At 50.9% G+C, this 69,261-nt stretch overlaps 1 protein-coding gene across 2 annotated transcripts; it reads left to right on the forward strand.

Moving 5' to 3' along the window:
• Nucleotides 1-1,036: 1,036 nt before the first annotated feature.
• Nucleotides 1,037-45,248, forward strand: LOC119964356 (interferon-induced protein 44-like). Of its 2 annotated transcripts, XM_038793730.1 has the most exons (8): nt 1,037-1,207; nt 3,807-4,301; nt 10,855-10,894; nt 12,267-12,462; nt 19,757-19,909; nt 23,183-23,348; nt 29,817-29,917; nt 44,037-45,248. In XM_038793730.1, exons 2-8 carry the CDS (start codon nt 3,815-3,817, stop codon nt 44,208-44,210), a joined length of 1,317 nt encoding a protein of 438 aa, XP_038649658.1. In that variant the 5' UTR covers nt 1,037-1,207; nt 3,807-3,814; the 3' UTR covers nt 44,211-45,248. The 2 variants fall into 2 exon arrangements, with proteins under 2 accessions (XP_038649658.1, XP_038649659.1); XM_038793731.1 differs by lacking the exon at nt 19,757-19,909.
• The last annotated feature ends 24,013 nt before the right edge of the window (nt 45,249-69,261 follow it).

Here is a 69,261-nt window from a genome sequence, read left to right on the forward strand (position 1 = left end):
CTGGGCGTTTTCACGGCCGACTTCGCGATTTTCCGCGGGTGCGGAGAATCGCGCTCATGGAGTGTGAAAAGTGTGTTAATATTTACAGAGAGTGTGGAGTGTGTTAATATTTACAGGGAGTGTGGAGTGTGTTAATATTTACAGGGGGTGTGGAGTGTGTTAATATTTACAGGGGGTGTGGAGTGTGTTAATATTTACAGGGGGTGTGGAGTGTGTTAATATTTACAGGGGGTGTGGGGTGTGTTAGTATTTACAGGGGGTGTGGAGTGTGTTAATATTTACAGGGGTGTGGGGTGTGTTAATATTTACAGGGGGTGTGGAGTGTGTTAATATTTACAGGGGGTGTGGAGTGTGTTAATATTTACAGGGAGTGTGGAGTGTGTTAATATTTACAGGGGGTGTGGGGTGTGTTAGTATTTACAGGGGGTGTGGAGTGTGTTAATATTTACAGGGGGTGTGGAGTGTGTTAATATTTACAGGGAGTGTGGACTGTGTTAATATTTACAGGGGGTGTGGGGTGTGTTAATATTTACAGGGGGTGTGGAGTGTGTTAATATTTACAGGGGGTGTGGGGTGTGTTAATATTTACAGGGGGTGTGGGGTGTGTTAATATTTATAGGGAGTGTGGAGTGTGTTAATATTTACAGGGGGTGTGGAGTGTGTTAATATTTACAGGGAGTGTGGAGTGTGTTAATATTTACAGGGAGTGTGGTGTGTGTTAATATTTACAGGGGGTGTGGAGTGTGTTAATATTTACAGGGGGTGTGGAGTGTGTTAATATTTACAGGGAGTGTGGAGTGTGTTAATATTTACAGGGAGTGTGGTGTGTGTTAATATTTACAGGGGGTGTGGAGTGTGTTAATATTTACAGGGGGTGTGGAGTGTGTTAATATTTACAGCGGGTGTGGAGTGTGTTAATATTTAGTCGGTGAAAATGCAGTAAAATATGTGCTGGGTAAATGCAGGGGAATTGATGAAGTATTTTTAAGGGAGGTGGGGCGAAGTGATTTTGGACCGGACCGGCTGAGTTTTGATTTCCAATTCCGATTTAGATGTCGGTGGAAATGAAACCGAAACTAATCCTGAATTGCAGTGAGCTGGAGTTTCTTTTTCCCAAAGTCACCATTCGGAGTCTGAGGCTGGTGTAGAGCGTTTAGCTCAGCTGTGCCGGTGGGAAGAGGGTGTGACATCTCTCGTCACTAAAGAAGTAAGTTTTCTGGAATATTTTCCATCACAATTGGGACTCTGCAGATGATGCTGGAGTTATTACATCAGGATATCAATGTGTTGGGAGCAATGGCAGTTACTGTTAATCTATCGATGTTAGAATGGCCTCCTTCTGTTCGTGTTTTTAAGACATTTTGGATTGATGTGTGTAAAGTTGAAATGAATTAACATTCTCTCTGGCTCACTTTGGAAGTGGTGTCGGCGTCAGGCTGGTTCAGTTCCCACACTCTGCTCTCTGAGTCTCAGGGTTTGGGGGGTAAATCCCATTCCAGGGCTTGTATGGAATGCTGGAACTGCTGTTGAGTTGATGTTAAACCCAGCACCAATCTGCCTGTGTGTCAATGATACCATGGGCACTATTTTCAAGTAGAGCAAGAGTGTTATCCCCAGTGTCCCGTCAATATTTATTAAGTGTTTATCCTTCAATCAGCATCATTAAAGGGGCAGCACCGTGGCGCAGTGGTTAGCACTGCGGCCTCACAGCACCGAGGTCCCAGATTCGATCCCAGCTCTGGGTCCCTGTCCGTGTGCAGTTTGCACATTCTCCCCGTGTCTGTGTGGGTTTCACCCCCACAACCCAAAGATGTGCAGGGTAGGTGGGTTGGCCACACTAAATTGCCCCTTAATTGGAAATAAATGATTTGGGTACTCTAAATTTATCGACAATAAATCAACATGTTGTTACCCCATGCTGCCGAGAAACCCATGGGGAGGGGAGGCACTGGCCGGTGGAACGGGGAATCCCACCGGCAGAGAATTCACCCCAATGACTACACTTTAAAAAACCTAACTGGCTGTAAAGCACCTTGAGATGTTCGATTGCTAGGCTTGGGTCACTGCGGAGTGTGCACAGTCTCCCCCTGTCTGATTGGGTTTCCTCCGGGTGCTCCAGTTTCCTCCAACAAGTCCCAAAGGACGTGCTGTTAGGTAATTTGGACATTCTGAAATCTCCCTCTGTGTACCCGAACAGGCGCCGGAATGTGGTGACTAGGGGCTTTTCACAGTAACTTCATTGCTGTGTTAATGTAAGCCTGCTTGTGACACTAATAAAGAGTGTTGTTATCAGGAAGTTTGGTGAAATCTTCCATCTGAGAATTCATTGGAATAAAGCTCAAATAATTTTGATGTTGCCACTGTTTTGTTATGCTTCTTGACGTAACATAAGCTGCTTCCTTGATGTGCACTCTGACAAAGGAAGGTTCAGACTTGGAGAGAGCTTTAACACATTTATTAAGCGGTTAACGATTCTCTAACTTGGATTCGACTCTCCTGTTAATCCTGCTGTAGCTACTCTGACTGACGAACCAGTCTGCTACAATCCACTCCGGCACCGGAGATTCAGCGGGAGCAGGAATCGCGACGCGCCGGTCGGCGGAACCCCTCCCCCAGCGATTCTCCAGCCCGCGATGGGCCGAAGTCCCGCCACTGTCAAGCCTCTCCCGCCAGCGTGGATCAAACCATCTACCTTACCGGCGGGAGCAGGCAGCGCAGGCGGGCTACGGGGTCCTGGGGGGGGGGGGGCGATCTGGTCCCAGGGGGTGCCCCCACGGTGGCCTGGCCCGCGATCGGGGCCCATTGATCGTCGGGCGGCCCTGTGCCATGGGGGCACTCTTTTCCTTCCGCCTTTGCCATAGTCTTCACCATGGCGGAGGCGGAAGTGACCCCCTCCCCTGCGCATGCGCGGGGATGACGTCAGCAGACGCTGACGCTCCGGCGCATGCGCAGACTTCCGCCAGCCGGCTAAGTCCCTTCGGCCCCGGCTGGCGTGGTGCCAAAGGCCGTCCATTCTAGCCGGCGGAGCGCCAACCACTCTGGCGCGGGCCGAGCCCCTCAATGTTACGGCTTGGCCCCTAAAGGTGCAGAGACTTACTTACCTTTGGGGTGGCCCGACGCCGGAGTAGTTCACGCCACTCCATCCCGCCGGGTCCCCCCGCCCCGCCGGGTAGGGGAGAATCCCAGCCCTGATTGCATCGGAGGAATTCTCGCAAACTGACATAAATAATTAGCATATTAATTTGGCAGCTAATTTCTTGTGAAAGATAAGAACCCTTTCATTTCACTAGGAGTGGTTATAAAATGTGGTTCAGTTAAGCAATTCTGAGATGAGGAAAGTCTGTCATATTTGACCTTCAAATGCACCTCCGACCTAAAACTTGTTTCAGCAAATTAAGTACTTTTGATGAAGTGCAGTCCCTACTGGAATGTAGGAAACACGTCAATTGTCGGAATGGAAGTAAAAGTGCTACAACTGAGTCCAGGTTAATAGCACAAAGGATCCCTGGATTAATTCCATCATGTATCTGAATATTTTTTTATTATTCATATATATTTTTATTTAGTAACATTTTTAAGGCAACGATAGATAGATTTTTGATGAACAAGGGTATCAAAGTTATCGAGTGTGAGCAGGAATGTGGCATTGAGGCAAAATTCAGATTAGCCATGATCTTATCGAATGGTCCGAGGGGCTGAATGGCCTACTTCTGCTCCCAGTTTGCATGTTTGTGTGTGTTTTTCTAGAACAAGTTATACTCAAGCCGCTTCTGTGGATAAAATTAATTTTAATCAAACTTGTTTAGTTTTCAGCATGTCTGAAATCGTATCTCGGCTGACAGCAGCAAATCGGAAAGACTTAGCCCAACTTCTCGGGAAAGTAAACTTGCATTTACTTTACAAAGCGAGTGTCCATGGATTCGCTGGCAAATATTTTTATGAAAAATGTGGTGGACAAGGACCAACAATAACTGTTGGGTACAACAAGCCGGGTCTCATTTCTGGAGGTTACACAAGTCAAGATTTTTGCCAGAATTCTTCCGAAGTGGATAACAAGGCTTTTCTCTTCGGATTAAGCACTCATGGATCAGGAGAAAAGCCAAGAAGGTTTGCTGTGAAAGCAGATACTGTGGCTGTTTACAATGATGTGAACTCGGGTCCCAATTTTGGACACAGTCTCTTATTTCTGCTTCTGTCCAGACAAATCCAAGAAAGATCTGGTAACTTTAAAGGTGTTGGTAAAAATGTCCTGTTTGGCAGCAATGTAAATCTTGTTGAATGTGAAGTTTACCGTGTGGAAGGTAAGAACCCTTTCATTTTACAGGAATGGTTATAAAATGAGGTTCAGTTATGCAATTCTGGGATTAGGAAAGTCCTTCAGATGCACCTCCGACCTCAAACATGTGCCATCATTTCGACCACCTACTCTGATCTCCATGACATTGCCTGACTCTGCAGCTGTCTCTGCTCTTCTGCTGCTGAACGTCTCATTCGTGCCTTTGTTACCTCCGGTTTCAGTGCTCTCCTGGCTGGTCTCTGGAAATTAAGCTCATCCAAAACTCTGCTGCCCGTGTCTTAACTCACAGCGAGTTCCTTTACTGCACTGGGGCTAGATTCTCCGACCGCATGCCGGGTCGGATAATCGCCGGGGGCCGGCGTGAATCCCGCCCCCGCCAGCCGCCGAATTCTCCGGCACCAGATAGTCGGCGGGGGTGGGAGTGATGCCTCGCCTGTCCGCGGACCCCACCGGCGATTCTCCGGCCCGCAATGGGCCAAAGTTCCGCTGCTGTAATGCCTGTCCCGCTGGCGGTAATCAACCCACCTACCTTACCGGCAGGACTGGCGGCGCGGGCGGGCTCCGGGGTCCTGGGGGGGGGGCGCGCAGGGCGATCTGCCCCCGGGGGGTGCATCCACGGTGGCCTGGCCCGCGATCAGGGCCCACTGACCCGCGGGCGGGCCTGTGAGGGGGGCACTCTTTTCCTTCTGCGTCGGGCATCAGCCTCCGCAATGGCCAACGCGGAAGTGACCGCCTCCCATGCGCGGACTTCCCCCGGCCGGCGAAGTCCCTTTGGCCCCGGCTGACGTGGTGCCAAAGGCCGTTCCCGCCGGCCGGTGGGACGGGACCCACTCCGGCGCGTGCCTAGCCCCTCAAGGTGAGGGCTTGGCCCCTAAAAGTGCGGAGCAATCCGCACCTTTGGGACGTCCCGACGCCGGAGTGGTTCACGCCACTCCATCCCGCCGGGACCCTCCGCCCCGCCGGGTAGGGGAGAATCCAGCCCCTGCTTCCTGACCTGCGTTGGATCCCAGTCAAACAACAGGCGGAATCTTCCCAGAAAATATCAAAGTGTCAGTGTCAGACTGAAAACCGGCGTGTCACTCTCCAGTTACATTTCTCTCCAAATCTTGAGCCTCTTTACCAAAATAAAAATGCCCGTTGTTTACGGCGTCACTCTGGCGGGGTGGGGATACTTAGAGATGGCAACTGGCTGTCCTGAGATCGGAACGGTCGCCCTGTTCAGTGCTGCAGTATAACGGTCCACAGTCCCATCACGGATCTTTCGGGAATTCCACACCGACAATCATTGCAGTCTTTCCCCCCGACCACCTGATCCTCATCGCCGGCATTGCCCCCCCCGCTGCCCTTACCATCATCGCTGGCATTTCCCCATGTTACCCACCTCCACCATACATCAGTGAACCCACTCCTCCCATTGGGCTAACCTTGGCACTGCCCCCTGGCACTGCCCCCAGGACAGGTTGACACTGCAACATTCACATTGCAGCACTTGCAAGTCCAACTGGGGCAGTCCAATAGCCTTCAGGCACAGGAGACGGTTCTGGCATTGAGTGCCACCCAGGCCAACACTGCAAGGATGACGTCTGCCGTAGAAAGCCTGGGACAAGAAGTCAGTGGCATGTCTGAGGACGTCCAAAGCTTGGGTTACAGTGTGGTGTCTATGCTGAGGCGCAGCACAGGAGGGCCCAGTCACACATTGACATGTCGCAGGCACAGATGGACATTGCTGAAGCGCTCCTGAGCTTGGCCCAGTCACAAAGGACCATGGCTGAGGGCATCGAGAGCATTGACCATCCGCTGAGTGACATGTCCGAGTCACTGAGGGACATGTCCGAGTCACTGAGGGACATGACCGAGTCACTGAGGGACATGTCCGAGTCACTGAGGGACATGTCCGTGTCACTGAGGGACATGACCGAGTCACTGAGGGACATGTCCGAGTCACTGAGGGACATGACCGAGTCACTGAGTGACATGTCCGAGTCACTGAGTGACATGTCCGAGTCACTGAGGGACATGTCCGAGTCACTGAGGGACATGTCCGTGTCACTGAGGGACATGTCCGAGTCACTGAGTGACATGTCCGAGTCACTGAGTGACATGTCCGAGTCACTGAGGGACATGTCCGAGTCACTGAGGGACATGTCCGAGTCACTGAGGGACATGGTCCAGTCACAGAGCACCATGACGAGTGCATCAACAACATGGTTTAGACAGTGGCGTGCCTCCAAGATTAGTGCCAGATGACATTGAGGTCTCTGGAATTCACTCCAGCTGCCTCTCCATCCCATGAAGCCAGCAAGCACCCTGAAGGAGGAGGCAGCCCTGGAACCCATCCTCGGTGGAAGTATACGGCCATTCTGAGTCACTCCACTAGATACAGGTTGCCTACTTGTTATCCCTACTCTTATCCCTACTCTCTGCCTTCCATTAGTTAACCAATCTTCCATCTATAAGATATAGGAACAGAATTAGGTCACTCAGCCATTGAGTCTGCTCTGCCATTCAATCATGGCTGATCCATGCCAATATACTACCCCAACACCATGGGCTCTTATTAAGTAGTTTTTTGAGCGATACCTTAATGAACGCTTTTTGGAAATCCAAGTATATTAAATCTACTGGTTCCCCTTCATCCATCCTGCTCATTACCACCTCAAAGAATTCTAATAAATTTGTCAGGCATTATTTTCCCTTCATGAAGCCATGCTGATTCTGCCTGATTATATTATGTATCTTTAAATGCTCTGCTATTACATCCTTTACAATGGAATCTCACATTTTCCCAATGACAGAAGTTAAGCTAACTGGCCTATAGTTATCTGCTTTTTCTCTCCCAGTTCGGCAGTTTTCCAATCTTCTGGGACTTTTCCAGAGTTGAAGGATTCTTGCAAGAGTACTACCAGTGCAACTACTATCTTTTGTAGGCACTTTAATGTCCTGAATTGCAACCCATCCAGGGGACTCATTTGCCTTTAGCCCCATTAGTTTCTCCAGCACTAGTGATAGTTATTGGCCGGGATTCTCCAAAATCCCGGCCAAGTGTTGATGCCGGCGTAAACATCGGAATGGTGTAGGCCGGCGTCAACGGGCCTCCTGGTCCAGTAATTCTCCGTTTTTAGGGGGCCAGAATGGCGCCAGAGTGCTGTGCGCTGCTCCGGCACTGAAAGGCGGCCCTGCACGGCCGGCGGGGGTCCGCGCGTGCGCATGGTTGCCGTCTCCGCGCCAGCGCGGAGCAACATGTCGGGGACCGAACAGCGGGCCCGCGCGGAAGGAGGTAGGCCCCTTCCAGATCGCGGCAGCCCACTGATCGGAAGCCCCCGATCGCGGGCCTGGACCCATCGAGGCTCCCCTGGAGTCAGATCCTCCCCCCCCCCCCCCCCCCCCCCCCCAACCAGACGTCCACAGCTGCCGCGGGTCCAAGCTCCCGCCGGGGGGTGCCAGGTTTAAACCATGCCGGCGGAAGACGCCGGGAGTTTGGCCCGTCGCCCGCAGAGAATCGCCGCGGGGGCCTATTTCAGCGGCCCCCGTCCGGCGCTGCAGCGACCGCGCGGGTCTCCGACCCGCTGTGGGCTCGAGAAATCCGGCCATTACATTTACTTCCGCCCACACCCCTTCTGTCCCTTGATTGTTTAATATTTTGGAATGTTATTTGTGTTTTCCTCCTTGAAGACTGATGCAAAGTATTTGTTTAACTCCTCTGCCATTTCCTGGCTCCCCATTATTATTCACCCCAGTCTCATTCTCTCAGGGGCCGATGTTAACTTGGCCTCTCTCTTCCTCTTTATGTACCTAAAGAATCTCATGCTGTCTGTTTTATATTACTTCCTAATTCAGAATCATAATTTTTCTTCTCCCTCCTTGTTATTTTTGGTCACCTTGTGTTGGTTGTTTAAACTTTCCCAATCCTCTAATTTACTGTTGATCTTTGCCACATTGTGATCGGAAAACTCTCTGCTCCCCAGGATCCCATTTAGTGGGTATCCCAATGATGTGCTGGGAATCCCTCAAGGAAGTTCCCACATTAGGATTCAGCAGGCATTTGCCTGAGGTGTTAACTTCCTCTGGACAATTGTGTTGGGCTGGGAACCATCTGACAGAAGCGATTAAAATCCTTAACTTCAGGTGGTTCTGCCAGATTTAATTTGAAAGTTACTCTGAAAGGGTTAGAGGAAAAAAAATCACTTCCAACTCCAGAGTAACTATTTGAAAAACCTGGACCCAGCCTGGCACAGGACAGCCCCCCCCCCCCCCCCATACGACATGACACGACCCCCCAGGGGACCCACTGGCCACCCCCCCACCCTCGACCTGACACAACCTGATCTGAACCCCCCCTCGATGCCTCCCAACCCCCTTTCCTGATGCGATCCAGTTCGAACCATCCTCCCGGTGTGACCAGGCCCAACCCCCCCCCCCCAGCCCGATCTGACCTGACTCCTCACGACACTCCTCTGTACCCGACCTGAGCCCAGTCCCCTGGCCCAATCCCCTGTCCTGCTGCGAACCAGCCCGACCTCCACCCCAGGGTTTGGCCTGACCGGCAGGTGTGACCCAATCTGACCTCCACCCCTGTTCCATCCAGACCCCCTTCCCGCCCCCCCACCCCCCCCCCCCCGCCCCCAAAGGTCTGACCTGACCACTCCCTACACAACCACCACCGACCCTCCCCCGGGTCAGACCCGACCCCCTCCCTCCCCCGGGTCAGACCCAACCCCCTCCCTTCCCTTGGGCCAGACCCGACCCCCACCTTCTGTCTGGGTGTGACCCCCATCCCCCACTCCTGGATTCCCTAAACCTGCTCCCTGTAAATTGTCCCTTTTACGGCAGCTCCTGCTGAAAAAAGGGGAGTAACTTACCTCTCTGCGTTCCAGTCACTCCACGGCGATCCTGCCAGGGGCCTCCTTTGCTGCTCCTACCTTACTGAGCCTGAGCAAGGAAGGTTTCACGAGACAGGGGTTCGGAATTACAGTGCAGGTAAGTCTGGCGAGACTGGCAATCCATCAGGGATAGCTTTGTCCGATCATTCCCAGTCCAGATTAATTGTCCAGGGGAAGTTAGCTCTTCTGGATAATTGCTGGATAAACTCTTAAGTGGGAGCTGCCAAGAAGGATTCCCCAGCACATTTTTGTGGTCTCCACCCAAACCCAATGCTGAGGGGCTAAGACATTACAGGCCGATGTGGTCGCTCTTATTCGGGTGCCCTTATTCTGAGATCATTACTTAATCCTGTCACATTACACTATACCAAGTTTAATACCGGTCTGGTTGGTTCCAGAACATGTTGCTCTGAGAAACTATCTCAAAAGTATTCTATGAACTCCTCATTCAGGCTAATGCTGCCAATCTTATTTTTCCAGTTTACATGTAGATTAAAATCATCCATTATTATTGCTGTCCATTTATCACAACACCCAATATTTCTCCTTGGATGCTTTATCCTACATTGTGGTTACTGTTAGAGGGCCTATTGACCACTTCCACATGTGACTTATGTAACCTTTCCCGCATTATTTCCCATATCTTCCTATTCTCCACCCAAATCATTTTACATCCCGATCCCCTGAACTAAGACCATCTCTAACTATTGCACAAATGCTATCCTTGATTAACAGTGCAACCCCTCCACTGTTACCTAGCTTCCTATTCCTCCTGAATGTCATTTACCCAATAATATTCAGGACACAAGCCTGGTCATCCTGCAGCCATGTCTCTGTAATGGCTAGCACGTTATACTTATTTATTTAAATGGGTGCTATCAATTTGTTTACTTTGTTATGAATGTTACACATACGCATTCAGATACAGAGGCTTTAGATTTGACTTTTTGTTATGTTTGTAAAATCTAAGGGCAGCACGGTGGCGCAGTGGGTTAGCCCTGCTGCCTCAAGGTCCCAGGCCGCACGCCGAGGTCCCAGGTTCGAACCCGGCTCTGGGTCACTGTCCATGTGGAGTTTGCACATTCTCCCCGTGTCTGCGTGGGTTTCGCCCCCACAACCCAAAGATGTGCAGGGTAGGTGGATTGACCACGCTAAATTGCCCCTTAATTGGAAAAATGAATTGGGTACTCTAAATTTATTTTTAAAATGTTTGTAAAATCTTGATTGTTGATCCATTCTTAGGTATTGTTCTCTCTGCCCCTTCCTGCCATTTTCTGACCCTCAATTCCCATATTACAATTTTCACTCTCACCTTTGGCTCTACTTTTTGAGAAAGCACCTCATTCCGCACTTGATGCCTTGCCCCCATTAGCTGCTCACTAATGAGTGGTTCCTCCTGTGTTAACGTCACTATGGGAAGGTTAATGGAAATGTTTACTTTTAACGTATATGATCCAAATCCCTTTGATTATCATTTCTAGTCAATCAGATTAAAGCATGCTCTGGCTGTTTTCTGTTTCCCCACTCACCCTCTGAATTGTAATGTCACTTTCACAGTGCTTACTGGCTCCTCCTGTGTTTGATTTGAGTGTGCCTTTTGAAACACTGCACTCTGTTTCTGTTGTGTTCAACAGTTGTTATTTTTGTTATTGTTTTATATTTCCTTGTGTTTTTCAGAGTTAAAAACTCCCTGGAGACATTTAACTTGGACAACAGAGTAAGTTTCTTCATGGCCAGTTCGGCTTTAGAATGGGCCTAAATGTAAAACTGAGGCTTTTCAATGAGTGTTTCTGTGTTTGAGCCCAGAACCTGTTTTAATATAGCTGTGATAAATGTAATCGTTTTTTAAGTTGAAGTTAGTCTTTATCTGTGTCATTTTCTTGCCTACTCTCATGAAGGTCAAATTCCAAAGGTTCGAGTGACCTTCAGTCACTTCACTCCTGTGTGCATCTTTTGTCTATGAGATCAGGGAAGCAGGTCCAATTTCCACCCACCCCAAATCAAGTGATGTGGAGCCCATTCACAGTACTTTCCAACCAAGAGTTCCTCCGTTATTTCCAGGGCCAAGGAATATACAAGTAAAAGTAAAGTTGCTAAAGTCCCAGATGACCATAAGCTGCTTTCCCCTTTGAGGGGGGAGAGCTGACTGGTGGTGATTTAACCTGAGGATCACCACACTCAGGCAAGGAGCAAAGTTGAGAAGGTAGGGACGTTCATAAATAACCTCAGCCGGCACGGGAATTGAACAATGGCAAATATTGAAGGAGCACATGGATGAACTGCAACAACTGTTTATTCCTGTCTGGTGCAAAAATAAAATGGGAAAGATGACCAAATCATAGTTATCAAGGGAAATTAGCAATAGTATTAGATCACAAGTAGGCTTACATTAACACTGCAATGAAGTTACTGTGAAAATCCCCTAGTCGACACACTCCGGCGCCTGTTCGTACACAGAGGGAGAATTCAGAATGTCCGATTCACCTAACAAGCACGTCTTTCGGGAGTTGTGGGAGGAGCACCCGGAGGAAACCCGCGCAGACACGAGGCGAACATGCAGACTGCGCACAGACAGTCACCCAGCCGGGAATCGAACCTGGGACCCTGGTGCTGTGAAGCTAACCACTGTGCTGCCTGAGTGATGATTATCCACATCTGCAGTCCTTAAAGAGACTGGTGCTTAGCAAACAGTCCAGGAAACAAAGTCTAATTGTTTGGTGAAGCTAGGAGGAGGAGATGTGCAAATCTTGGCTTCACCAAAGAACTCTGGGTATTGAGGGCTGTCCAAAGCCTCTCTTAGCAACTTCCTTTCCCTGCACCCCAACCCAGATAGAGAGGACCAGTTATGTGTCTGTTTGGCAGCTGTAGTTCACCGGCAGATTGTGAACAAGATCTGGGCCTCAAAGTTATTTGGGCATGATACCCACTGCTGGTCCATAGTAAAAATAGTTCAAATCAGCTCTGTGGAAATAATGCTTTTGTCTTGTTACCCAGAGTATCAGCCAACTCTCTGTGAGCTGAAATCTGCGATCTATCAGTATGACTACTAAAATCCTGATATTTGTTCATGTAAATATTCTTGCTAACAGGAGAAGACAAGAACAGATAGACTTCATCAAAAACTATACGCCATACAAAAGCTTGACGTCTCAGGCACGGGTTTTGCTAATTGGACCAAACGGAGGAGGAAAGTCTAGCTTTATCAACTCTGTCAATTCGATTTTCCGTGGCCATGTGACCAATCGGGTTATGGTTGGTGGTGAATCAACAAGGACAACAACAAAGGTAAACTTAGAAATCAGCCAGGAGGGCTTTGCTTTTTCTTGTTAATATATTTTGCTGCCTATCTTTTTTTGCTAAGATGTTCTGTTGGCTCAGTTCATTATGTATCAACATTGATAATGACCACTGGGGGACTCAATCCAGCGTACAACATCCATCAACAATCCGAGAGTGTTACTGTCCCCTATACATAAACATAGAAAATAGAAGCAGCAGGAGGCCATTCAGCCCTTCGAGCCTGCTCCGCCAGTCATTATGATCATGGCTGATCATCAAGTTCAATACCCTGATCCCGCTTTCCCCCCCATATCCCTTGATCCCTTTAGCCCCAAAAGCTATATCTAATTCCTTCTTGAAGTCACACAACGTTTTGCCCTCAACTGCTTTCTGTGGAAGCGAATTCCACAGAATCACCACTGTCTGGGTGAAGAAAATTCTACTCACATCAGTCCTAAAAGGTTTACCCCTTATCCTCAAACTATGAGGCCTAGCCCTAGTTCTGGACTCCGCCACCATCGGGAACATTCTTTCTGAATCTACCCTGTCTAATCCTCATAGAATTTTGTAAGATTCTATGAGATCCCCTCTCACTCTTCGAAACTCCACTGAATATAATCCTAACCGACTTAGTCTCTCCTCGTGTGACAGCCCCACCATCCCAGGAATCAGCCTGTTAAACCTTCACTGCACTCCCTCCATAGCAAGGACATCCTCAGATAAGGACACCAGAACTGTACATAATACTCCAGGTGTGGCCTCATCAATGCCTTATACAATTGGAATAAAACATCTGTATTCCTATACTTAAATCCTATTGCTATGAAGGCCAACATACCATTTGCCTTCTTTATTGCCTGCTGTACCTGCACGCTTCCTTTCAGTGAATGATGCACAAGGACACCAAGATCTCGCTGAGTATCCACCTCTCCCAATTTACACCCATTCAAATAACACTCGACCTTTCAATTTTTGCTACCGAAGTGGATAACCTCACATTTATCCACATTATACTGCATCTGCCATGCATGTGCCCACTCACTCAGCCTGTCCAAATCTCGCTGAAGCATCTCTACATCCTCCTCACAGTTCACCTTCCCACCCAACTTTGTACCAGATGCAAATCTGGCGATAATACATTTAGTTCCTTCGTCCACATCATTAATATATAATGTGAACAGTTGGGGTCCTAGCACAGATCCCTGCGGTACCCCACTAGTCACTGCCTGTCAATCAGGAAAAGACTCATTTATTCCACCGTTTTGCTTCCTGTCTGCTAACCAGCTTTCTATCCATTTCATGACACTACCCACAATCCCATGCGCTTTAACTTTACATATTAATCTGCTATACTAGTTACATCTTCAAAGAATTTTAGTAGATTTGTCAAGCTGATTTTCCTTTCGAATTCCATGCTGACTTGATGATCATAGTATCATTGTCACACAGGCTGGTAAATAGATCTGATTATTCTTGATGTGATTGGCTCAGCTGCTGGTAAGTTGAACTTCCTGAATGACTGAGTGAGTTTACAGAGTCACTATGGCCAGAGTGAGGCCATTATGTTCATCAACTCCATGCTAGCTCTCTGTAGAGCAATCTAATCAGCCTCATTCCTCAGCTCCATCGTTGGGGGAGCGCACATCTAAACCCCTTTGAAATAATTGATTCTCTCAGCTTCCATCACCCTCATAGGCAACGTGTTCCAGCCTATTATCACTCGCTGCATAAAAACTATTTTTCTCACATCCAAAATATCAAATCCACAATCTCTAGTCCTTCTCAGCTAATGAGAACAGTTTTACATTTGTTACGAACGCCTAGTCAGACCTCAACAATGGCTAAGGTACTGAACCAGACGCAAAATGTTTTTTAAATTTTAAGACTGTGGAGAAAAGATAGATTTCTCCCGGGAGTGATAATATAAGAAATTGGGTTTTGTTATTTTTATTAACAAAACTTTATTAAAACAAAAGAAAATAAAACAATGTTTAAACTTGCAAACATTACACTTCTAACACTAGCAGATTAAATGCAGTTTCGTAACTTTAACACGCTAATTCCAATTAAACAACATTTGGCATTAAAATACAGCTCTCGTTCCAATTACACATCCAGGCAAAGGCAGCACTTTCATTTAGGAAGCAATCTTTCTCCTGTTAGGACATCTCTGTCAGAATTATTTCTCACAACTTTCCCTCTGTGGCAGTTTCCATGACCTGTTCCATGGCTGTGTATGTCTTTAAGCTAGCAGGCTTCATGGCCTGGCTAGCTGCTCTCCACAATCTTCTGCTTTCAGGTGTCCTGACCTGTCATCTTGGCTGCTCAACTGTTTCTGCCTTTGTTCCCAAAAAGGATTTCTCTTTCTCTCTGAGCTCCTCCCAGCCCTTCAAGCAAGCATCTCCCCTCAGGGAGTCAAACGTGAATCTATTCTCGTTATTTGGCTGTTAGCCCATTCCCATTTACACAAAAAGCCAGAGCTATGCCATTCATATGCACCTACCTTCCATTTATAGACAATTAGGTCATCAGACTACATTAATGGGATATGGCTGGTCATGTAGAAATGTCCCGAAAGACAATGGATCTTTGGTGAATCACCTCATGCATTCCCTAATGAGTCAATCTGTTCCAACCTTTAAATTGTCTGCTTTATTTATGGACCCCATTTCTGAACGCAAATTTCTAATCTCTCCCTATCATGATATTCTGTCAACTTCATCTAATCCTGTCATAATCTTGTACACCTCTATCAAATTTCCCCTAGCCTCCGCAGTCCTGGGCCTGAATTTTCATGAAGTCAGAAGGGCTCTGCACTTAGCCAAGATGCACGAAATGTGGGGGAATACCTGTCTGCATTGACTGGCAGAAAATAAGGGCCATAATACAAAAAACAGTGTAAAAATGTGAAAAAGAGAATTCTAAAGGCTTGTATCTGAATGCACGGATGGTCACAATAAGGCAGATAAATGAATAGCGCAAATGGGTACATATGATTGTGATTACGGAGAAGTGGCTGCAGGGTAATCAAGGCTGGGAATTGAATATCCAAGGGTATTCAATATTTAGGAAGGACATGCAAAAAGGAAATGGAGGTGGGGTGTGTGTTGTTAGTTCAGGATGAAATAAATCCAATAGTGAGAGGATATTGGCTCAGAAAACCTGGATGTGGAATCAGTCTGGGTGGAGCTAAGGGGCAATAAGGAACAGAAAACATTAGTGGGACTTGTCTACAGGTCTCCAAATAGTAGGGGAAAGGTAGGGGAAGGCGTCAAACAGGAAATTAGAGATGCAGGTAACAAGGCTGCTGCAGTAATCATAGGCAACTTTAATCTACGTATGGATTGGGCAAACCTTCCCCCAGCTAAATACTCAAGAAACCCGGTGGTGGTGGCCACGCTAAGGACCGGTACGGTACGGTACGGTAGCATAGTGGTTCGCACAGTTGCTTCACAGCTCCAGGTTCCCGGGTCCAATTCCCGGCTTGGGTCACTGTCTGTGCAGAGTCTGCACGTTCTCCCCGTGTGTGCGTGGGTTTCCTCCGGGTGCTCCAGTCTCCTCCCACAGTCCAAAGATGTGCAGGTTAGGTGGATTGGCCATGATAAATTGCCCCTCGGTGTCTAAAAAGGTTAGGTGGGGTTACTGTTTGCGGGGATATGGTGGAGATGTGGGCTTAGATAAGCTGATCTTTCCATGGGCCGATACAGGCTCGATGGGCTGAATTGCCTCCTTCTGCACTGTAAATTATATGATCTATGACCTTTAACCAGCTCAGGTACCATTTAAACTCAGTGCAATGTCCGCTGTGGCCCCCATCGACAAAAAACAAAATTTAATCCCGGCAAAAATGAATGCCTCCCAGGGAGGCACGGAGACATAGTGGCTAGCACTGCTTCCTGACGGCGCCGAATACATGGGTTTGATCCCGGCCCCAGGTCACTGTGCATATGGAGTTTGCACATTCTCCCCGTGTCTGTGCGGGTCTCACCCCCACAACCCAAAGATGTGCCGAGTAGGTGGATTGGCCTCCCTAAATTGCATTAAAAGAAATGGCACCGACATGTGCGGTGAATGTTAGAGAAGGTAATGACCATGCTGGACGAGATACAGGAAAGTGGGAGGAGGAGCTGGGCATGGAGATAGGGGGAGGACTCTGGATCGAAGCACTGCATAGGACGAACCCCACCTCCTCATGCACAGAGCTGAGTCTAATGCAATTAAAGGTAGTACACAGTGCGCACATGACCAGGATACCCAGGAGGTGGAGGACCAATATGAATGGTACCAGGGAGGCCCGCACCCATATGTTCTGGTCCTGCCCCAAACTTGTTGGGCGCTGGACTGCATTTTTCAAAGCCATGTCCAGAGTTGTGGGGGTGAAGGTGGAGCCTTGTCCGCTATTGACAACCTTCAGGGTATCGGAACAGCCAGAACTCTTTATGGGGAGAGGGGCAGACACCCTAGCCTTTGCTCGCCAGAAACACCTGCTCGGCTGGAGATCAGCAATGCCACCCAAGGCCATAGACTGGCTGTCTGACTTGGCGAGTTCCTTAAATTGGAAAAAATAAGATTTGCCAATAGGAGATCGGAAGAAGGCTTCCACAACACATGGAGGCAATTCACCAACCTCTTAAAAGACTTGTTTGCGACCAGCATTCTAGATCTGGCATTGTGAAATGCGAAGGGGTTAATAATCTTGTGTGGAGTACTTTGGGGCAGTGTTCTTCAAACTCGGGGTCGCGACCCGTGGGTGGCGCTATCCTCAGGCTTGCTACTTGTTCCAGCATATTTATATGACTCCTTTTTGTATCTAGGAGGGAGTGTCGCGGAGCCGTCCTTCGCGGCGCTCCCGATCGCGCAAATCCCCGCGCAGCAGCCGGCTTTTAATATCGCCGCTGCAAGCGGCCTTCAAAATGGCCACGAACAGGTAAAAAAATTTTGGCCGCAAAAATGTAGAATTTTGGACAGATGGAGACTCCATACTTTCCAACACCGGAAGGCTTCACGTTCATCCAACAGGTTCCATTGGAGGGGCATGTACGAGGGCCAAAGGGACCCAAAACCATTTCCTCCATTTTTGTCAGTAGTAAACAAGGGAAGAGAAAATGGTGGATCTTGCAGTTCGGCCAGCGTGGGTCGCGAAGGTTGGCCGGCGTGGGTCACGAAGGTCGGCCGGGTTGGGTCCCGAAGGTTGGCTGGTTGGTAAAAATGGGTCCCCGGAAAAAAAGTTGGAAGAACACTGCTTTAGGGAACAGTGACCATAATGTGATGGAACTCCTCATTAGGATGGCAAGTGAAAACATTTGATATGAAACTAGGGCCCTCAATCGAAACAAAGGAAACTGCGGAGGCATGAGATAGATTGGGGAACTTCATTAGAAGCCTGACCGTGATAAACAATGGTTAATATTTAGGAAACAAATGTATGCATTGCAGCTTTATACGATCATTCTTGGTGCTAAAACACAAGAAAATCAGCCCAAACTTGGTAACAAAGGAAATTAAGCATCGGATTAGATACAAAAAGGAGTCATATAAATTTGCTGGAAAAAGTAGCAAGCCTGAGGATTGGGCATAGTTTCAAATTAAGCAAAGGAGGACAAAGCGATTGGGGAAAATAGAATATGAGAGCAAACTTACAAGTAGCACAAAAGCGAACTGTAAAAGCTTCTGTAAGTAGCAACTAGGGGCTTTTCACGGTAACTTCATTGCAGTGTTAATGTAAGCCTACTTGTGACAATAAAGATTACTTAAGTATGTAAGAAGGCAAAAGATCAGCAAAGGCAAACATCCCTTAAAGTCCGTAAAGGGAGAATTGATAATGGAGAACAAGATAATCACAGAAAAATTAAAGTTACTTTAGTTCTGTCTTCACAGAGGATGACACGAATAACTTCCCAGAAATGTTAGGGAACCAACATTCTAGTGAGAAGGAGAAACTGAAGGAAATGTTAGTATTACCAAAAGACTGGTGCTGGAGAAATTAATGGGACTGAAAGCTGATAAACCCCCAGGGCCTGATAGTCTACACCCTGGGTAATAAAGGAGGTGGCGATAGAAATAGTGGACACATCGTTTGCCATCTTCCAAAATTCTCGAACAGTCCCAACAAATTGGAGGGTGACAAATCTAACCCCACTATCTGCAAAAGGAGGGAGGGAGAAAACGGAATGACAGACCGGTTAGCCGAATATCAGTGGTAGGGCAAATGATAGAGGATGTGATAAAAGGATACAAAGAAAATATCAACGGGATTAGACAAAGTCAACATAGATTTTTTAGTAGAATAGATAAGGGTGAACCAGCGGATGCGTTGTATTTGGGCTTTTCATAAAGTCCCACATCAGAGGTTTGAGTGCAAACTGAAAGCACATGGGATTGGGAGCAATATATTGGCATGGATTGAGAATTAGTTAGCAGACAGAAAACAGAGTAGGAATAAATGTTTTTTTTTTTAAGTGGCAGGCGGTTACTCGTGGGGTACAACAGGGATACTTCTTGGCCCCAAGTATTCACATGAGACAAGTTTCCAAGTTTGCTAATGACATGAAACTTGGTGGGAATGTGAGCGGTAAGCAGCATTTTAAAATACTTCAGAACGACTTAAACAAGTTGAGTGAGTGGGCAACTACATGGCAGATGCAGTATAATGTGGATAAATGTGCTGTTGTTCACTTTGGATGGAAAACAGAATGGCAGAGTATTGTTTAAATGGTGATAGATTGAGAAAAGTTGATGTTCAGAGTGACTTGGCACATCATTCACTGAAAGCAAACATGCAGGTACAAAAAGAAGCAAAATGGTAATGTTCGCCTTTATCGCAAGAGGACCAAGGTGCAGGAGCAAGGATGCGTTAGTGTAGCTGTACAGATCTTGGTGAGAGCACACCTTCAGTATTGTGTGCAGTTTTGCCACGATTCTATGCCCATATTCACTGCGGGCACAAACAGCGACGTACTCACAAAATCTCACAAGATTTGGAAAACGAGAACCTCGTCAACAAAGCTCATTTTCCGGTTCTCCCCACTGCTCGCCAGTGACATCACGAGTTGCCTCCCCTGAAGCTCATTTCAATACATTTTAACATAATTAGCGGGCTGTATCACCCCTCCCCCCACATTTGGAACACCCCTCACTGACATCCCCTGTCACCATTTACACATGGAGCAAACGGGTGCAAAATTCCTGCCCTTTTCTCTTTTTGTTAACATAATGGCCATTTTCCATTTCTCCTTGTAAAAGTGATTTTAACTTTGAAAGTGATTTTATTTTGCTCCCTGGTATCTTTGTTTAATTGCAGTACTCCACATACTCATTCAGAGGAGAAAAGGATGGCATATCTCTGCCTCTTATTCTGTGTGATACAATGGGACTTACAGAACCCACATTATACGGGATGCACAGTGATGATGTTATCAGAATCATCAAAGGCCATGTTCCTAACAAGTATCAGGTATTACCTGCTATTAATGAAATTATATTTCTTCTGCTCCCTTCTCACACTTCCATCATCTGTCACTAAACGTTCAAACTGTCTTGGGTGAAATGTCCTGGGCCTGTTCGATGTGGGCGCAAATCCTGTTGTAACCGCTAACTCTCGTGAGAGGGCCATAATGGGATTTGTGGCGGCACGATCTCACCACAATAATGTCAACGGTGATGATGGTGGAGGGGGGTGACAATGATGCCCCATTGCCAGCGATGATGGGGGAGGGAGTTTGGGTCACCTGATGCCTGGGGAACTGACCATTGAATGATCGAGGGGGAGGTTGGCCCTCTGTGTTACAGGGTGGGGGTGTTCTCAATTTCTGCCGAGGGTCCTATGCCTAGGGGTGGGTGGGTGGGGCAGCCTTGAACTGCACTTTGAGATTGGGGTGCCCCTTAAAAACGGCGCCCCGATCTCTGTGTTGCTGGCTCTTGGAGGCCCCGCCCTGAGAGCGTGACACTGCTAAACAACCCCCCCCCCCCATGCTTTTTTGTGACAATGTGTCAGAAGGTCTGGAGTGAAAACCTGGCTGTGTTTCAGGGAGAAACACGTCGGTTTTCAGTCAGAACCTGACACTGCCATTTTTCTAGGAAAATTTCACCCAAGGGTTGGAGATCCGAAGGGCCTGTTCCTGTACTGTATTGTTCTTTGTTCTTATCCCAGTATTCTGTGTTGATGTTCATTGATCGATGATCCTGAGAGATGTGAGAGAAAAATGGGTTTGGCATTCACATTGTGCTGCCTATATTGTTGTTAAGAGCTCGTTAACGACGTTCTAATGTTCTAAATGTTGGTACAAACCTTCTGAAGCTGGATTAACAGGAACATTGGAGGCGATTTTCCTTTTACACTGAACCACAATAAGCATGACTGTAGGAGATAGTGTGGTGGATTTCCCTAGTGCTTTGACTGTGACTATAGGATCACCCTGGGGTGGAGGATCACAAGCCAGGAGACCCTGCTCAATTCCTTCCGACTACTTTAGCATTGAATTCTGCGACAGAGCAGAAAATCTCATGAGATGTCCAAATCGCATTTAGTGGTGATGTAAAGAATATAGAACAGTACAGCACAGAACAGGCCCTTCGGCCCTCGATATTGTGCCGATCATTGTCCGAAACCAAGATCATGCTATCCCACTCCCTGTCATTCTGGTGGGCTCCATCTGCCTATCCAATAACCACTTGAAAGTTCCTAAAGTGTCCGACTCCACTATCAGAGCAGGCAGTCCATTCCACACCCTAACCACTCTCTTGAGTAAAGAACCTACCTCTGACATGCCTCCTATATCTCCCACCCTGAACCTTATAGTTATGCCCCCTTGTAACAGCTACATCCACCCGAGGAAATAGGTGTGACAGAATTGTTCCCGTCCCGTGCCTGTGACATAACGGGAATCCTGACGAACAGTGTCATTATACATTGACGTCATTATCATGCCTCAACGAATTGGTGAGCCCCCGCCATGAGGAAATCCGTTCACGTCTCCATGGGGACAGACGAGTGTGAATCACGGCTGGTCTTCCACGGCGTGCACCTGGTGTGCAGATCTCCCAGAGGTCAGGTGAGTTCATCGCTCAGGGAGGAGAGGGTCATGCCTGGGCACTACCAGGGCACTGCCCCCCTGAATGGCTCAGGCAACGGGTGGGGGGAGGACGGGTGCATGGATGAGGAGGGGTCGCGTTGGCAGTGAGGGGACGGGGTTTCCTATGAACTTTTGTGTGCTGGGACGACTTTGAAAAATGGCATCCCGATCTTTGAAAAAACAACGCTGCGTGACATCTTGGGACCCTCCCCTTGTCATTTTCATTCCATGTTCCGTACAGTATGGCGGGCAAAGCTGCCACTGATGCCAGCAGCTTCAACGCTATTTTCCTGCCTGTGGTCGCACTCTGCCAAATTCAGCTAAAGTTCCGCCCCTCGTTTTATTCAGCTGAAATTCCTGATTAAAATAATCCCCTTCTTTTCACGCCTATCTTCATAGAGGGAACAATCAACTTATCTTTGACCTGTTGGACAACGGCAAACTCAGGCTGTTGGGTTTGACTAAATATTCTTAAAAATATGTGTCTAGTTTATAACTTTTTCGCTTCACTGGCTCAAACTTGTTAACGTCCCAGCTAGGTCCTACCCCTGTCCCTCTGTCCCTAAGTCGAGAAAGTTAAACTGGACACTGGGTTTGGTCTGAGCTGGAGACTCTTGAAAGAGTTTGAACTTCCGCTATGCCACATTCATGTATCTTTTTAATACGTGCAGCATTTATGCGTGTTTGATTTATAATTACCACCACCTCCACATGGAACACTCGGTGTCGGGACGGGTGAGCTTCACTCAGCCAAAGCAAAACCATCCCTGTGAGGGGGGGGGGGGCGTTTACAGGGGATGGGAAATTCTGGTCTTAAGTTTTTAAAAATTTGTTCATGGGTAAGGCAGCACGGTGGCAGTGGTTAGCACTGCTGCCTCACGGCGCCGAGATCCCAGGTTCGATCCCGGCCCCGGGTCACTGTCCGTGTGGAGTTTGCACATTTTCTCCGTGTCTGTGTTGGTCTTATCCCCACAACCCAAAGATGTGCAGGGTAGGTGGATTGACCCTTAATGGGAGAAAAGAATTGGGTACTCTAAATTCATTTAAAAAAAATTATTCATCACTGACCATCCCTGAGGTCATTTAGACACATTGCTGTGGGTCTGTAGGCCAGACCAGGTAAGGCCGACAGATTTCCTCCTCTGAAGGGCATTAAATGAAGCAGTTGGGTTTTTATAACAATAGTTTCATGGCCATCAGTAGACATTTAATTCCAGATTTTTCTTGAAATTCAAATTTCACTGTCTGCCAATGCAGGATTTGAACATGGGTCCACAGACAATTACCCTGGGTCTTCTGGATTACTAGTCCTGTGACAATACCACTGAGCCACTGCTCCAGACCTATTTGAATCACTATTGCTGACGTACATTCCCTTGTGCCTTGAAAATTATGATATCGCACAGTACCATATAAACATTTATAGCGAGCTCTCTGGCACCGAGGTATTGTTTTCAGAGCACATCCCAAATGCCTGATATTCACCTAGCAGGACGTGGTTTCATGGGAACACCAAGTATTTTAAGAAGAAGGCTCACCATTACCATCTGAAGGGCAATTAGGAGTCACACTAAACACCAGCCTTGCCAACGGTGCCAATATCCTGAGACTGAATAAAGATGTATTATTTTAACACCCGGTTCTTTATCTTGCAGTTCAATACAGCTTCTCCAATTCAAGTTGATACAAAAAACAGCATTAAGCCAACCACTATTGATGAAAAGATACACTGTGTTGCCTATGTTCTTGATGCAAGCAAACCTCTCTCATCTCAAATGGAACAGAAAATTTGCTCTATTAAATCACAGATTAATGATCTGGGTGAGTGTTGTATTCCAAGACCGTCCAAGAAATATAGCTCATGGTGTGGTTCACCAATTATGCTGATAGCAATTCTCCTGCTCACTGCTCTGCTCCTATCCCAGATAGTCTAAAAAAAAAGACCCTGCATTTATATAGCACCTTTCCCAACCATTGCACACTTCAAAATACTTCACAGCCAAATAAGTACTTTCGAAGTGAAGTTACTGTTGTTATGCAGGAATTATGGTGACCAGTAAACACACAGCGATATCCAACAAGCTACAATGCCAAAAATTATTGATTAAGGAATAAATATTAAACAGATCACATGGAGAACTCCTATGCTTGTCTTCAAATAATGCGATGGAAAACTAACTTTGCAGTTCACTAAAGACTGAATTTCATTTATGAGGCGGGTTCTCTAATCCCGCGGCAGAGTGTCCACGCCGTCGTAAACGCCGTCGCGTTTTACGACGGCATGAACGGGCTGATGCCAGGGCTAATTCTGGCTCCTACAGGGGGCAGCACGGCGCTGGAGCTGTTCGCGCTGCTCCAGCTGCCAATCCCGGCACAAACTGTGTGCCGCAGGATCCCCGCATGCTCAGTGGCGCCGGCGCCAACGTGCACATGGCGCAGGGCTACAGGGGCCGGCGCGTGGGAAAGGAGGCCCTCAGCCAGAGAGGCTGGCCCGCCGATCGGTGGGCCCCGATCGCGGACCAGGCCACATCGGAGCCCCCCCCCCCCCGGGGTCGGACCCCCCCTCACCCTCCACAGGTCACCACCCGACCCTTCAACTCCGAGGTCGCGCCGGCTCAGAGCAGGTTTGAACGGCGCCGGCGGGACTCAGTTTTGTTCTTACGACCGCTCGGCCCATCCAGGCCGGAGAATCACGGGGGGTCCATGTAGAGCAGCCCGTGACCGGCGCCGCGCCAACCACACCGGCGCCAATGGCGCTGATTATCCGCTCTGCGGAGAATCACGTGCCAGCGCTGGGGCGGCGTGGCCTGGTCGCGGGGATTCTCCGGCCCGACCCAGGGCTGGGAAAACCCCGCCCAAGATTTTTATTAGAAATATCTTCTCTGCTGTGTCCAGAGTTTTGGCATTCCTGAATATTCATTATAAAAGCTGCACTGAACATGGGAAAAAAATGAATTCTGTACCAAATGTAAAATTGTTCCTGTTTTCTGTGTTACAAAGAGTTTTTAAAAAGTCCTATTTGCTTTAAACTGAGGCCCCATCCATCGATTCGGTGAATGTAAAAGATTTCATGACACAAAGCATTGGGAAAGGAATTATAGGAAGATCGGAACAGGAGTAGGCCATTCAGCCCCTCGAGCCTGTCCTACCATTCAATGAGATCATTGCTGATCTGTGACATAATTCCATATACCTGCCTTTGGCCCATATCCTTTCATATTTTAGCTTAACAAAAATCTACCTGTCCCAAATTACATTGCTTTTTTTTTGAAAAATATTGTATTCAGGAATTTTCATAAGAACAAACCGGAGCAGAAGCAAAATCATACAACATCATAAATAACTAACACCCACTCTCCCCTCCCCCCTGCTCCCCACTATCAACATCCCCCCCACCCCGACTACTCAATCCTCATTAAAGACATCAATGAACGTTGTCCACCTCCTGGCGAACCCGTCAGCCGACTCCCTCAGGATGAACTTGACCTTCTCCAGCCTCAGGAACTCCACCAGGTCGCTCACCCTCATCCCGGCTTTCAGCAGCTCCGAGTCCCTCCATCCGAGCAAAATCCGTCTCCAGGCTACCCGGGAGGCAAATCCAAAACGGCGGCCTCTCTCACCCCCTGGACTCCCAGATCATCCAACACCCCAAATATGGCTACTCTGGACTTGGGGCCACTTTCACCCCCAGCACCTCGGACATTACGTCTGCAAACCCCTGCCAGAACCCCTTCAGTTTCGGACATGTGGCCGTGATTCATGGGCCTCCCCACGCATCGCCCACACCTATCATCATATGTGGTCTATGGACCACCTTAAACTGAATGAGACTTAATCTCACACACGACGAGGAAGCATTCACCGTCCGCAGGGCCTCAGCCTCCACCTTCCCTCCCAACTCCTCCTCCCATTTACGTTTTATATCCCCCTCCAGGGCCCCCTCCCAATCCATCAGCTCCTTGCAGACCTCGGACCTTCCTGTTCCCAATCTCACCCTTCGACAGTATCTTATCCTGCAACCCCAGGGGCGATAGCCCAGGAAATGATGGCAGCTCTCTCCTCACAAAATCCCAGACTTGCAGGTACCTAAAACCATTCCCCCAGGGCAGCTCGTACTCTCCCTCCACGTCCTCTAGCTTAGCGAATCTGTCCCCTATAAACAAATCTCCAAATCGTTCAATCCCTGCCTGTCGCCACCTCTGAAACCTCGCATTCAGCCCCCCTGACGCAGGTGCAAACCTATGTTTATCACAAATCAGTGCCCACACCAAGGCACCTCCAGTCCCAAACGCTGCGTCCACTGACTGCCCCCACGCCCTTAAGGCCGACCCCACCACCGGGCTCACGGTGTGTCAGGCCGGCGAGAACGGCAGAGGAGCAGTCAACAATGCCCCTAAACTCATTCTCCTGCATGAAGCTGCCTCCATTCACCCCCACACCTCCCCTTCCTTCATCACCCATTTCCTGACCATAGCAATGTTCGCCCCCCAATAGCAGCTCGGCATAATCCCCATAACCCAGTAACCCCACCCAACACTAAAGGCAATTTTGGACTAAGGACAATTTAGCATGGCCAATCCACCAAACCCGCACATCTTTGGACTGTGGGAGGAAACCGGAGCACCCGGAGGAAACCCACGCAGACACGGGGAGAACGTGCAGACTCCGCACAGACAGTGACCCAAGCCGGGAATCGAACCTGGGACCCTGGAGCTGTGAAGCAATTGTGCTAACCACTATGCTACCGTGCTGCCCATATCTTTATCTACCCATTCTTTTCCTGTTAATATCTTGAAGACTTTCATTCCTTAGCCTCCTAAATTCTAGTGAAAACAGTCCTAATTTGAGTAATCGCTTCTCATAACTCACCCCCTGTAATCCAGGTATCATTTTTGAAAACCAACGTTGCTCTTCCTCCAAGGCTAAAATCGTGGAGTCCATCCAGTGTTTTGTATAGCTGCAGCATAACCCCTGTGTCTTTATATTCCAATCCTCGAGATATAACGCTAACATTCCATTAGCCTTTTTGATTACTTTCTGCACTTGTTTGTGGCATTTTAAGGACCTCTGGACCTGAACCCCAAGTTTCTTTGGGCGTGCACTGTACCTAACCTCTTCCCGTTTAGAAAGTACTCTGGTCTGTCCTTTATTGGTCCAAAATGGATGACCTCACACTTGCTTGCAATGAATTCCATCAGCCACAATTTTGCCCATTCACCTCGTCTGTCAATATCGCCTTGCAATTTTATGTTAACATCTAGGCTGTCTGCAATGCCACCTAACTTCGTATCATCAGCAAATTTGGATATATGACTATCGATGCCATCATCCAAATCATTAATGAATAATGTGAATAGTTGAGGCCCCAACACAGATCCCTGTGGTCCACCACTAGTCACCTCCTGCCAATTAGAGATAACTACCCATTATCGCCACTCTCTGTCACCTGCCACTCAACCAATTGCCTAACCATGTCAATAATTTGCCCTCAATTCCATGGGCTTCCACCTTAATTAACATTCTTTATCAAATGCCTTCTGGAATTCCATATAAATAATATCCATTGACATTCCCCTGTCCACTACCTTAGTCACCTCCTCAAAAGATTCACTAAGATTAGTCAGGCATGATCTTACCTTTACAAACCCCTGCTGGCTCTCCCTGACTGACCAAATTTTTTCAAGGTGTTCAGTTACCCAACTCCTGATTATAGACTCCAGCAATTTCCCCACCACAGACGTTCGGCTAACTATTTGAATGCAGTGAGTAATACTGATCCCTCAACCAGAAGAAGAAACAAGGGGCGGGATTCTCCGACCCCTCGCTGGGTTGGAGAATGGCCGGGGAGCGTCGTGAAACCCGCCCCGACGCCGGATGCCGAATTCTTCGGTTCCGTTTTTTTCGGCGGGGGCGGGAATTGCGCAGCGCCGGTCGGGGGCCGTTGGCAGCGCCCCCCCCCCCCCCCCCCCCCCGGGCGATTCTCCTCTCCGCGATGGGCCGAGCGGCTGCCTGTTTTTGGCCAGTCCCGCCGGCGTATATTACACCAGGTCCATACCGGCGGCACCTGGCAGTCTGGAGAGTCCTCGGGGGGGGGGGGGGGGGGGGGACACAGGGGGATCTGGCCCAGGGAGGGGCCCAGCAAACCGCGGGTGGGCCTGTGCCGTGGGGGCACTCTTTCCCTCCGTGCCGGCCGCTGTAAAGCTCCGCCATGGCTGGCGCGAAGAAGAAACCCACTGCGCATGCTCAGGAAATACGCCAGCGATTCTGCGCATGCGTCAGAGCACACGCGCTTTTGCGCATGCGCCAACTCGCACCAGCCACCGGAGGCCCTTTGGCGCCAGTTGGCGTAGTGCCAACCCCTCCAGCGCTGGCCTAGCCCCCAACCGCCGCACCTTCCGGGGACGACCCGACGCCAGAGTGGTTCACGCCACTCCTTGGCACCTGTACGGCCCGCCCCACCGGTTAGCGGAGAATCCCGCCCAAGGTAATTGATCACTTTGTATGAAAATTACTGCCACATTTAACCACAATAATATGGACTCCACGCCCAAAGTAATTAGTTGATAGATGTTTTGCAACATCCTGATAAATGCAAATTCTTCTTTAAACTCTTACTTCTTTTGCAACCTAAACATAAAGCCATTTGAGGTCTGATTGTAAGAAACAGGAGCCAATCAGCCCCTTGAATCTCCTCCACCATTCAAAACAATCACAGTTGATCTGATTGTGATCCGAACTCCACTTTCCTGACTGTCCCTATTACACTTGACTCCCTTGTCTAACTCCGCCTTGAATATATTCAATAAACCTGCCTCCACTGCTCATTGGGGAAGAGACATCCAAACGCTAATGACCCTGTGAGAGAAGAAATCTCTCCTCATCTTAAATGGGAGACCCCTTATTTGGAACCTGCCACCGCTCTAGGAAATCATGTTGTCAAGCCCATGTTTCATTAAGATCATGGGATGGATTCTCTGCCGTCTGCCGGTAGCAGGGTTCCTGCCCACCCCACCCCCATCAGACCCCCAACAGAGACTCCCCCATCAACCCCCGAAAAGACCCCCCCTATCAGAGATCCCCATCAGACTCCTCCATCAGAGACTGAAAGTGAAGAGCAGTCCAGGCAGTAGGGTGAAAAATCACTGCATTTTCACTTACCCTTTCCTAACATCTGCTGCCTCAGACAGAAATGTTTGGAGCTGCAGCTGTTACAAGTGTAAGAGGATTCCTGGAAAGCCGTGGCCACTTCAAAGGGGTGAAACCCCTTGAAAGCTGCTGAAATGCAGATCTTCCATTCAATTTCACACAGCAATGGCCAGTGATTGATAGTTTTATTACTCCAGAGACAACTGCTTGGTAGATTGTTCATTATCTTTCCCTCCACGCTTGAATGTATCTCCATTACCCTGCTTTTATGCTAACCACAATGTTTACAAACACTTATTATGATTGACAGCTCCTCACCACTTCAAAGGTAGCTAAGTGCTTCCTGCTGTGAAAAACAGGAAGTCACTTTTGTGGTCATATGGGGGAGTCTGTTGGGGGGTGGGGGGCAATGGGACAGGGGGTCGGGTCACTCTCATGTGTCCATGCTGTGGGGAGGTGACCAATAATTCCCATGCTGGTAGGAGGGGGAGGCTGATCCTACTTGTCAGTGGGGCGTGGAGCCGCCGCTGGACCTCGCTATCAGGCCACCCGCTCAAAATGGCGGCCCGATACCAAGATTCTGACAGAATGCGATGAGCCCTCCGCCATGCATAAATTTGGGGAATCGCTCCTGGGCACCACTCCGAGTGCCAGCGCAGACCAGGAGACATTCTACTCCAGTGGGAGAACGTTAGTCTCCGGAATGGTAATCCAGCCCCACCTCTCATTTTTCTAAACTGCAGTGAGTATAGTCTCATCCTGCTCAAACTTTCTTCAAAAGACCTTGCCCCAGAAATCACCCGAGTGAAGCTTTGCTGAGTTGCGTTTTATTTAAATATATAAAAAATCAGAAAGAAAGTCATTTCCTATTGTGGTGTCTGCCTCTTGGCAGGAGTTAATCTTTGTAAGCAGCTGTGAGTTACAGTGACAGATTTCCATCAAGAGTAGTTATCTTTGGTATCAAGCTGTACTTTTAAAGAACAAATTGGATTTTGGCATTAAAGAGATCAGCTTGATCCTACATAGCATCTCCTTTGAAGAAGAATCATTTACTGTCTATTCCATGTTATAATCCTTACCCTCTGAGTTATTGTAACCAAATCCATGGGAAATCTGCTCATAATTAATTAATTTATTTCACAGAGATACCACAGATTGTTTTATTAACAAAAGTGGATAAAGAGTGCATTCTGCTTGATAACGATCTGGAAAATGTCTATCGCAGTGACCTCATTGAAGAAAAGGTACAATTTCTACCAATTTCATCATTCACAATAATAATTATAATAATCTTTATTAGTGTCACAATTAGGCTTACATTAACACTGCAATTAAGTTACTGTGAAAAGCCCCTAGTCGCCACACTCCTGCGCCTGTTCGGGTACACGGAGGGAGAATTCAGAATGTCCAATTCACCTAACCAGCACGTCTTTCGGGACTTGTGGGAGGAAACCGGAGCACCCGGAGGAAACCCACGCAGACACGGGGAGAATGTGCAGACTCCGCACAGACAGTGACCCAAGCCAGGAATCGAACCTGGGACCCTGGAGCAGTGAAGCAACAGTGCTAACCACTGTGCCTCTGTGCCGCCCAATGGATATTTGTTGATGGTGAAGGTAGGAATTTGAGGCTTCTGTATTCTTAGCAAGTGGTGCCATACTGGTCACTGACTCATTGTGGCACAGAAGGAGGTCAATGGACACGTCGAGTCGATGCTGACTCCGTCGAGCAATTCAATCAGTCTCTGTAGCCCTGTAAGATTATTTTCCTCACGTGTTCATTCAATTTACTTTTGAAATTACAACTCATGAGACTGCAAGCTCCATGTCATTAGCATCTACTGCATAAAAATGAGTCCCCTTGTTTGGGAGAGGCTGTTTGAGGGTAAATCCACATTTGGCATCTGGGAGTATTTTAAGGAGCAGCTGATGGGAGTGCAGGACAGGCACGTGCCGGTAAAAAGGAAGGACAGCAAAGGCAGGATTCGGGAACCATGGGTGACCAGGGAAATTGAGAATATTGTCAAAAAGAAAAAAGATGCATATGTGAGGCACAGGCAACTAAAAACAGATAAAGCACTTGAGGAATACAAGGAAAGTAGAAAAGAGCTCAAGCAGGGAGTTAGGAGGCCAAAAAGGGGTAATGAAACGTTCTTGGCAGACAGGATTAAGGAGAATCCTAAGGCATTTTATACGTATATTAGGAACAAGAGGGTAGCTGGAGAAAGAGTTGGTCCACTCAAGGACAAAGGAGGGAAATTATGTGTAGAACCAGAGGAAGTAGGTGAGGTCCTTAATGAGTATTTTGCATTGGTATTCACCAAGGAAAGGGACACGTTGATTGGTGGTGTCTCAGAGGGATGTGTAAACTTTAGATCAGGTCGTTATTACGAGGGAGGAAGTGTTAGGTGTGTTTAAAAGCATTAAGTTAGGCAAATCCCCAGGGCCAGATGGCATCTATCCCAGATTACTGAGGAAGACAAGAGATTAAATGGCTGGGCCTCTGACAGAAATCTTTGTGTCTTCATTGGCCACAGGTGAGTTCCCAGAGGATAGCCAATGTTGTACCATTATTTAAGGAGGGTTGCAAGGGTAATCTGGGTAATTATAGACCAGTGAGCTTGACATCACTGATAGTGAAATTGTTGAAAAAGATTCTCAGAGATAGGGGGCTGGATTCTCCGTTTGGGAGACTAAGTCCCCACACCAGCGTGAAAACGACAGTCTTTTATGTCAGGAAAACTGCCGCAAAATGGCCACCGATTCACCATTTTGCTGGGGGCTAGCAGGGAGACAGCATAGAGCTCGCAGCTCTGGCAGCTGACTCAGCCCTCAGCACTTCCAGGTGCGTGAGGCCGCGCCATGCGTCATGGCGGACTCAGTCCGCGGACCTGGACTCCAAAAGTAGTGCTCCCCTTCGGATGCTCGTGCACCACGGACTGCCCGCCCACAGTCCCCCGAGCCCCGAATGAAGACCCCCCCCTGCCCGCGGATCGGCCTTCCCTTGACTGTGGCGCCGCCAGACTGAGCACGCAGTCGCCACACGAGGTTCCAGAACGGCGTGAGCACACATAACCCATGCGGTCGGGAACTCGGCCAATTTGGAACGGAGCATTGTGGGCCTCAGGTATGAGGCCGTCGATACGTGGTGCGGCAGACCCCTAGAGTACGCTGCTTTTCATGAGGTGGAGAATCCAAAAACCGGCATCGCCCCCCAATATTGCCGTCAAAATGGATTCTCTGCCCTTCGCCGAACGCGATTTTGGCATCGGGAAGCGGAGAATCCAGCCCAGGATCTACGCACATTTGGAAGTGAATGGTCTTATTAGCAAAAGGCAGCACGGTTTTGTACGAGGGAGGTCATGTCTCACTAATTTAATTGAACTTTTTGAGGAGGTGACAAAAAGGATTGACGAGGGAAGGGCTGTGGATGTTGTCTACGTGAACTTTAGTAAAGCATTTGACAAGGTCCCTCATGGCAGGCTGGTGCAAAAGATTAGATGACATGGGGTCAGGGGTGAAATAGCTGGATGGATCCAGAACTGGCTTGGCCATAGAAGACAGAGGGTAGCAGTGGAAGGGTGTTTTTCCGAATGGAGGTCTATAACTAGTGGTGTTCCGCAGGGATCAGTACTGGGACCTCTGCTCTTTGTAATATATAAAAATGACTTGGAAGAAAACGGAGCGGGTCTGATTAGCAAGTTTGTGGATGATACTAAGATTGCAGGAGTTGCGGATAGTGATGCAGATTGTCAGAGAATACAGCAGGATATAGATAGGCTGCAAAATTGGGCAGAGAAATGGCAGATGGAATTTAACCCGGATAAATGCAAGGTGATACATTTTGGTAGATCCAATTCAGGTGGGAGCTATAAAATAAATGGCAGAACCATCAGGAGCATAGAGACACAGAGAGATCTGGGCGTGCAGGTCCACAGATCCTTAAAAGTAGCAGCACAGGTGGAAATGGTGGTATAGAAAGCATACGGCAGCCTTGCCTTCATAGGACGGGATATCGAGTATAAAAGCTTGAAAATTATGTTGTAATTATATAGAATGTTGGTTAGGCCACATTTGGAATATTGTGTCCAATTCTGGTCACCGCACTACCAGAAGGATGTGGCGGCTATGGAGAGAATGCAGAAAAGGTTTACCAGAATGTTGCCTGGTATGGAGGGTATTAGCTATGAAGAGAGATTGAATAAACTGGGAATGTTCTCCCTTGAGAGACGGAGGGTGAGGAGTGACCTGATAGAAGTTTATAACATTATTAGGGGTATAAATAGGGTGAACAGCTGGAGTCTCTTTCCCAGGGCGGTAATGACAATTACAAGGGGGCACAGGTTCAAGGTGAGGGGGGGATAGGTTCAGTGGAGATGTGCGGGGGAAGGTTTTTACACAGAGGGTGGCGGTGGCCTGGAATGCACTGTCAAGTGAGGTGGTTGAGTTGGATACGTTAGTGACCTTTAAGGCTTATCTGGATAGGCACATGAACAGGCGGGGGAGAGAAGGATACAGGCGGTTGGTCTAGATAGGACACATGATCGGCGCAGGCTTGGAGGGCCGAAGGGCCTGTTCCTGTGCTGTATTGTTCTTCGTTCAAACTTTAAATCTGTCCCCCAGTTATCGTACGATCAGCTAATGGGAACAGCTTTCACTTGTCTATTTTATCGAATATAACTCACTCCCGAATCTCCTTTACTCCAAGGAGAATAATCTTATTTCGGTATCCTAGCCTTGCAGTTAAATTCCTTCCTCCTGAGCAATTCAGGAAATCTCAATTTGCATCCACTTGAAGACCTTTACATGGAGGGGTCAGCAACAGAGCTATTAAGTGGCACTGACTCAGCAATAACCTGCTCACGGACACTCAGTTTGGGTTCCGCCGGGGTCACTCGGCTCCTGACCTTATTACAGCCTTGGTTCAAACATGGACAAAAGAGCTGAACTCCAGAATGAATTTGATCGAATCGGGATTCAAGGACCCCGAGCTAAACTGGAGTCAGTGGGAATCAGGGGGCAATCCCTCCGCTGGTTGGAGTCATACCCGGCACAAAGGATGATGGTTGTCGTGGTTGGAGGTCAGCTATCTCAGATCCAGGGCATCACTGCAGGAGTTTCTCAGGGTAGAGGGTCAGCACGGTGGCATGGTGGTTAGCACTGCTGCCTCCCAGTGCCAAGGACCCAGGTTCAATTCTGACCTTGGGTGACTGTGTGGCATTTGAAATTGCTCCCCGTGTCTGCAATGTCTATTATTATTATTATTATATTATTATTTTAAATTCTCATGGGAAGAATGAAGATGAAGGTTAGGAAAAATTTCCTTACACAGAGGAGAATTAGAATGTATAATTCTTTCTCTTTGGGAATATTTCAGGCAGAGGTTTCTGAATGTTATGAGGGAAATTTGGATAAATATTTGGAGCAGAGAAAGATTCATGCAGATGAAGAGAGAGTTATGCGTTGTGGGGTGCGATTAGTTTTGGTTTGTTACAGGACCATGAGGATAGAGCAGGACTGTAGGGGTATTTTTGGATTGAGCAGCGGGGGGTTGAGTGGGAGGAAGGGGGGTAATGTGGGGGGATAGGCTTCAGTAGGGTGTTAGGGGTTGAGTGGGGATTGAGTGGGGGTGAGCTGTTGATTGGGGCGGGGATTGAGTGGGAGGATGGGTTGAGCGGGGAATGGAGGTTGAGTAGGGAAATGGAGGTTCAGCAGCGATTTGAGTGGGGGTCAGGGGTTGAGTGGGGGTCAAGGGTTGAGGTTTTTTTTATTCTCTCATGGGACCCGGGCAACGCAGGCTGTGCCAGCATTTGTTGCCCATCCCTAATTGCCCTTGAGGGGGCATTTAAGACTCAACCACATTTCTGTGGATCTGGAATCACATATAGGCCATTACAGGTAAGGATGTCAGATTTCCTTCCCTAAAGGACATTATAAGAAGTCTTAGAACACCAGGTTAAAATGTAACAAGTTTGTTTCGAATCACTAGCTTTCGGGCACTGTTCCTTCCTCAGGTCAGTGAAGAGGTGGGTTAATTAAGTCTTTACAGGTCCAGACGGTGCGACTGGAGAGAGGGATAAACACAGGTTAAAGAGGTGTCTCAAGCCAGGACAGTTGGTAGGATTTCGCAAGCCCAGGCTATTAGTGAACCAGATGGGTTTTTACAACAATTGACAATGGTTTCATGGTCATCATTAGACTTTTAATTCCAGATTTTTTTTCAATTGATGTTTCACCATCTGCCATGGTGGGATTTGAACCTGGGACCCCAGAGTAGTACTCTGGGTCTCTGGACTGCTAGCCCAGTGACAATGCCACCAAGCCACCACCTCCCCTGCGGGGGCAGCTGTTGAGTGGGGTGACATGGGGTTGAGCTGGAATTGATTGGGGGAAAGATGTTGAGTGGATGGACGTGGGCTGAATGGGGGGACAGGAGTTGAGTGATGATTCATGTTGGCACAGCTGTTGAATGAGGGACAGATGTTGAGTGCATGGATGGGCAGCACGGTAGCATGGTGGTTAGCATAAATGCTTCACAGCTCCAGGGTCCCAGGTTCGATTCCCAGCTGGGTCACTGTCTGTGCGGAGTCTGCACGTCCTCCCCCTGTGTGCGTGGGTTTCCTCCGGGTGCTCCGGTTTCCTCCCACAGTCCAAAGATGTGCGGGTTCGGTGGATTGGCCATGCTAAATTGCCCGTAGTGTCCTAAAAAGTAAGGTTAAGGGGAGGGGGTTGTTGGGTTACGGGTATAGGGTGGCTATGTGGGTTTGAGTAGGGTGATCATTGCTCGGCACAACATCGTGGGCCGAAGGGCCTGTTCTGTGCTGTACTGTTCTATGTTCTATGTTCTATGTGGGCTGAATGGGGAGACGGGAGTTGAGTGATGATTGATGTTGGGACAGCTGTTGAATGAGGGACAGATGTTGAGTGGGGGACAGATGTTGAGTAGGAGATCGAGGATTGAGAAGGGGATAGATGTTGCGTGGGCGACAGTTGAGTGGGGGGTGCGGGTTAAGTGGAGGGAATGGGCTTGAGTGGGGGGACGGGGGTTCAGTGGGGATTAATGGGGGGACAGCAGTTGTTTGGGGGGGCGGGAGTTGAGTCAGCGGACGAGGGTTGAATTGGGCAGGGATTGAGTGACGGGATGGCGTTTGAGCAGGCGGAGAGAGATTAAGTGGAAGGACGAGCTTCGAATCGGGGGTAGGGGGGCTGGTTGAGGGGCCGGGGTGAGTGGGGAGGATGGGGGTTGAATGTGGGGGATGGGGGTTGAGTGGGGAAGATAGGATTTGAGTGGGGAGGATGGGGTTTGAGTGGGGAGGATGGGGGTTGAATGGGGGATGGGGTCTGAGTGGGGAGGATGGGGGTTGAATGGGGGGATGGGGTTTGAGTGGGGAGGATGGGGGTTGAATGGGGGGATGGGGTTTGAGTGGGGAGGATGGGGGTTGAATGGGGGATGGGGTCTGAGTGGGGAGGATGGGGTCTGAGTGGGGAGGATGGGGGTTGAATGGGGAGGATGGGGGTTGAATGGGGAGGATGGGGTTTGAGTGGGGAGGATGGGGGTTGAATGGGGGATGGGGTTGGAGTGGGGAGGATGGGGGTTGAGTGGGGAGGATGGGGATTGAATGGGGGGATGGGATTGGAGTGGGGAGGATGGGGGTTGAATGGGGAGGATGGGGGTTGAATGGGAGGATGGGGTCTGAGTGGGGAGGATAGGGTTTGAGTGGGGAGGATGGGGTTTGAGTGGGGAGGATGGGGTTTGAGTGGGGAGGATGGGGGTTGAATGGGGGATGGGGTTGGAGTGGGGAGGGTGGGGGTTGAGTGGGGAGGATGGTGTTTGAGTGGGGGGGATGGGGGTTGAATGGGGGATGGGGTTGGAGTGGTGAGGGTGGGGGTTGAGTGGTGAGGATGGTGTTTGAGTGGGGAGGATGGGGTCTGAGTGGGGAGGATGGGGGTTGAATGGGGAGGATGAGGTCTGAGTGGGGAGGATGGGGGTTGAATGGGGAGGATGGGGTCTGAGTGGGGAGGATGGGGTTTGAGTGGGGAGGATGGGGTCTGAGTGGGGAGGATGGGGTTTGAGTGGGGAGGATGGGGTCTGAGTGGGGAGGATGGGGTTTGAGTGGGGAGGGTGGGGTTGGAGTGGGGAGGATGGGGTTTGAGTGGGGAGGATGGGGTTGGAGTGGGGAGGATGGGGTTTGAGTGGGGAGGGTGGGGTTGGAGTGGGGAGGGTGGGGTTGGAGTGGGGAGGATGGGATTGGAGTGGGGAGGATGGGGTTTGAGTGGGGGGGATGGGGTTTGAGTGGGGAGGATGGGGTTTGAGTGGGGAGGGTGGGGTTAGAGTGGGGAGGATGGGGTTTGAGTGGGGAGGGTGGGGTTGGAGTGGGGAGGATGGGATTGGAGTGGGGAGGATGGGGTTTGAGTGGGGGGGATGGGGGTTGAATGGGAGGATGGGGTCTGAGTGGGGAGGATAGGGTTTGAGTGGGGAGGATGGGGTTTGAGTGGGGAGGGTGGGGTTGGAGTGGGGAGGATGGGATTGGTGTGGGGAGGATGGGGTCTGAGTGGGGAGGATGGGGGTTGAATGGGGAGGATGGGGTCTGAGTGGGGAGGATGGGGTTTGAGTGGGGAGGATGGGGTTTGAGTGGGGAGGATGGGGTCTGAGTGGGGAGGATGGGGTCTGAGTGGGGAGGATGGGGTTTGAGTGGGGAGGATGGGGGTTGAATGGGGGGATGGGGTTTGAGTGGGGAGGATGGGGTTTGAGTGGGGAGGATGGGGTTTGAGTGGGGAGGATGGGGGTTGAATGGGGGGATGGGGTTTGAGTGGGGAGGATGGGGTTTGAGTGGGGAGGATGGGGTTTGAATGGGGAGGATGGGGTCTGAGTGGGAAGGATGGAGTTGGAGTGGGGAGGATGGGGTTTGAGTGGGGAGGATGGGGCTTGAAGGGGAGGATGGGGTCTGAGTGGGAAGGATGGGGTTGGAGTGGGGAGGATGGGGTCTGAATGGGGGGGATGGGGTCTGAGTGGGGGACAGTCTGAGTGGGGGATGGGGATTTAGTCACGGGGGACAGAGGGTTCGTCAGTGGGATGGGGATTGAATCGGGAGATGGGGGTTGAGTCAGGGGGATGGAGGTTGAACGGAAGGATGGGGGTTTAGGCAGGGTGATGGATGTTTAGTCAGGGGAATGGGGGTTGAGTAGGGGGACTGTGTTTGAGTGGGCGGGGGGGGTTGAGTGAGGGGATGGGGGTTGGGTGGGCAGATGGGGCTTGAGTGAGGGGATGGGGGTTGAGTGGGCGGATGGGGGTTGAGATGGGGGATGGGGGTTGGGTGGGCGGATGGGGGTTGTGTGAGGGGATGGGGGTTGTGTGAGGGGATGGGGGTTGAGTGGGCGGATGGGGGTTGAGTGGGCGGATGGGGGTTGAGTGGGCGGATGGGGGTTGGGTGGGCGGATGTGGGTTGAGATGGGGGTTGGGTGGGCGGATGGGGTTTGAGTGGGGGGATGGGGGTTGAGTGGGGGGATGGGGGTTGAGTGAGGGGATGGGGGTTGAGTGAGGGGATGGGGGTTGAGTGAGGGGATGGGGGTGGAGTGGGCGGATGGGGGTTGAGTGAGGGGATGGGGGGTTGAGTGGGCGGATGGGGGTTGGGTGGGCGGATGGGGGTTGAGTGAGGGGATGGGGGTTGAGTGAGGGGATGGGGGTTGAGTGAGGGGATGGGGTGGAGTGGGCGGATGGGGGTTGAGTGAGGGGATGGGGGTTGAGTGAGGGGATGGGGTGGAGTGGGCGGATGGGGGTTGAGTGGGCGGATGGGGGTTGAGTGAGGGGATGGGGGTGGAGTGGGCGGATGGGGCTGGGTGGGCGGATGGGGGTTGAGTGGGCGGATGGGGGTTGAGTGAGGGGATGGGGGTTGGGTGGGCGGATGGGGGTTGAGATGGGGGTTGAGTGGGCGGATGGGGGTTGAGATGGGGGTTGAGTGAGGGGATGGGGGTTGAGTGGGCGGATGGGGGTTGTGTGAGGGGATGGGGGCTGGGTGGGCGGATGGGGGTTGAGATGGGGGTTGAGTGAGGGGATGGGGGTTGAGTGGGCGGATGGGGGCTGGGTGGGCGGATGTGGGTTGAGATGGGGGTTGAGTGGGCGGATGGGGTTCGAGTGGGGGGATGGGGGTTGAGTGGGGGGATGGGGGTTGAGTGAGGGGATGGGGGTTGAGTGAGGGGATGGGGGTTGAGTGGGCGGATGTGGGTTGAGATGGGGGTTGAGTGGGCGGATGGGGTTTGAGTGGGGGGATGGGGGTTGAGTGGGGGGATGGTGGTTGAGTGAGGGGATGGGGGTTGAGTGGGGGGATGGTGGTTGAGTGAGGGGATGGGGGTTGAGTGAGGGGATGGGGTTTGAGTGGGCGGATGGGGGTTGGGTGGGTAAATGGGGGTTGGGTGGGCGGATGGGGGTTGAGTGAGGGGATGGGGGTTGAGTGGGCGGATGGGGGTTGAGTGAGGGGATGGGGGTTGAGTGGGCGGATGGGGGTTGGGTGGGCGGATGGGGGTTGAGTGAGGGGATGGGGGTTGAGTGAGGGGATGGGGGTTGAGTGAGGGGATGGGGGTTGAGTGAGGGGATGGGGGTTGAGTGAGGGGATGGGGTGGAGTGGGCGGATGGGGGTTGAGTGAGGGGATGGGGGTTGAGTGAGGGGATGGGGGCTGGGTGGGCGGATGGGGGTTGAGTGGGCGGATGGGAGTTGAGTGAGGGGATGGGGGTTGAGTGGGCGGATGGGGGCTGGGTGGGCGGATGGGGGTTGAGTGGGCGGATGGGAGTTGAGTGAGTGGATGGGGGTTGGGTGGGCGGATGGGGGTTGAGTGAGGGGATGGGGGTTGAGTGAGGGGATGGGGGTTAGGTGGGCGGATGGGGGTTGAGATGGGGGTTGAGTGAGGGGATGGGTGTTGTGTGAGGGGATGGGGGTTGAGATGGCGGTTGAGTGGGCAGATGGGGGTTGAGTGGGCTGATGGGGGTTGAGTGGGCGGATGGGGGCTGGGTGGGCGGATGGGGGTTGAGTGGGCGGATGGGGGTTGAGTGGGCGGATGGGGGTTGAGTGAGGGGATGGGGGTTGAGTGGGGGGATGGGGGTTGAGTGGGCGGATGGGGGTTGGGTGGGCAGATGGGGGTTGAGTGGGCGGATTGGGGTTGAGTGGGAGGATGGGGGTTGAGTGAGGGGATGGGGGTTGAGTGGGCGGATGGGGGTTGGGTGGGCAGATGGGGGTTGAGTGGGCGGATGGGGGTTGAGTGGGAGGATGGGGGTTGAGTGAGGGGATGGGGGTTGGGTGGGTAAATGGGGGTTGGGTGGGCGGATGGGGGTTGAGTGAGGGGATGGGGGTTGAGTGAGGGGATGGGGGTTGAGTGGGCGGATGGGGGTTGAGTGAGGGATGGGGTTTGAGTGGGCGGATGGGGGTTGAGTGGGGCGGATGGGGGTTGAGTGAGGGGATGGGGGTTTCAGTGGGCGGATGGGGGTTGAGATGGGGGTTGGGTGAGGGGATGGGGGTTGAGTGGGCGGATGGAGGTTGAGATGGGGTTGGGTGAGGGGATGGGGGTTGAGTGGGCGGATGGGGGTTGAGTGGGCGGATGGGGGTTGAGTGGGTGGATGGGGGTTGGGTGGGCGGATGGGGGTTGAGATGGGGATGGGGGTTGGGTGGGCGGATGGGGGTTGTGTTGAGGGGATGGGGGTTGAGTGGGCGGATGGGGGTTGAGTGGGCGGATGGGGTGAGTGGGCGGATGGGGGTTGGGTGGGCGGATGTGGGTTGAGATGGGGGTTGGGTGAGGGGATGGGGGTTGAGTGGGCGGATGGGGTTTGAGTGGGGGGATGGGGTTTGAGTGGGGGGATGGGGGTTGAGTGAAGGGATGGGGGTTGAGTGAGGGGATGGGGGTTGAGTGAGGGGATGGGGTGGAGTGGGCGGATGGGGGTTGAGTGAGGGGATGGGGGTTGAGTGGGCGGATGGGGGTTGGGTGGGCGGATGGGGGTTGAGTGAGGGGATGGGGTTGAGTGAGGGGATGGGGTTGAGTGAGGGGATGGGGGTGGAGTGGGCGGATGGGGGTTGAGTGAGGGAATGGGGGTTGAGTGGGCGGATGGGGGCTGGGTGGGCGGATGGGGGTTGAGTGGGCGGATGGGGGTTGAGTGGGCGGATGGGGGTTGAGTGGGCGGATGGGGGTTGAGTGAGGGGATGGGGGTTGGGTGGGCGGATGGGGGTTGAGTGAGGGGATGGGGGTTGAGTGGGCGGATGGGGGCTGGGTGGGCGGATGTGGGTTGAGATGGGGGGTTGAGTGGGCGGATGGGGTTTGAGTGGGGGGATGGGGGTTGAGTGGGCGGATGTGGGTTGAGATGGGGGTTGAGTGGGCGGATGGGGTTTGAGTGGGGGGATGGGGGTTGAGTGGGGGGATGGTGGTTGAGTGAGGGGATGGGGGTTGAGTGAGGGGATGGGGGTTGAGTGAGGGGATGGGGTTTGAGTGGGCGGATGGGGGTTGGGTGGGTAAATGGGGGTTGGGTGGGCGGATGGGGTTGAGTGAGGGGATGGGGGTTGAGTGGGCGGATGGGGGTTGAGTGAGGGGATGGGGGTTGAGTGAGGGGATGGGGGTTGAGTGGGCGGATGGGGGTTGAGTGGGCGGATGGGGGCTGGGTGGGCGGATGGGGGTTGAGTGGGCGGATGGGGGTTGAGTGGGCGGATGGGGGTTGAGTGAGGGGATGGGGGTTGAGTGGGGGGATGGGGGTTGAGTGGGCGGATGGGGGTTGGGTGGGCAGATGGGGGTTGAGTGGGCGGATGGGGGTTGAGTGGGAGGATGGGGGTTGAGTGAGGGGATGGGGGTTGAGTGGGCGGATGGGGGTTGGGTGGGCGGATGGGGGTTGAGTGGGCGGATGGGGGTTGAGTGGGCGGATGGGGGTTGAGTGAGGGGATGGGGGTTGAGTGAGGGGATGGGGGCTGGGTGGGCGGATGGGGGTTGAGTGAGGGGATGGGGGTTGAGTGAGGGGATGGGGGCTGGGTGGGCGGATGGGGGTTGAGTGGGCGGATGGGGGTTGAGTGGGCGGATGGGGGTTGAGTGGGCGGATGGGGGTTGAGTGGGCGGATGGGGGTTGAGTGGGCGGATGGGGGTTGAGTGGGCGGATGGGGGTTGAGTGGGCGGATGGGGGTTGAGTGGGCAGATGGGGGTTGAGTGGGCGGATGGGGGTTGAGTGGGCGGATGGGGGTTGAGTGGGCGGATGGGGGTTGGGTGGGCGGATGGGGGTTGGGTGGGCGGATGGGGGTTGAGTGGGAGGATGGGGGTTGAGTGAGGGGATGGGGGTTGGGTAGGTGGATGGGGGTTGAGTGAGGGGATGGGGGTTGAGTGGGCGGATGGGGGTTGAGTGGGCAGATGGGGGTTGAGTGGGCGGATGGGGGTTGAGTGGGAGGATGGGGGTTGAGTGAGGGGATGGGGGTTGGGTGGGTAAATGGGGGTTGGGTGGGCGGATGGGGGTTGAGTGAGGGGATGGGGGTTGAGTGAGGGGATGGGGGTTGAGTGGGCGGATGGGGGTTGAGTGAGGGGATGGGGGTTGAGTGGGCGGATGGGGGTTGAGTGGGAGGATGGGGGTTGAGTGAGGGGATGGGGGTTGGGTGGGTAAATGGGGGTTGGGTGGGCGGATGGGGGTTGAGTGAGGGGATGGGGGTTGAGTGAGGGGTTGGTGGTTGAGTGGGCGGATGGGGGTTGAGTGAGGGGATGGGGGTTGAGTGAGGGGATGGGGTTTGAGTGGGCGGATAGGGGTTGAGTGAGGGGATGGGGGTTTCAGTGGGCGGATGGGGTTGAGATGGGGGTTGGGTGAGGGGATGGGGGTTGAGTGGGCGGATGGGGGTTGAGTGGGCGGATGGGGGTTGAGATGGGGGTTGGGTGAGGGGATGGGGGTTGAGTGGGCGGATGGGGGTGGAGTGGGCGGATGGGGGTTGAGTGAGGGGATGGGGGCTGGGTGGGCGGATGGGGGTTGAGATGGGGGTTGAGTGAGGGGATGGGGGTTGTGGGCGGATGGGGGTTGGGTGGGCGGATGGGGGTTGAGTGGGCGGATGGGGGTTGAGTGAGGGGATGGGGGTTGAGTGGGCGGATGGGGTTTGAGTGAGGGGATGGGGGTTGAGTGAGGGGATGGGGGTTGAGTGAGGGGATGGGGGTTGAGTGAGGGGATGGGGGTTGAGTGGGCGGATGGGGGTTGAGTGAGGGGATGGGGGTTGAGTGAGGGGATGGGGGTTGAGTGAGGGGTTCGGGGTTGAGTGAGGGGATGGGGGTTGAGTGGGCGGATGGGGGTTGAGTGGGGAGGATGGGGGTTGAGATGGGGGTTGAATGAGGGAATGGGGGTTGAGTGGGAGGATGGGGGTTGAGTGGGCAGATGGGGGTTGAGTGGGCAGATGGGGGTTGAGTGAGGGGATGTGGGTTGAGTGGGCAGATGGGGGTTGAGTGGGCGGATGGGGGTTGAGTGGGCAGATGGGGGTTGAGTGGGCGGATGGGGGTTGAGATGGGGGTTGAGTGAGGGGATGGGGGTTGAGTGGGCGGATGGGGGTTGAGTGGGCGGATGGGGGTTGAGTGGGCGGATGGGGGTTGAGTAAGGGGATGGGGGTTGGGTGGGCGGATGGGGGTTGGGTGGGCGGATGGGGGTTGAGTGGGCGGATGGGGGTTGAGTGGGCGGATGGGGGTTGAGTGAGGGGATGGGGGTTGAGTGAGGGGATGGGGGCTGGGTGGGCGGATGGGGGTTGAGTGGGCGGATGGGGGTTGAGTGGGCGGATGGGGGTTGAGTGGGCGGATGGGGGTTGAGTGGGCGGATGGGAGTTGAGTGAGGGGATGGGGGTTGAGTGGGCGGATGGGGGTTGAGTGAGGGGATGGGGGTTGAGTGGGGGGATGGGGGTTGAGTGGGAGGATGGGGGTTGTGTGGGCAGATGGGGGTTGTGTGAGGGTATGGGGGTTGAGTGGGCGGATGGGGGTTGGGTGGGCGGATGGGGGTTGAGTGGGCAGATGGGGGTTGTGTGAGGGGATGGGGGTTGAGCGTGGGGGGAAAGGTTTGGGCACGGGGTGGGACAGGGGTTTAGGAGGGCAGCAGGAGTTGGGCAGGAGGGACAGGTGTTGAGCCAGGAAATGGGGATTATCGTCGATGGATTCAACACCGCTTTCCTGGTCTGAAAACGACGAGGCAATTCTGCCCAATGTCTTCCTGTAATGCTGTGAATCTCTGTGGCTCTGAGGGTGATAGATACTTACTCGGGAAGTTTGGTCCATAGAGGATGTGGAGTAGAGATAGTTAATGGGATTAAATGGATATTGAAATGGATATGGATGGGCTTGAATCACATTTTACGCTCATTCTTACGGCATTAATAAGTTGTGGTTTTTTTTCTAGGTGTTGGAAGTTGGGAATCAACTTGCTGTTCCAGTTTCAAACATAATTCCTGTGAAAAATTATTGGTCAAATCATGATCTTCATTGTGCGACAGATATTTTACTGCTGTCTGCTCTGATACACATACTGCATTCTGTAGATGATTATTTGGAGAATATTGATCCAGACTGGTAGATTAATTTCAAATGACGTTTAAATACTGTTATCAATCATTTCCTCTCTTGCTGGGATCTCAGTCTTTGGAAGAATAGTTTTTAAAATGTAGCTTAGAGGGATGTGAGTCTGATATTAAGGAAAGTGTTGAAATCAGACTGCCCTGCAATCTCCTCAAGGTGTATTGTGTTTGCGTGCTCTTTATTTTGTAGCTGGCATAAGCTTTAGATTTTGACTGTTAAGTAATTTTAGATGCAGCAGCTGCTGAAATGTTCTGTTACACCTGCCCTTAACAGTTAAATATTTTATAGAAATATATTCTTTTGCATACTGATACATAATTTTGAGAGGTCAGTTGATATTAAGAAGTTCTGCAGAAGGGAATATCTGCAAACACATTATCCGTTTGAGAAGCCAGTGATTAGTACAGACGTATAATTAGAAATTTTACTTAGTGGAACAACAGTTACAAGAATGAAACCATTGATGAAGTAACAATGCTAAGGATTTGTAACACCTGACAGGATTTTAAAAAAACCTGCGAAAGGGAAATGATTGATGAGCGATAAGTTCATTAAAATTCACAGACGAAGGAATGCTGTGGGAGCGGATTGGAAATCTTGCTGTGCTGCCCATGTTCAGGGGAGATTTGAACAAATCCCGTTCTCCATTATGAACAGGGGCTTCTGACGGAGCTCCGAGACCATTGCAACAGAGTGGGAGAATCCCAAAATGGACAAACACTGCCTCAGTCTTTTGCGTTCTCAACACCTCTTTAAGCTTGTCATGGAAACAAATCGGCACAAAACTGATAGGTCACCATGTAATCCAATTCCGCGACTGTATTAAACCCAAATTACCTGTTGTGATGAATGTGATTCACACCGGATTGTAATCTGTATATACATGTGTCTGTATTGTAAGTGCAGTTGCACTACCTGTCCTCGAGGGGGAGTAGCTCTGGGAATGCTCGAGTTGTATGGGGCTTCTCCCTTGGCTCTGCCCAGGACTCCTCCCCCGGAAGCTGCTGTATAAAAGGTCAGTGCCACATGGTCAGCCTGCCAGTTCACCGAAAGTTCAATGGCTAATAGGCTGGCTCTGTTGTGAGTATATTAAAACCGCTATTCTAACCCTACAAGCACGTGTCCGTAGAATTGTTGGTTCCAACACCTGTTCAATGCATGCGTCTAGTTATTCCGTCTTGTGTTAACTTCCCTCCCCTCCTACCCTATCATCAGTTTGTGTATTTTTTGGATTTTGGTGATCACACTCGGAGAGAATTTATGACCGACACAGGTTTCAAACAGTTTCCATCAGACTGTCCAGCATTTCATTTGTTGACTGGTCACCACAGGAGCCAAGCGGTATATTGTAGTATTTTAGGGAAGTCCTTGCCGGCTTGTCTTTATCAGCGAGTCAGCACGGTAGCATTGTGGTTAGCACAATTGCTTCACAGCTCCAGGGTCCCAGGTTTGATTCCGGCTTGGGTCACTGTCTGTGCGGAGTCTGCACATCCTCCCCGTGTGTGCGTGGGTTTCCTCCGGGTGCTCCGGTTTCCTCCCACAATCCAAAGATGTGCAGGTTAGGTGGATTGGCCATGATAAATTGCCCTTAGTGTTGGGTGGGGTTACTGGGTTATGGGGATAAGGTGGAGGTGTTGACCTTGGGTAGGGTGCTCTTTCCAGGAGCCGGTGCAGACTCGATGGGCTGAATGGCCTCCTTCTGCACTGTAAATTCTATGAAAAAACCAAAACGGGAAGAACTTGTACTTAAACAGCACCTTTCCCGTCATCGGGAAGTCTGACGCGCTTCTCCATCAACAGGTTTGTTCCTGTTCTGGAAATGCAACACCCACTTTGCAATCAACGATGAGATAGATGGTCAAATAATTAGTTTAATGAGTTTGATGTGAGTGGCAGATGTTGGTCAGGGCACCGGTGAGAACTTGCCTACTCTTTTTCAAAGAGCTCCAGAAGTGCATCTTTTCACTCAGCAGAGCGAGCAGACTGGGTCTTGATTTGGTGTCTCACTCAGTGCAATGATGTCCCTCAGACAGGTAAGTTCTCCACGCTGTAGATGTTCAGTTCAGACCTCAGTCACTATTTAAACTGTTCGAGGCCTGCAAATGCATACAGACAGTGTCCGGCTGGAGTAAAGACTCGCACTTTTTCTTTGAATTTTTCCGAATCGAATGAGGCATCTCAGCACTGACAAACAGACAACTTTCCAATGTCAGGTATCCAGTTATCAAAAGTAAGCACTCTCAGATAACAGCAAATTACTGCGGATGCTGGAATCTGAAACCAAAAGCAGAAAATGCTGGATAATCTCAGCAGGTCTGACAGCATCCGTGGGGAGAGAAGGGAGCGACCGTTTCCAGTCTGGATGACTCTTTGTGGGCGTGAAATTCGTACGCTGCCGGTGAGGGGTGGGGAAAATCAGGAAATGCGGGGGGTGATTCCCCAAAATGGAGGCGAAGTGTCAACGCCGTCGCGTTTCACGATGGCGTGAAACGGGGACGACCGATTCTGTCCCCCACAGAGGGCCAGCACGGTGCTGGAGCGGTTCACACCACTCCAGCCTCCCTTCCCGGCACCAAATGGGTATGTGCATGCCCAGATGGGCCACGCCAACCTGCGCATGCGTGGGGGACTTCTTTAGCGTGCCGGCACTGACTCACCAGAAGGCCCAGAATGTAATCCTGGAAGAAGATGAACTACCCCCTTTCAGCACTAGGGTAAGTAACCACTTGCCTGACCCTGCCATCATAAGAACATAAGAACTAGGAGCAGGAGTAGGCCATCTGGCCCCTCGAGCCTGCTCCGCCATTCAATGAGATCATGGCTGATCTTTTGTGGACTCAGCTCCACTTTCCGGCCCGAACACCTTAATCCCTTTATTCTTCAAAAAACTATCTATCTTTACCTTAAAAACATGTAATGAAGGAGCCTCAACTGCTTCACTGGGCAAGGAATTCCATAGATTCACAACCCATTGGGTGAAGAAGTTCCTCCTAAACTCAGTCCGAAATCTACTTCCCCTTATTTTGAGGCTATGTCCCCTAGTTCTGCTTTCAGCCGCCAGTGGAAACAACCTGCCCGCATCTATCCTATCTATTCCCTTCATAATTTTAAATGTTTCTATAAGATCCCCCTCATCCTTCTAAATTCCAACGAGTACAGTCCCAGTCTACTCAACCTCTCCTCATAATCCAACCCCTTCAGCTCTGGGATTAACCTAGTGAATCTCCTCTGCACACCCTCCAGTGCCAGTACGTCCTTTCTCAAGTAAGGAGACCAAAACTGAACACAATACTCCAGGTGTGGCCTCACTAACACCTTATACAATTGCAACATAACCTCCTTAGTCTTAAACTCCATCCCTCTAGCAATGAAGGACAAAATTCCATTTGCCTTCTTAATCACCTGTTGCACCTGTAAACCAACCTTCTGTGACTCATGCACAAGCACACCCAAGTCTCTCTGCACAGCGGCATGCTTTAATATTATTTCGTTTAAATAATAATCCCGTTTGCTGTTATTCCTACCAAAATGGATAACCTCACATTTGTCAACATTGTATTCCATCTGCCAGACCCGAGCCCATTCACTTAACCTATCCAAATCCCTCTGCAGACTTCCAGTATCCTCTGCACTTTTCGCTTTACCACTCATCTTAGTGTCATCTGCAAACTTGGACACATTGCCCTTGGTCCCCAACTCCAAATCATCTATGTAAATTGTGAACAATTGTGGGCCCAACACGGATCCCTGAGGGACACCACTAGCTACTGATTGCCAACCAGAGAAACACCCATTAATCCCCACTCTTTGCTTTCTATTAATTAACCAATCCTCTATACATGCTACTACTTTACCCTTAATGCCATGCATCTTTATCTTATGCAGCAACCTTTTGTGTGGCACCTTGTCAAAGGCTTTCTGGAAATCCAGATATACCACATCCATCGGCTCCCCGTTATCTACTGCACTATAATTTCCTCAAAAAATTCCACTAAATTAGTTAGGCATGACCTGCCCTTTATGAACCCATGCTGCGTCTGCCCAATGGGACAATTTCTAGCCAGATGCCTCGCTATTTCTTCCTTGATGATAGATTCCAGCATCTTCCCTACTACCGAAGTTAAGCTCACTGGGCTATAATTTCCTGCTTTCTGCCTACCTCCTTTTTTAAACAGTGGTGTCACGTTTGCTAATTTCCAATCCACCGGGACCACCCCAGAGTCTAGTGAATTTCGGTAAATTATCACTAGTGCATCTGCAATTTCCCTAGCCATCTCTTTTAGTACTCTGGGATGCATTCCATCAGGGCCAGGAGACTTGTCTACCTTTAGCCCCATTAGCTTGCCCATCACTACCTCCTTAGTGATAACAATCCTCTCAAGGTCCTCACCTGTCATAGCCTCATTTCTATCATCGCTGGCATGTTATTTGTGTCTTCCACTGTGAAGACCGACCCAAAAAACCTGTTCAGTTCCTCAGCCATTTCCTCATCTCCCATTATTAAAACTCCCTTCTCATCCTCTAAAGGACCAATATTTACCTTAGCCACTCTTTTTTGTTTTATATATTTGTAAAAACTTTTACTGTCTGTTTTTATATTCTGAGCAAGTTTACTCTCATACTCTATCTTACTCTTCTTTATAGCTTTTTTAGTAGCTTTCTGTTGCCCCCTAAAGATTTCCCAGTCCTCTAATCTCCCAGCAATCTTTGCCACTGTATATGCTTTTTCCTTCAATTTGATACTCTCCCTTATCTCCATAGATATCCACGGTCGATTTTCCCTCTTTCTACCGTCCTTCCTTTTTGTTGGTATATACATTTGCTGAGCACTGTGAAAAATTGCTTGGAAGGTTCTCCACTGTTCCTCAACTGTTCCACCATAAAGTCTTAGCTCCCAGTCTACCTTAGCTAGTTCTTCTCTCATCCCCTTGTAATCTCCTTTGTTTAAACACAAAACACTAATATTTGATTTTACTTTCTCACCCTCCACCTGTATTTTAAATTCCACCATATTGGGATCGCTCCTTCCGAGAGGATCCCTAACTATGAGATCATGAATCAATCCTGTCTCATTACACAGGACAAGATCTAGGACCGCTTGTTCCCTCGTAGGTTCCATTACATACTGTTCTAGGAAACTATCGCGGATACATTCTATAAATTCCTCCTCAAGGTTGCCTTGACCGACCTGGTTAAACCAATCGACATGTAGATTAAAATCCCCCATGATAACTGCTGTACCATTTCTACATGGATCAGTTATTTCTTTGTTTATTGCCTGCCCCACCATAACGTTACTATTTGGTGGCTGATAGACCACTCCTATCAGTGACTTTTTCGCCTTACTATTCCTGATTTCCACCCAAATGGATTCAACCTTATCCTCCATCGCACCGATGTCATCCCTTACTATTGCCCGGATGTCATCCTTAAATAACAGAGCAACACCACCTCCCTTACCATCCACTCTGTCCTTCCGAATAGTTTGATACCCTCGGATATTTAACTCCCAGTCGTGACCATCCTTTAACCATGTTTCAGTAATGGTCACTGAATCATAGTCATTTACGATGATTTGTGCCATCAACTCATTTACTTTATTCCGAATACTACGAGCATTCAGGTAAAGTGCACTTATGTTGGTTTTTTTACCTCTGTTTTGAATCTTAACATCTCCAGTTTTATTCCTTTTGTTATTACTGGGCCTATTCACTGAGCTCCCCTCAGTCACTGTACCTTGTACTGTCGCCCTTTTAGATTTTTGACTATGTCTTCTCTGCCTTGCACTTTTCCCCTTACTTCCTTTTGCTTCTGTCCCTGTTTTACTACCTTCCAACTTCCTGCATCGGTTCCCATCCCCCTGTCACAATTGTTTAAACCCTCCCCAACAGCTCTAGAAAACACCCCCCCTAGAACATCGGTTCCAGTCCTTCCCAGGTGCAGACCATCCGGTTTGTACTGGTCCCACCTCCCCCAGAACCGGTCCCAATGCCCCAGGAATTTGAATCCCTCCCTCTTGCACCATCTCTCGAGCCACGCATTCATCCTATCTATCCTGACATTCCTACTCTGACTAGCCCGTGGCACTGGTAGCAATCCTGAGATTACTACCTTTGAGGTCCTACTTTTTAGTTTAACTCCTAACTCCCTGAATTCCGCTTGCAGGACCTCATCCCATTTTTTACCTATATCGTTGGTGCCTATGTGCACCACGACAGCTGGCTGTTCACCCTCCCCCCCCCAGAATGTCCTGCAGCCGCTCCGAGACATCCTTGATTCTTGCACCAGGGAGGCAACATACCATCCTGGAGTCTCGATTGCGTCCACAGAACCGCCTGTCTATTCCCCTTACGATCGAGTCCCCTATCACTATAGCCCTACCATTTTTCTTCCTGCCCTGCTGTGCAGCAGAGCCAGCCACGGTGCCATGAACCTGGCTGCTGCTGCCTTCCCCTGGTGAGCCATCTCCCTCAACAGTATCCAAAGCGGTATATCTGTTTTGCAGGGAGATAACCGCAGGGGACACCTGCACTGCCTTCCTACTCTTGCTCTTTCGTTTGGTCACCCATTTTCTATCTCCCTCATTAATTTTCACCTGCGGTGTGACCAACTCGCTAAACGTGCTATCCACGACCTCCTCAGCATCGCGGATGCTCCAAAGTGAGTCCATCCGCAGCTCCAGAGCCGTCAAGCGGTCTAACAAGAGCTGCAACTGAACACAATTCTTGCACGTGAAAGAGCCAGGGACAGTGAACGTGTCCCTGAGCTCCCACATCGCACACAAGGAGCATGACACGGGTCTGGGATCTCCTGCCATGTCTTAAACCTTAGGTAAACTTATACAACAACAATTTCAAAATAAAAATAAATAAATTAGACAATGAAAAGAAAAACTACTTACCAGTCACTTACCAGGGTTAAAAAGCACCTCTGAAAAAGCACCTCCTCACACTCTGCACCGAATTACCTCACTGCACCAAATTACCAAGTTGCAATCCCCACTCTGGATGAGTCTCACTCCGGATGTGTCTCCTGGAAAAGCGCTAGCTCCTGTCCCCAGCCATCGGCCCCAAGGTATTATGGGTGGGATTCTCCGATTGCTGACTCCGAAATCACATTCGGCGATTGGCCGGAGAAACCCCGTTTGCGCCGAAATCGTAGGCAGCGCCGTTTTTGCGATGCTCTGCCCCCTCAAAAATGGTGTACGCTGCACGCTATCGGGACAGCCTCAGGACATCACCTGAGGCCCTCCCCCGATGGAGAGAGTTCCCGTCGGTGCGGAATACTTGTTTTTTTTGTGGACTCTGCGTGGCAGCTGCGGACTGTGTCCAGCGCCGCCACAGTCGGGGGGGTGGGGGGGTGGGGGGAGCCATGCTGCTGGCCTGGGGGGCTTCGGCATGGGCTGGAGGGTCTGGTGGGGGGTGGCGAGGGGCGTTACTGGCGGTCATTATTTGGGAGGCCGGGTCGGCGCTCGGCCGGCACCATGTTGTACGGCCACCGTGCGCATGTGTGGCCACAGATCCATTCATTCTCCGGCTGTATCCGCAGGTGAAGCCGGGGGCTTTACGCTGCGCAGCTGCAAGCCCCCCCCACCCCACCCCCCCCCCCCCACACCCCCACCACCGGATGGATGATCGGTGCAGCTATTGGGCCGTTTTCTCTGCGTAAAACACCACTGTTCCCAAGCCAGCGTCAGCACTTAGTCTAGAAATCGGAGAATCCAGCCCAATATGTCTGCACCACTCCAGCATGTCCCTCAGAACCCACACTCCAGGAATCCCCAACTCAAGCTGATATGGTAGTCCAGGAAGAACATTGTGATGCGGATATAGTAGTCCAGGAGGAATATTGTGAGATATTGGATGGGATAATTATAAAGAGAGAGGAAGTATTCAAAGGATTGGAATCCTTGAAAGTTGATAAGTCCACAGGGCCAGATGGATTGTATCCGAAGCTACTGAAGGAGGTCAGGGAGGAGACAGCAGATGCTCTGAGAATAATTTTCCAATCCTCACTTGACACAGGGAGGTACCAGAGGACTGGAGAAATGCAAATGTGGTTCCATTGTTTAAAAAGGGATCGAAGGAAATGCCGAACAATTATAGGCCAGTTAGTCTTAAAGAGTGGTGGGCAAATTAGTAGAATCATTCCTGAGAGATAGGATTAACTGTCACATAGAAAGGCATGGACTAGTCAGGGATAGTCAGCAAGGAAGGTCTTGCCTCACAAATTTGATCAAATTCCTTGAGGAAGTGACAAGAAGGATTGATGAAGATGGTGCAGTGTATGTGGATTTTCACAAGGAGTTTGACAAAGTTCCAAATGGCAGATTGGTCAAGAAAGTGAAAGCCCACGGGATACAGGGCAATGTGCAAAGCTGGGTAAAAAGTTGGCTTAGTTACAGGAAACAAAGGTTGATGGCTGCCCTTGTAATTGGAAAGTTGTTTCAAGTGGTGTTCCACAGGGCTCGCTGTCGGGACACTTGCCGTTTGTGTTACATATGAACGATTTGGACGTGAACGAGGGGAACATAATTGGGAAATTTGCAGATGGCACAAAGGTTGGCTGAGTGGTGGACAGTGTAGAGGATAGCTGTAACTTTCAAAACGATATCGATGGATTGGTGGAGTGGGGGTCAAAATGGCAGATGGAATTTAACACAGAGAAGTGTGAGGTCATGCACTGAGGGAGGTCAAACAGCTGTAGGGAGTCCACAATAAATGGGAATATACTAAGAGGGGTAGATGAAGTGAGAGATCTTGGTGTACAAGTGCACAGGTCCCTAAAGGCAGGCGTTCAAGTAGACACGGTTGCTAAGAAGGCATATGGAATGCGTTCCTTCATTGACAGAGGTATAGAATATAAAATATAATTTGTATAAAATACTGGTGAGGCCACAACTGGAATTGTGAGCAGTTCTGATTGCCACATTACAGGAAGGACTTTGTTGCTCTGGAGAGAGAGCAGAGGAGGTTTACAAGAATGTGCCTGGGCTGTAAAAGTGTAGCTACGAGGGGAAACTGGGCTTCTTTTCCTTGAAACAAAGAAGGCTGAGGGATGACTTAATTGAGGTGTAAACAATTATGAGGGGAGGGGATAGGGTGGACAGGATCAAATTGTTCCCCCTGGTGGAGAATTCTAGAACCAGGGGACGTAGATTCAAGATGAGTGGCAGAAGGTGTAGAGGGGACGTGAGGGGAAACCTTTTTACGCGGAGGGTAGTGGGTGTCTGGAATTAGCCGCCCGAGGTAATGGTGGAAGCAGAGACCCTAAACTCATTTCAAAAGCACCTGGATCTGCACCTTAAGTGTTGTAAGCTGCTGGGCAATGGACCGGGTGCAGGAAGGTGGGATTAGAAAGGACACCTGGGTGCCCTTGGGCTGGCACGGACAAGATGGGCCAAATGGCCTCCTCCTGTGCTGTAACTTTTCTATAATTCAAGTCCTACCCTCTTTGCCCAGGCGCCTTGCCCACATATGCCACCGGCTGGAAACCCCCAAATCTGGCCTGTCGGTGCCTCGCAATTTGCTTTCTGTATCCCCAAGGATAAAGCAGGACATAATTGAAGGGAGTGTCAGAAGAGGGGCGGGGGAATGCCAGAGCTACCCATACTCACCCCCTTTGAAGAACAGGCCCTGGAATTCACGGGGTAGGCCGAGGAGTGGGCAGTGGCTGACATGGAGGTTGGCATCATGCCCCGAAGAGATGAGACTCCCTTATCTAGGTGTTCTATGTGAAGTGAATTTTTCATCTCCCACAACCCTGTCCTTCCCACGAGCTGACCCCATATCCTTTGTGGTGCCGGATCCCCACCGTCCAAAACGTCAGAATAGGTAGCACAGTGGTTAGCACTTTGCCAGGGAGCCCAGTTCAATTGCCGGCTTGGGTCACTGTCTGTGCGGAGTCTGCACGTTCTCCCCGTGTCTGCGTGGGTTTCCTCCGGGTGCTCCAGTTTCCTCCCACAAGTCCCGAAAGACGTGCATGTTCGATGAATTGGACATTCTGAATCCTCCCTCTGTGGACCCGAACAGGCGCCGGGATGTGGCGACGAGGGGATTTTCACAGTAACTTCAATGCGGTGTTAATGTCAGCCTACTTGTGACACTAATAAAGATTATGGGCTGGATTCTCCAAAAATGGGGCTATGTCTAGGCCAGCGTTTCACTCCCCAGTTTCCTGCAAACAATAAGAGCTATTCACTGCCCTGAAGGGGGCTAGCAGGGACCCGAGGAGCTTCACGCAGCTTTGGCTGCAGATACGGGCCCCCGCACGTCCGGTTCCGAGTCCGCGCCTGCGCACGGATCCATCCACCAGCCACACCAGAGGAGTTACACCTTCTCCAGCTACTCCTACACCTCTTTCCATCCAAACTTCCACCCCTCAGAGGGGGAAAAGATTCCTCCTTGAGCTGGAGCTCCAAAAGGTGCGAACGCTCACTCCATGGCTGCCAGCAGAAGTCGCCACTTTCTGCGAATATTGACACACTCCAAGCTCACTGACCTCGATTCTCCACCCTGCGACGTTGGGAACGCGGATTGCAATCGGGCGGAGAATCGGGTGTCTAGCCAAAAGAACGCCGGTCCCTCGTTGGTGGCGACAGCGAGATACGCGCACCAGACCGGCAGTGGAATGGAAAACCAGCATTTGCCATGCACCTCAATGCCATTAACGCGTCCAACCCAGTTTGCTCATGGTCTCTGCGATGCCTTGCCCCTCGCAGGCAGAAATCACACTGTTATCACACATGTTGTACCATGCCTCTGTAAGCTCGGCACACGAGCAGTTGCGCGGCTCTGCCCCTAGGGGGAGGTGTACTGGGAATGTACGGAAGTTTGTACTGGGCTCCACCCATGACTCCTCCTCTCCCCCCCCCCCCACTGGTTATATAAAGCTTGGCAGTCGGAGCCTGCCTGCCAGTTCATCTAGAGTTCATCTCGTCACAGGCAGGCTCTGTTGCAAGACAATTAAAACCACTGTTCACTTCTAACCACGTGTCCCGTGAATTGACGGTCTCATCAGGGTATTTACAAACCCGGGCTGGGTGCTGTGGCTGCTGAGGGAGAGAGAGAGGAGGTCAGCAAAGTTTTAAAAATTGTTAAAAGTTGCGGTGGTGTGAGGTGGCGATGAGGACCAGGGGGAATTGCGGGGAACGATGTGGTAAGTGCTTCGAAGATTTGGGGTGTCTCCCTCGGGATTGGGGTGGCCTGGCTCAGGCTGCCATTGCTGCAGGATTTGTTTTAAACGCACACATTTGGTACAAGTTACAGGCCCCTGGCTGCTCTTCCTCTCTGCTGACTGCTCACCGTGTTCTGGAAATGTTCACAGAGCCTCTGGTCATTTGGGAGCCCACCCAGGCCGTCCCTCAGGAAACCCTCACACCCCAGCTGACCCAGCAACGGCAGTGAGCAGTCACATACAGCAAGATTGGCCTGTGACAGAGAGATGACCTGCCGACCCTCGGGACGAGGTTCTCCCAGAGCTGACCCAGGTGATAGGCCGGTGTCCGGGGTGACAGTGACATTCCAGTGACTGCAAAGCCAATTGGAGGAGTCCCAAACATTTCAGGCGCAGGGGATGATGACGACAATGATTGGCTCGGGTAGTGGAAAACCAGGAGCACATGTCTACGTCTTAGGGCAGCATGGTAGCATAGTGGTTAGCACAATTGCTTCACAGCTCCAGGGTCCCAGGTTCGATTCCCGGTTTGGGTCACTGTCTGCGCGGAGTCTGCACATCCTCCCCATGTGTGCGTGGGTTTCCTCCGGGTCCTCCGGATTCCTCCCACAGTCCAAAGATGTGCGGGTTAGGTGGGTTGGCTATGCTAAATTGCCCTTAGTGTCCAAAATTGTCCTTAGTGTTGGGTGCGGTTAGTGGGTTATGGGGATAGGGTGGAGAAGTGGGCTTGGGTAGGGTGCTCTTTCCAAGAGCTGGTGCAGACTCGATGGGCCGAATGGCCTCCTTCTGCACTGTAAATTCTATGAAACCTATGAAATCTATGAAATCCCTACAGTGCAGAAAGAGTCCATTCGGTCCATCGAGTCTGCCCCGGCTTCTGAAAGGGTGCCCTACCTAAGCCCACCTCCCCGCCCTATCCCCAGATACCCCATAACCCCACCTAACCTGCACATCTTTGGACTGTGGGAGGAAACCGGAGCAGCCTGAGGAAACGGGGAGGACGTTCAAACTCCGCACAGACAGTCCAGAATTAAACCCGGGTGCCTGGCCCTGTGAGGCAGCAGTGCTAACCACTGTGCCACCGTGGCCCCCACATTAAGGTTAAAGAGAAATTTGGAAGCAGATGCAGCTAGAATCTGAAGCTAAGACGAGAGTTGCGGAGCGCTGCCTGCTGAGAACTGAAGGGTCAATAACTGATGGTGGACCGCGACAGAGAATCAGAAAGCTTCACAGTTATGAGTTAGAACATAGAACATAGAACATAGAACGATACAGCGCAGTACAGGCCCTTCGGCCCTCGATGATGCACCGACATGGAAAAAAAACTAAAGGCCATCTAACCTACACTATGCCCTTATCATCCATATGCTTATCCAATAAAATTTTAAATGCCCTCAATGTTGGCGAGTTCACTACTGCTGCAGGTAGGGCATTCCAGGGCCTCACCACTCTTTGCGTAAAAAACCCACCTCTGACTTCTGTCCTATATCTATTACCCCTCAATTTAAGGCTATGTCCCCTCGTGCTAGCCACCTCCATCCGCGGGAGAAGGCTCTCACTGTCCACCCTATCTAACCCTCTGATCATTTTGTATGCCTCTATTAAGTCACCTCTTAACCTTCTTCTCTCTAACGAAAACAACCTCAAGTCCATCAGCCTTTCCTCATAAGATTTCCCGCCATACCAGGCAACATCCTGGTAAATCTCCTCTGCACCCGTTCCAAAGCTTCCACGTCCTTCCTATAATGAGGCGACCAGAACTGTACGCAATACTCCAAATGTGGCCGTACTAGAGTTTTGTACAACTGCAACATGACCTCATGGCTCCGGAACTCAATCCCTCTACCAATAAAGGCCAACACACCATAGGCCTTCTTCACAACCCTATCAACCTGGGTGGCAACTTTCAGGGATCTATGTACATGGACACCGAGATCCCTCTGCTCATCCACACTACCAAGAATTTTACCATTAGCCAAATATTCCGCATTCCTGTTATTCTTTCCAAAGTGAATCACCTCACACTTCTCCACATTAAACTCCATTTGCCACCTCTCAGCCCAGCTCTGCAGCTTATCTATGTCCCTCTGTAACCTGCAACATCCTTCCGCACTGTCTACAACTCCACCGACTTTAGTGTCGTCTGCAAATTTACTCACCCAACCTTCTGTGCCCTCCTCTAGGTCATTTATAAAAATGACAAACAGCAACGGCCCCAGAACAGATCCTTGTGGTACGCCACTCGTAACTGAACTCCATTCTGAACATTTCCCATCAACTACCACTCTCTGTCTTCTTTCAACTAGCCAATTTCTGATCCACATCTCTAAATCACCCTCAATCCCCAGCCTCCGTATTTTCTGCAATAGCCGACCGTGGGGAACCTTATCAAACGCTTTACTGAAATCCATATACACCACATCAACTGCTCTACCCTCGTCTACCTGTTCAGTCACCTTCTCAAAGAACTCGATAAGGTTTGTGAGGCATGACCTACCCTTCACAAAACCATGCTGACTATCCCTAATCATATTATTCCTATCTAGATGATTATAAATTGTATCTTTTATAATCCTCTCCAAGACTTTACCCACCACAGACGTTAGGCTCACAAACATTCTTTATGTGTGTCATCACCTTCCTTTTCTTCAGCCTCAACACAGCTGGTGATGTCCCTAGTTTGATATATTTTTCGCTGTATTTTAATCAGGGTGCCATTCCACTCGGCGGCCAGTAGATGGACCTCTCTTCCTTAATGATGAAGCCTCTCCCGTCGGTGAACTGCAAGAAATCTGAGACACAGAGACAGGCCATTCGGCCCAACTGGTCGTTACTGGTGTGTTTTGTGTTTTTACACTGTACCCGGGGCCTGGTTGGCTGACTACAGTGGGGTGGGCGAGAGAGGTGGTGTTTGAGAGCTCCGGGGAGGAAAGGTGTGGTTTGCGGGGGAGGGGTGTGTGGCTAGTGAGGGTTAATGGGGGAGGGGGGGGCAGGGAATTCATCCAATGAGCACAGAGGAAAAGAAGGTCACCTCCCCCTTGCCCGACATCAGCTTGCCCAGTAAGGCCTATGAGGCTTGGCGTGGCGCTCCATCTGCTGTGGGTAAGACGGTGGGGGTGGGATTAGGTGCGTAAATGGTCATCACTTGGTCACCTCGTGGCCTCGGTAGAGCCAAGGATGAGCAGCTATTGGAGCGTCTGCTGCCCCCAGTAAAATGGGAGACAGGAGAACATAGGAACTGGAGTCGGCCATTCAGCCCATCAAGCCTGCTCTGCCATTCCACATTATCATAGCTGATTGGACACTTTTACAGCCACTCTCATAGATCATAGATCATAGAATTTACAGTGCAGAAGGAGGCCATTCAGCCCAGCGAGTCTGCACCGGCTCTTGGAAAGAGCACCCTACCCAAGGTCAACACCTCCACCCTATCCCCATAACCCCACCCAACACTAAGGGCAATTTTGGTAACTAAGGCCAATCCACCTAACCTGCACATCTTTGGACTGTGGGAGGAAACCGGAGCACCCGGAGGAAACCCACGCACACACGGGGAGAACGTGCAGACTCCGCACAGACAGTGACCCAAACCGGGAATCGAACCTGGGACCCTGGAGCTGTGAAGCCTTTGTGCTAACCACAATGCTACCGTACTGCCCATAACCCTTTATGTTATCGTTCATCAGAAATTTACCAATCTCTGCTTTAAACACACGCAGTGACTGAGCTTCCACAGCTCTCTGGGGTAGAGAATTCCAAAGATTCACAACCCTCCGAGTAAAGAAATATCTCCCCATCTCGGTCCAAAATGGTACTCCCATTATTTTGAAATTGTGCCCCCCTGGTTCCAGACTCCCCAAGGGAAACATCTCGCCCACATCTACCTCGATTCCATTCAATGTTTTGTTGATGTCGCTGTGGGTGGAATGTTGCCGCTTGGGCACAGAGGGCTGGCTGAGGTGAAGAAACCGGCGTGTCGCCCATCAGCTGCCCAGCTTCCTGGCCACATTGTCCAGCCCTCTGAGCAGCACAAATGGAGGCGTGGCCCAGGCCGTCACACCGGCGGTTCAGGGACGGAGAATGCCGGCAAATTCAGGAATCCTGAGATCAGGGCGCCCTATATAAGGAGCACCCTGATCTGTGATGTTAAAAGCTGGAAACCCAACCCCACACAGCTAAATCGCTGGCTTTGAAAGCAGACCAAGCAGGCCAGCAGCACGGTTCAATTCCCGTACCAGCCTCCCCGAACAGGCGCCGGAATGTGGCGACTAGGGGCTTTTCACAGTAACTTCATTTGAAGCCTACTTGTGACAATAAGCGCCGATTTTCATTTCATTTAATTTCACACACAAACACAGCGGACCCCCCCCCCCCCCCCCCCCCCCCAGCAAAACGGGCAATCGCCCTCTCACGGGCTAATCACCCCATGTCCCCCTCTGCGGGGAAATCGCCCCACCTCCCGTATAAGCGGAACCCTCCCCCTCGCCGGCTGTAGCACACATGCACTGACCTGCGGTATCGGCAGCTGGAGCTGTGTGAGTCACTCCAGTGCCACGCTGGCCCCCTGTGCGGTGCAGGATCGCTGCCTCTAGGGGCCTGTTGACGCCGTCATAAAACACGACGGCGTTTACAACGGCGTTAACACTTAGCCTCAGGATCAGAGAATCCTGCCCATGACCCTGTGGCTTCTTTATTCCGTGAATCTAAATCTCTTTTCAGCAAAAGCTAACATGTTATTTAATATTAAAACCAAACCAAAAGCAAAATGGATCGTCTGTAGCAGCAGGTGGAAGACAGAGAATGTCGGGAGAAGAATGGAACACAAAACAGAATCATGGGCTGGATTCTCCGTTGCCCGGGACTGGTTTAGCACAGGGCTAAATCGCTGGCTTTGAAAGCAGACCAAGGCAGGCTAGCAGCACGGTTCAATTCCCGTACCAGCCTCCCCAAACAGGCGCTGGAATGTGGCGACTAGGGGCTTTTCACAGTAACTTCATTTGAAGCCTACTTGTGACAATAAGTGATTTTCATTTCATTTCACGATATCGTAATCGGTGTTCGGGCGGAGAATCCCTGTTTACGACCGAATCGGGGGCGGCGCCTGTTTTCAGAGGCTCCGCCCCCTCCAAAACAGCACCATCGAGGAGTACGGCGCATGCCGTTGGGGCGGCCTCAAGACGTTACCTCAAGGCCCTCCGCCGATGCTCCGCCCCCGATGTGCCACGTTCCCGGCGGCGCGGGACGTGATGTGCTCTCAGTTTTCGTGAACCCGGTGTGGCGGCTGTGGACTGTAACGCCACAGTCGGACGGGAGCCCTGCCACTGGCCAAGGGGCTTCAGCGAGGGCTGTGGGGATTGGTGTTCCGGGTTTGCCGAGGGGGTATCCAGGGAGGCACTATCTAGCAGACCGGCTCCGATCACGGCCGGCCCCAGGGTGTACGGCGCGACCGCTGCAGATTTCCTGTTGCCGGCACTCCTCGTTGCCTGGAAACCCGTTTGCCAGCGTGTGACCGGACTTTCCCGTCGGTGTGAACAGCCGGTAAATCCCCCCCCAGGTGGGTTTTCATGGCAATCGACAATTTCATGGCCATCATTAGACTTTTTTTATTCCAGATTGTTACTGAATTCAAATTTCACCACCTGCAGTGGCGGGATTTGAACCTGGGTCCCCAGAGCCTTACTCTGGATCTCAGGTTTACGAGTCCAGTGACAAAATCACGACGCCACTAACTCCTCTATAAAGTGGCGGCTGCGTCCCTGAAAATCATGATGGTTTCCCAAAGGGATCAATGGCAAAGACAGGGTTAGGTCCCTGAGGACAAAGATGTAAATGCTGTACCAGACCCTCTAAAGTACAGTTGTGACTGTGTGCAAAGGGCATATTTACCTCAAAGCAGGGAAGTCACACAGGGAGTCAGCAGCAAAGCCTCTGACGATGTTTCTGCCTTCGGCCCCTTAAGTTACGGCAGAAACAACAGTTCCCAAGCTGAAGGAATGTAGATTGCTGCATTTGCCAGCTGAGGCACCAAAGAACAGACAGACGAGGAAAGCCGGCTCTCACTCAATGTCATATTGAATTATGTAGGCCAAGAGGTTCAGCTCTCAGCCTGTGCTGTTAGCCGGCCTCAGCACATAGCGACAATTCAGCTATTTCACAGTAACTTCATTGAAGCCTACTTGTGACAATAAGCGATTATTATTATTATTATTTCACTCAGATATGATGCACTTTGTCTTCTGGTGGTGGGTTACGGTACACTCAGGGAGTCCAACTTGCTGCGGTAACACGCACTTTTACACGTGCTGTAGCCTGCAGCTATGGATAGGCATGATAGAGGCTTCAGCATTGATTCCGTCACATGGGTTGACCAGCAATCTCTCCCATTCATGTGTTAGAGCGGCTGGCCAGTTGGTACCTGATATACCCTCAATTATGATACGAGAGAGTGGACTCGTAAAACAAAGGCTTTAATAAACAGAGAACTTCGCCAGCCAAAGAGAGGAGTGCTCACTGAGTGCCGCCCACAGAACATCACCTTATATCCGGCCCCTGGGAGGTGGAGCCGGAGGCGGAGTCCCCCAGGGTTCCAAACCCGCTCTTAAAGGGACATGCATGATCTTAAAGGCACATTACCCATTCATCACAGTACCCAACCAGCCTCACCACATCCTGAATGCGCCTTCCTTGGCCAGCAAGACCTGTGACGGGACTTGAATTTGGAGCCTCCAATTCAATGGCGGGGACGCTACACACTGCACCACAAGACCTCCATGTCCCTGGATTAGGGAGGAGAAAAGTCAGTGAGAGTCATCCTGCACTTGATCACCATCCAATGGCCCTTGGTAGAAAGTGTGTGTTAAATTACATAGGAATAGAAGAAGGCCATTCACCCCTCAAGCCTGCTGCACCATTTTGTTAGCTCATGGCTGCTCTGATGTACTTCATTCACCCATCTTTGATACCGTCACCTGAACAAACCTCATTTTGAAAGCTGTTCGTACAGATAAATATAAAGCTCTAATTCTCCCAGCATCTTCAGTCTGTTTGAGGGGAGGGGAAGGAGATATTTCCACTATCCTTTGTGTGAAACAGCAGTTCCTAATTTCTCAGGAAATTGTTTTTTTTTTTGTTCAGGGGATGTGGCCTGAATATTGACCTGAGTTCCTGCTGGTCCATTTCAGAGAGTCAATCACATTGTCCGGAGCCACATGTAGGCCAGACGCAGGCAAGGCAAGGGTGGCAGCTTTCCTTCCCTACAGGACATTAGTGAACCAGCAATCAATGGTTTCACGGGCCAGGATTCTCCCCTGCACGGGGGGGCAGGGAGTCCCGGCATGTTGGAGTGGTGTGAACGGCCTTTGGAGGAAATCTCCGCACCTTTGGGGGCCAAGCCCTCACATTGAGGGGCTAGGCCCGCGCCGGAGTGGTTCCCGCTCCGTCGGCTGGCGTAAACAGCCTTTGGCGCCCCGCCAGCTGGGGCCAAAAGGATTTCGCCGGCCGGCGTAAGTCCATGCATCCGCCGGAGCCTCAGCGGCTGCTGACGTCAACCCGGCGCATGCACAGGGAAGGGGGTCTCTTCCACCTCCGCCATGGTGAAGCCCATGGTGAAGGCGGAAGAAAGATACTGCCCCCACGGCACAGGCCCGCCGGCCGATCTGTGGGCCCCGTTCACAGGCCAGGCCACCGTGGGGGCACCTCCCGGGGTCAGATCGGCCCGCGCCCCCCCCCCCCCCCCCCCAAGACCCCGGTGCCTGCCCGCGCCGCCAATCCCCCCGGTCAGGTAGGTGTTTTGATTCTCGCTGGCGGGAGAGGCCTGACAGCGGCGGGACTTCGGAACATCGCGGGCCGGAGAATTGCGGGGGGGGGGGCGCCGACCAGTGCGGCGTGATTCCTGCCCCTGACGAATCTCTGGTGGCGGAGAATTCAGGACATGGCGGGGACTGGATTGACGCCGACCCCGTGCGATTCTCCGACCCAGCGGGGGATCGGAGAATCCCGCTCCAGATTTTTATTCTTATTTCACCATCTGCCGTGAAAGGATTCGAACCTGGATGGCCAGAGTATTACCCTGGGAACCCGGGATTACTAATCCAGTGATAATATCACTACGATACCACCCCCCACAGGCCATAAGCTGGATTCTCCATGCCTGAGACTAAGGGTGGGTTTCTCCGTTTGCCGACGCCATAATCACATTCGGCGATCGGCCAGAGAATCCCTTTTTACGCCGGAGTCGGGGGCGGGGCCGATTTTCAGATGCTCCGCCCCCTCAAAGACGGCATCATCGCTGAGTACGCCGCAAGCCATTGGGACGGACTCTGGATCTCACCTGACAGATCTCCCCCAATGCTCCGCCCCCGATGGGCCGATTTCCCGACGGCGTCGGCCACGTGTGCTCACAGTTTTTGGTGATCTCGCGTAGCGGCTGTGGACCGTTCCGCTGGCCAGGGCGGCTTCGGCGGGGGCTGGAGGGTCTGGTGGAGGGTGGTCCGGGGGTGGCGAGGGGGTTTACAGGGGGGCACTATCTGACAGGCCGGGTCCGCACGCGGCCGGTGGCATGCTGTATGCCGTGACTGCCGTAGGTCACCGCTGTGCGCATGCGCAGCCACGGACTTGGCAACTCTCCATCCGTATCGGCAGGTAAGGCCGGGGGCTTTATATGCTGCAGCTCGTAGCCCCCACCGGGTGGAGCATTGGTGAAGGGGCGGCGCCAACTTTTTGGTCGGAAAACTAGACACATGCTCCGGACGTAGCCTGAAAATTGGAGAATTCAACCGTAACTCTTGGCTCCGGGTCAGGATTCATGTATTTTCACAACAGCATAACCGGTGCCGAACCTGGATCGATTCAGCGGCTGTGGAGGGGCAGCACCAGCGTCACGTGGAACACAATCGATTCCAATGGAAAACGCTGCAGGATTCGCCGGGTCCGTGATTGACACTCAGGAGGCTGACAAGCCGCAGCCGCACATACACATTACACTCCCCACACACACCCTCATCCCAGCCAACAAGGTGGCACAGGTTGTGCAGGAGCACGGCCATACAGCTGATGGGTCGACTGCGCCCAGAGGGCACCGAGAGGAGTGCCCTGGGGGAGGGGGGGGGACACCCATTTAACCCGTGGCCCTAAGATTCACATTGGCCAGTCAGCGGCATGCGCAGTCCGTCCATGCGCAGTTGCATGGCTGCCTTGCCGGACGTGACAATGGTGCTCCGTGTCCGTTCACCCAATCCCACAGCCCACCTCCCGCTACTGCCCTCCCCCCAGCCCTGGCAGAAGCCCCCTGGCCATTGACGCAACTGTCACAAAATTATGGCGATGTTAGACATTTTCCGTAGCCCCTCTCTCTCCCTCAGCAGCCACGGCGCCTATTTCATGATGTTTCAACGCACAGGGGGGGGCGGCATGGCAGCACAGTGGTTAGCACTGTTGCAACTCAGGGCAAGGGACCTGGGTTTGATTCCTGGCTTGGCTCACTGTCTGTGCGGCGTTTGTACATTCTCCCCGTGTCTGCGTGGGTTTCCTCCGGGTGCTCCGGTTTCCTCCCAAAGATGTGCAGGTTAGGTGGATTGGGCTAAATTGCCCTCAGAGTCCAAAACGTTTAGGTGGTGTTACGGGGATAGGGTGGAGGCGTGGGCTTAAGTAGGTTGCTCTATCCCAGGGCCAGTGCAGACCTGATGAGCTGAATGGCCTCCTTCTGCACTGTAAATTTTACGATGCTATGACGAAGTGAACCTTGCATTGGTATTTCGGACTATCAGAGGCAGAGAATCGCGGAGGCCCCGGAGGTTACTAGGTCAGGCCCGCTAATGGTAAGCCAACGGTGTTTACTGTACGTGCGTTCTGGAACGCATTCTCGCCGTTGTCAAGGCAACAGAGAATTGCGATTTGGTGTGAAATCGGCCCCCGCCCCGAATTTGGCGCTGGAACCGATCCTCCGGCCAATCGCGTTACCCGATTTCAGCGTCAGCCAGCGGAGAATCTCGCTCCAGATTATTAATGGTGGACCCGGATCCACTAGAATCAGATGGCCTTGTGTGTGCCAAAATGCTGATCTGAAACCACGCAAAAAGATAATCTTTCTGGGTTCTGCACGCAGGAATCAGCAAATCGGTCAGCTGCAAAGGATTTTGCCACCTCGACATAATTGCGTCACGATGCAGAAAATATTTCCGCTCCAGCATTCATGCCCCCTTCGAGGTTGAGGAAAAGAGTTTGCTACGGGCCCGTCTCCAGATTTCCAAGCAGTGTCTCTTGGGGAAGCAACGGGCGACTGTGTGAAAACAGAGATTGAGGACAGATGTTGGGTTGTACATTCCCGAATGATGGAGCGGTTCAGCTAGCTGTTAGCTATCAAGGCACTGTAAATCAAATAAGTTTTCAAAGTAGAATTTTATGAGGAGAGAAGATGAAGAAAGATTTTAAAAAGCAGCTTTCGGAATGCCAGAGACCACACATTGTCTTTTGTCGCAACCACAGTAACTGACAAGGGAAAGAGATGTCAAAGCAAACTAGTCTGATGTATTGGAGCTGAATGCCAACAGAAAGAGCTTCAGGTGCCACATGGCGTGTCCCTCTTCCTTTTCTACAATTCGGCACATTTCCAATGTCCACTGTCAATGATGCCGCAGATGTGTAACATTGTTTCGTGTGAATAAAAAAATAGGAACAGGAACCATAAACCCTTTTTCTTTCAGGATATAGAACATAGAACAGTACAGCACAGAACAGGCCCTTCGGCCCTCAATGTCCAACCCCAGCCCGCGAAATACGTGCTTGTAATTGTGGAACAATCCCGTATGCTGCCACAAGGTTGTCGTATGGAATTCGGAGACTGGGTGAGTAGCAAATCAGTGTCACGTGGAAATTCAGTCCACGGGGGGGGGGGGGGGGGGGGGGGGGGGGAAGTCGAAGTGAATTGAGCGAGCAATTAAATTGAGTTAGCCAGTTAACATGAGTAACAGTGGCAGGATCGGTGCTGTGTTGCCGCTGTGGAATGTGGCTGTTTTTAGTTGCCCAGGTGGTCCCAACACGTCCACAGAATGTGTAAGGGACTAGAGGAATTCTGGATCAAGGTTATTGATCTGGAAGTTAAACCAAGGACACGGCACAACGTAAGGGAAGGGGAGAATTACCAGGACACTGTGTCCCAGAAGACAGTCACATCTCTGAGGATAGGGTTGTCTGTTCTGGTCAGAAGTGCAGGGCACGGGCAGCACGGTGGCCTAGTGGTTAGCACAACCGCCTCACGGCGCTGAGGTCCCAGGTTCGATCCCGGCTCTGGGTCACTGTCCGTGTGGAGTTTGCACATTCTCCCCGTGTCTGCGTGGGTTTCACCCCCACAACCCAAAAATGTGCAGAGTAGGTGGATTGGCCACGCTAAATTGCCCCTTAATTGGAAAAAATAATTGGCTAATCTAAATTTTTTAAAAAAAAGAAAAAAAAAAAAAAAAGTGCAGGGCAGGAGGATGTGACCATGAGTGAGGCAGGAAAAGGGGCCACGCAGACAGCAGTGCAGGACCCTCATGTTTTGCAATTTTCAAACAGGTTGATGTCCCGTCAATTACCATGAGACGAGAATGGTGGAAACAATCGAGGCTTTATTGAACAAGATGTTGTGCCTCCTGTAGCTGGAACCAGAATGGCAGCAGCACAGGAGAGCACACACTTTTATATGCCTCCTACTGGGCGGAGCCAGCAGGCAGAGATTTACCGTTGTACCAGTAATATACGGGCAGTGCCGTAATAGATATAATATACCACTAGTGGTGACTACCACACAGGTTTAATGTGGATTGCAATAACTCCCACGAGGCCCACAGGGATACCCTGATTGATCTCCCCATGGGACTTGTGGAATATGAGCTTCCCCACTAGTGGGCAGAGGCCCGCTCTTCTGGGGCTCATAAGAATCTAGTATAAAGGCCGGCCCGGACAGGGACCGGCATGATGGATGTCCCTACAGGACTGCGCTGTGTAAATAGTTCACGGTCGTGGGCAGATTTAACGTGACCCTGACTAAAACCTATATGAAAATCGCTTATTGTCACAAGTAGGCTTCAAATGAAGTTACTGTGAAAAGCCCCCAGTCGCCACATTCTGGCACCTGTTTGGGGAGGCTGGTATGGGAATTGAACCATGCTGCTGGCCTGCCTTGGTCTGCTTTCAAAGCCAGCGATTTAGCCCTGTGCTAAACCAGCCCCATATTCACCTTACCGCTGGCTTCCTGCGTCTCAATACGCATGAAAGCGATTCTGCAAGGTCAGAGGGCAGGCTGGCCATGGCATCATGGCACAGGACGCCATTCAAGCTTGGGGTGGGGAAAACAGCAATGCATTGGTAGTTGGGGAGAGTATAGTCAGGGGGATATACAGTATTATATGACCAAAAGGTGCAGGAGCAGAAGTAGGCTATTCAGCCCGTCGAGTTTGCTCTGCCATTCAATGAAATCCTGACTGAACTGATAGAATCCTCAACTTCACTTTTCTTTTGTAATTTAGTGTACCCAATTCATTTTTTCCAATTTTTAAGGGGCAATTTAGTGTGGTCAATCCACCTACCCTGCACACCATTGGGTTGTGGGTGCAAAACCGACGCAAACACGGGGAGAATGTGCAAACTCCACACGGACAGTGACCCAAAGCCGGGATCGAACCTGGGACCTCGGCGCCGTTCACTTTCCTGCTTTATCCCCATAACCTTTGTTCCCTTACTGATTAAAAATCTGTCAGTCTCAGCCTTGAACATACTTAACGACCCAGCCTTCAAAGCTCTTTGCGTTAAAGATTTTCACAGATTCACTACCCTCTGGGAGAAGAAATTCCTCCTCATCTCTGTATTAAATGGGTGACCCCCTTACTCCGAGATTGTGCCCTCTGGTCCCAGACTCTCCCACAAGGGAAAACAACCTCTCAGCATCGACCCTGTCAAACACCCTGAGAGTCCGATATGTCTCAATAAGGTCGCCTCGGATTCTTCTGAACTCCAATGAGTACAGGCCCAGCCTACTCAACCTCTCCTCATAAGAAAATCCCTCCATGCCCGGGATTGACCCATTGAACCTTCCCTGGACTGCCTCCAATGCCAGTATATCTTTCCTTTGAGACTGGTCACAGTGCTCCAGCTGTGGTCTAACTAGTTGCTTGTATAGTTTTAGCAGGACTTCCCTATTGTTAAACTCCATTCCCTTTGAAATAAACACCGACATTCCATTTGTCGTCCCAATTAATTGCTGACCTTGCATGCTAGATTTTTGTGATTTATGCACGAGGATCCTCACATCCTTCTGTGCTGCAGTTTTCAATACTTTAAATAATCCGATCCTTTATCCTTCCTTCCAAAGTGCATAACTTCACATTTTCCTGCATTATATTCAGTCTGCCAAGTTTTTGCCCACTCACCTAGCCCGCCTATATCCCCCTGTAGATGCTTTTTGTCACCCTCATCCTCACTATTTGTCTTCCCACCTATTTTTTGTGTCGTCCGCAAACTTGACAATAGTGCATTCCCTTCCCTCGTCCAAGTCACTATTCTCCGCGGCAACGTGCAAGAGTCCTGAAGGCTGTGCGGCCTGCCTGGTGCCAGGATTCAGGACACCTGCTCAGGGCTGGAGTGAGGGGGAGGATTCAGTCATTGTGATCTCTATAAGCGCCAAAGACATAGGCAGGACAAGGAAACTGATTCTGCACAGTCAGGATGAGAAGCCAGGTACCAAATTAAGGCAGGTGGCTATGATAGTAATATGGGAAATTAGGGTCATGAATAGAAGGAAGGGACAGAGAGGTCAAATCTAAGAAAACATGCATGGTCAAGACTGGATGTTGCAAAGGTAACAAAAGGACAAAACTAAAGGCCTTGAGTACAGGAGTAGG

The sequence above is a fragment of the Scyliorhinus canicula genome, chromosome 4, assembly GCF_902713615.1.
Source record: "Scyliorhinus canicula chromosome 4, sScyCan1.1, whole genome shotgun sequence".
NCBI classification, from domain to species: Eukaryota; Metazoa; Chordata; class Chondrichthyes; order Carcharhiniformes; family Scyliorhinidae; genus Scyliorhinus; species Scyliorhinus canicula.

What these genes read in the sequence shown, in the direction of transcription:
- LOC119964356 (XM_038793730.1), top strand. Translation starts at nt 3,815, where the DNA reads ATGTCTGAAATCGTATCTCGGCTGACAGCAGCAAATCGGAAAGACTTA. An exon ending in TGAAGTTTACCGTGTGGAAG is followed by an intron (nt 4,302 to 10,854) that starts GTAAGAACCCTT and finishes TGTGTTTTTCAG; the next exon opens with AGTTAAAAACTCCCTGGAGA. An exon ending in CAACAAGGACAACAACAAAG is followed by an intron (nt 12,463 to 19,756) that starts GTAAACTTAGAA and finishes GTTTAATTGCAG; the next exon opens with TACTCCACATACTCATTCAG.